General features: G+C 40.5%; 6 protein-coding genes across 9 annotated transcripts in view; 4 read left to right on the forward strand and 2 right to left on the reverse strand.

Moving 5' to 3' along the window:
* The first annotated feature begins 2,905 nt into the window (after window positions 1-2,905).
* LOC122828550 lies at window positions 2,906-26,543 on the forward strand. The gene is made up of 6 exons (XM_044112183.1): window positions 2,906-3,102; window positions 3,191-3,769; window positions 6,000-6,044; window positions 6,169-6,225; window positions 7,657-8,259; window positions 21,797-26,543. The coding sequence occupies exons 2-6, from the start codon at window positions 3,304-3,306 to the stop codon at window positions 24,577-24,579; spliced, it is 3,954 nt and encodes a 1,317-aa protein (XP_043968118.1). The 5' UTR covers window positions 2,906-3,102; window positions 3,191-3,303; the 3' UTR covers window positions 24,580-26,543.
* Window positions 26,544-27,080: 537 nt separating this feature from the next.
* LOC122828555 (vicilin-like seed storage protein At2g18540) lies at window positions 27,081-32,013 on the forward strand. Of its 4 annotated transcripts, none has more exons than XM_044112189.1 (5): window positions 27,081-27,162; window positions 28,335-28,493; window positions 28,648-28,704; window positions 29,706-29,765; window positions 30,138-32,013. In XM_044112189.1, exon 5 carries the CDS (start codon window positions 30,153-30,155, stop codon window positions 31,173-31,175), a length of 1,023 nt encoding a protein of 340 aa, XP_043968124.1. In that variant the 5' UTR covers window positions 27,081-27,162; window positions 28,335-28,493; window positions 28,648-28,704; window positions 29,706-29,765; window positions 30,138-30,152; the 3' UTR covers window positions 31,176-32,013. The 4 variants fall into 4 exon arrangements, with proteins under 4 accessions (XP_043968124.1, XP_043968125.1, XP_043968126.1 ...); XM_044112190.1 differs by having other exon boundaries at window positions 27,084-27,162; window positions 28,365-28,493; XM_044112191.1 differs by lacking the exon at window positions 27,081-27,162 and adding an exon at window positions 27,319-27,337 and having other exon boundaries at window positions 28,365-28,493.
* Window positions 32,014-32,857: 844 nt separating this feature from the next.
* On the reverse strand, window positions 32,858-35,657 carry LOC122828554 (actin, cytoplasmic 1-like). Its single transcript, XM_044112188.1, has 9 exons — window positions 35,504-35,657; window positions 34,998-35,122; window positions 34,802-34,930; window positions 34,455-34,565; window positions 34,280-34,364; window positions 34,041-34,202; window positions 33,774-33,965; window positions 33,499-33,680; window positions 32,858-33,313 (listed from the first exon to the last, which is right to left on the reverse strand). The coding sequence occupies exons 2-9, from the start codon at window positions 35,118-35,120 to the stop codon at window positions 33,170-33,172; spliced, it is 1,128 nt and encodes a 375-aa protein (XP_043968123.1). The 5' UTR covers window positions 35,121-35,122; window positions 35,504-35,657; the 3' UTR covers window positions 32,858-33,169.
* Window positions 35,658-42,631: 6,974 nt separating this feature from the next.
* On the forward strand, window positions 42,632-48,314 carry LOC122828556 (actin-5-like). Its single transcript, XM_044112193.1, has 10 exons — window positions 42,632-42,664; window positions 43,542-43,672; window positions 43,729-43,857; window positions 44,432-44,542; window positions 44,622-44,668; window positions 47,074-47,111; window positions 47,178-47,339; window positions 47,412-47,603; window positions 47,808-47,989; window positions 48,055-48,314. The coding sequence occupies exons 2-10, from the start codon at window positions 43,544-43,546 to the stop codon at window positions 48,196-48,198; spliced, it is 1,134 nt and encodes a 377-aa protein (XP_043968128.1). The 5' UTR covers window positions 42,632-42,664; window positions 43,542-43,543; the 3' UTR covers window positions 48,199-48,314.
* Window positions 48,315-59,158: 10,844 nt separating this feature from the next.
* Window positions 59,159-61,902, forward strand: LOC122827951. The gene is made up of 3 exons (XM_044111090.1): window positions 59,159-59,321; window positions 59,607-61,000; window positions 61,759-61,902. Exons 2-3 carry the CDS (start codon window positions 59,720-59,722, stop codon window positions 61,900-61,902), a joined length of 1,425 nt encoding a protein of 474 aa, XP_043967025.1. The 5' UTR covers window positions 59,159-59,321; window positions 59,607-59,719.
* Window positions 61,903-65,973: 4,071 nt separating this feature from the next.
* The window catches only part of LOC122828552 (GTPase IMAP family member 8-like), a 6,021-nt gene continuing 1,344 nt past the window's right edge, over window positions 65,974-70,650 (reverse strand). The window contains exons 2-6 of the mRNA XM_044112186.1: window positions 70,259-70,383; window positions 69,964-70,014; window positions 69,034-69,645; window positions 67,903-68,559; window positions 65,974-67,463 (exon numbers count right to left, since the gene is read on the reverse strand). Coding sequence (XP_043968121.1) covers window positions 66,118-67,463; window positions 67,903-68,559; window positions 69,034-69,645; window positions 69,964-70,014; window positions 70,259-70,277 — 2,685 coding nt within the window. The 5' untranslated portion in view covers window positions 70,278-70,383 and the 3' untranslated portion in view covers window positions 65,974-66,117. The remainder of the gene's footprint in view (window positions 67,464-67,902; window positions 68,560-69,033; window positions 69,646-69,963; window positions 70,015-70,258; window positions 70,384-70,650) is intronic.

Here is a 70,650-nt window from a genome sequence, read left to right on the forward strand (position 1 = left end):
GAAATCACGGTTCGATACTATCTTCTTTTGTTATTTAATCGTATTTCCTCTACGCGTCTTGTCGAGTGACCGACGTCTCTATGCGACAGAAATGTAAACAATGGCGGAAGATTTTGTTGGTGGAAAAACTGGAACTATTTTCAGTTTCTGTCGCCAAGTCTGATTATTATAAACGGCTTTGGGCTTCTTTTTTTTTAAGTCGCTTGCAAATTTAATTAGTGGCGGGTTGCGCCTTTATGGGCTCGTTTTTGAACGTGAAGTTGCTCATTTGGGTTTGGAAATAAGCAGAGACTCATAATAAATCCCAGAATTTGTCCGTCATTAAGGTAGTTTTAATCAGTCTCTCCTTGTCCATCATTTCCCGGATGATCCGTCCCGCTGTGTCTTTGTTAATGTCAAGTTAATATATTACCTCTGAATGACGTCGAGCTTCGCGTTGCGCTCCAGAAAACTACAAACGTCGAGACCAATATAAACAGCGCAATAAACGTGAAAACAGCCGCGAATAAACGTGTCCGTAGTTGGCAATAATTATAATGTAAACTTAACGCCATTATGATTATTAATATTACGATAAGTGTCACAAATCTGTGCAGCTGCAGGAGGAGATCTGGGCGCTGAGCTTTGACACCAAACTCAGGGCCGTAACGCAGAATCTGGAGGCTGGGGGGAGGGGGGGCTTTAAAATCCTTAGAGTTTTCCAGACAACAGTGGACCACACAAATTACTCACGTTTTTAATTTTTTTGTACAATCTCCTCTTCAGTTCAATCTTATCAGTGGAGACACATTGTTGATGTTACCATTATAAAATAGCTTACAAAAAAATATTGGCAAAGCTCAATGTGATTTTCACAGGAGGCGGAGCGTTGTTGTTAGCAGCTGCTGAAAGTAACTAAAAAGTTACTTTTAATGTAACTTAGTTACTTTCCAAATCAAGTAGTCAGTAATATAACTAAGTTACTTTTTCAAGGAGTAATCAGTAGTCCGATTAAAGTTACTTTTTCAAAGTAACTATGCCAACACTGTTCATCACACTAAATGTTTTCATAGTTTCAGACTGTCTAGTGATAATTACTGAAGCAAACTGAGGCTGGAAAACCAGAGTAGATTAATCTTATAGGTTAAACATTAGCTGGCCTGGTGTCCCTCCCACTGAGCCGGGTGGAGAACAGAGAGAACAGAGAGAACAGAGAGGAGAGCAGAGAGGAGAACAGAGAGAACAGAGAGGAGAACAGAGAGAAGAACAGAGAGGAGAACGGTAAGGTTTTATTTCAGCGTCAAGATGTTTGTTTGGAAGCACAAAGATTCAATGATGCAGCAACTATCCAACATGTCAGGTTGGTAAAATTAATCCAAACCTTTTGAAATATGATCGAAACAGTCAGCATGTAAAGTGAAGCTTTGATAAACTAGTTGACTTCATGTCTTCTGCACAAACACCTTGTGTCTCTTCTGTCTCCAAACGTTGGAGATCCAGTGAGTTACATTAATGAATTAATTCAATGTGTTGTTGACAGAATCTGAGTGTGGATCCAATAAGAAATCAGTTTTGTCCTTTTGATTCAGATGAGGTCCAAAGTTCACATGGACATAATATTATATTTGAGCCACAGTGAAAAGAGCAACAAGAGGAAGATGAAATGTAGCCAAATTAGCTTTTTGTAAGTATAGAGAAATTACATTAAATTAGTAATAAAGAGTAAAATAACTGTGATTATTTTACTCTTTAACATTTACAGCTAACATTCATAATTGGTAATCTGGTAGCAAATGAGGATTTTTGTCAATGGATTGAAACAAAACTGTATCTTCATTTTATTGGTTCTTATTTTCTTTTGAAAATTAACAGTTGTTCTCTTGGTAAACCTGGGAATCATTAGAAAGTGTTAAAACACAATGCATCATTAGTCTAAGCAATATGAATAAACATTTAGTGAACTGCAGTTTGGGTTTATTCACTGAAAAGTACATTTCTTTCAGATACGAGACCTTTGTCTAACAATAACCATATTTATTGATGTTATTGAAGCACAAGAACTTGCATCTTCTTCCAATCACTGCTGGAGATAGACGACCCCCCCCCACCCCCCCCACCCCCCCTGTGACGTGACACCATGGCAACAGGAGCATCTGGTGAGTCAAAACACTAAACTGACAATATTCATAATGTGCTACTTGTTTAATTTCAATAGCAGTAACGTTACAGAAATGTTATATTCTTCTGACAAACTCCCTTTTTATTTGGGGACCATTTAAGATTCTTCCTATAATTTGTCTCAATTGAAGTAAAGTTTGTTTTTGTGTATTTCCTCTTGTGAGACGAGTTCAAACATTTCTGCAGTAAACTAAAATTGTCTTAGAGACAAAAACAAACCAAGAAACTTCACCATATTGTAATTATGCTAATTTCAAGTGTTGACTCTGAACCAAGCAAACCTTGACCTCTGCCACTCCTCACTAGTAAAATATTTATAATAAGTTATGACATTTTATGGCGGCGTTAAGCTGCTGAGGTAGAATTTAACCCTTTACTGTAATCAGTGTTCAAAGTAACGTCTGCAGCTCCAAACAGAAAAGATTAAACGTTGTGTTTGCATGGCGGTACAGGAAACCACGACCACTGCTGCTGTAGAGATTCCTGAGTTTTCCAACAGTTTTGGCTGGAATGCTGTTCATGGGGGGAGGGGGCGTTAATCCCAACTCCGACTTCCCCGGTTGAATTCATGCAGATTTTATTTTCTTGTGACTGCAACACTTCCTCCTGATCAGAGTCTGAATCAAAGTCCTCCTGCTTAGATAACAAAAGTACCGTTTTACACTCCTGTACTTGAGTTTTATAAGAGGGAATAAAAGATGTCAAATTATGATGGTTTTCTGTTTTACCACCAGATTAGTTGGTCCTACTGCTGCCCTACATGATTTCCTTGTGCTGTAGTGGGATGTTCCCATCATTTACTAATCTTTATTCCATGATCCTTTAAAAAGTCAAATACTGGAAAACTACTAAACAAAATATAATATTTTTTAAATACTCTTACTGTTCCAGAAAGAAAACCCAAATTAAAGAGGAGAAGAAGTATAGACATCCTGCCACCCAGCAGTAAGTTTGGGAAAACTCCAGGTTGTCATGCATGCATGATATTTCATTTTCAGTCTATTGCAGTTATTTTTATGTATTTTCTTTACAGTAGCAGAATTAAGGCTTATCCTCTTGGGGGAGAGCTGGTCAGAAAAGAGTCGAATTGCAAACTCAATTCTGGGAGTATCTGCCTTCAACACTGAAGAGCAACCAAACTCTTCCATGAGAGTCCATGAAATGATCCAGAAGACAAACGTTGTTGTCATCAACACCCCAGATCTGCTTCATCAGAAGATTCCTCAAGACAAACTTAAAGAACAAGTGGAACATTGTGTGAGCCTCTCTGATCCTGGACCTCACTTGTTCTTGCTGGTTGTACAACCTGAAAGCTTCACAAATGAGCAGAAGAAGAAGTTCTGCCAAGTCCTAGAACTGTTTAGTGATCAAGCATTTGGTCATTCAGTGGTTCTAATGTCGAAATCTACGCCGAAGGAAACAAACTCAAACGAGCCTTTAGAAGAACTGATCAGGAGATGCAGATTTAACTCTCTCATTGTTGGACATGGTGACATTCTGGAGACGCTGAGGTCACTTAGGAACTTTGTAGAGATCAACAATGAGAAGCATTTAATCGTCGACCAGCGGAGCATCGGACCAATGAGAGACGCTCATTTGGGTTCTGCTGCTGGTGAGTCTGGCAACGAAAAACTGCTGTGGTGATTTATTTAAATTGTTTTAAATTGTGTAATCTTGCAGATTAGATTTATTATTTTTATTATCAAAAATACAGAAAAGTTTCTTTCATTTTTCATTCTTATAAACGTTCAAATATAACAACCATTTGATTCATTCAAAACATTCTGGCAGCAAACAATTATAGCAGATATAATATAGTTGTTTTAAATAAGAAATAAACTGAACAAAAACAATTTGATACAACTTTGATCATTTTTAACAGTAATAAAGAGGTTAAATCTCTTCGTCTAATTTCAGTTGTTTTCTCCTGACCAACAGTGTCTGGAATCAACCTGCTTTAGGTTGTGAAACTTTTCTTCTCATTCAAAGCAGCTGAATTAATCTGAAAACAGACATGCTTCTGTGTGTGTGTGTGTGTGTGTGTGTGTGCGTGTGTGTGTGTGTGTGTTAGCTTATTGTATGAAAATAAATGTGGTTCAGTTTCATCGTTTAAGTTTAAACAATAAAATATTAGAATCGTGATAAACATCGGGTTTGATGATTCTTGGTCTAAATAACATTGAATGTTGTCAGATTTCAGTTTATTTATGAGTTTTGACTCTTTATAGTTTGATATTGTCCAGAAAAGGTTTGCCTGGTTGTTACATATTTCCACACCAGTGAAAATGTGTGTGTATATTTACACAAACTATGATGCAAAGTTAATGTTATACATGCCGACGTGTGTAAAATATGGTGCAGCACATTTTCTGTGCGCAGGCTGCTTCATACATGAGGCCCCTGATGTAGATGACACAACATTATGAAATATTAAACTTAAAAGGAGTGGAACAAAAACTGAACTTCCTTTAACATGTCACATTAAAATGAAACTGAATTGGTGTTTAGTTTATCACTGTTATTTGTGTTTTGGGTTATTGCTGTTTTCATGAGTTCATGTAAATATGAGACTTAAAGAACTTTTATAAAAACAAAAATGATTATTAATTGTGTTCAATGTCACCAGATTCTTTTTAGATCTTTGAGGAATTTATTCTTTTTTGTTTTTTTCTTCATATGTATTTAATAAATCTTAAAGATAAATAATCAAAAGTTTCCCAAATGTTCAAGACCACAGATTGAAGGAAAGTTTGCATGGAAGCACAAACACACCTTTCTACCATTAACCTGAGGATTTTGTATCGACTTCCATTTATTTCTGTGTTTCTGGTTAGTTTTGTCTCCATGTCGTTTTCCTTCCCTGATTGATCCCAGCTGTCTCTTGTTTCTCTGGTTTATCTCCTGGTCTATTTAACTCCTTCTGTCCCCTGTTCCCAGTCAGGTCCTAGTCGTTAGTCGTGTCTCATTGTCTACAGTTTGTTTCAGTGTCTTGGCCTCTTCGTTCAGCTGCACTGACTGGATTTCTGTTTTCTTGTCCATTAAAATCATCACTTTCCCTTCAACCTGGATCCAGCCGTATCAATCCTCACCACCATCAATTTATAACAATTTTAATAACTGCAGTTATGACTAACCCAGACATTTTATCAATTCTAAACATTACCAGTTAATTCATAACTTTAACCAAAACTTAATTCACACCTTTCTGCTAAACCTGTAAAACTGGTAAAAATGAGGATGAGCTAAAGGTCCTCCAGCTCCAAAATGACCTGTTTGTTGGTTAACAGTTTATGTTGCAGTATTTACAAGAACACACATTACATCAACTTTCATTTATTTTTATTAATATCTGTAGTCTGACCCTAAATGGGAGTTTGGGCCCCATAAGGAGCAAAGCATCCAGAATATATTGTTTGTTGGATAAATGATCTTTCCAAAGTGATAAAAATAAAAACAGAGACACAAACAAACACAACCTCTTTTTATTATATTAATGGTAATCTATATTTTGTATGCATATTGCTGTTTTGTATTTTTATTCAGAGCTTCTGCCTCTGTTGATGTTGACACAACAATAATTATCATCATAATGATCCATTCAGCTGTAACACAGCTTCATAATTACTATTTCCATTTTTACTGAGCAGCTTAATGTTTAATAATAAGGTCTGTCAATTTAAATATTTATATAAGTTTTTCTTTAACATTTACTAATTGTTTGAAATTTAGAAAACCTTTAGAGATTCAAGGTGCAATAAAACAAAGAATTTATTGACAAAAGCTTTTTTACAATAATGAAAAAGTTAATAAAGTAAATTAAAATGTTTTTTTCTTTCTTCCAGGTGATTCATGTCTGTATAAAATGGCATCTGCAGACGATCAATCTGGTAAGACTTTATCAGTACAATGCAAACACCAGATTGTTGCACAACAAAATACACAAATGATCAACTCTATTTAGTCTGGACTTTTTGTGATGTTTTCATAAACTCTGCTGTTTTCTTATTGTAGGAGCTGATGTTAAAACTGAGCATCGCAGCCGCAGCCCGGATTTCATACGACCAGACTGTGAGTTCAGACATTAATCTCAGAACTGATTTTAGGGACTGGATGTAAAATTTGTTATTCACAGGAAACTTACTTTTATTTTCCTTTTCTGTAGCTTGCTGGGTTTAAATAATATGAATATTATGAATGAACTGAGTGGACAGATGAAGCTGTAAGGTCTACTTTCTCACCTAAAAACATTAAAACTACTTTTTGAGACAAAATAATAGTGATAAAAGAGCGATGTCACCTTCTATTTACCGCTGCTGGAGGTGCATTGCATTGTGGGTCCTTTCTGTTTGCTGCAGCCAGGTGTACTTGACAGTACTTGCACTGCTGTCTGTGACGTTTCACAAGAACGCAAGAACACATATTGAAAAATGGCAGGAAACTTTTATCACACAGTGGACCAAAAGGATTCATGGTCGTGTTTTGTCAGTGTTCTCTATGTAGCCGGTGTTGAAGAAAACTGATCATCCCTGATTCCTTCACATTCATAAAAAACAGATTTTCAGTGTGTCATTGACTTATAACATCTTTACAGCATAGTTAAACACCAACATTGTGAAGCTGTGAAACAGAGACTGAAGAAGAGCAGCTCCAGCTCTGATCCTGACTGACTTGTCCTCCAAATTCCTCGGCTCTGTAATGCTTTTCCTCTCTAACACTGAAAACCTCAGCAGAAAGTCAGAGCAGAGACAGTCTGAGCACAAGGAGAAGTTTTGACTACAATAATTACAGGTTATTAGAAGAAAGATATTTTCAATCTGCTTTCAGATTGATCATGTGAGCTGCTGGATTATAGCAGAAATATTTCCCCATACATAAGCCATATATCAGGCCTGAAATGAGTTTTCTTATTTCATTAAAATACTTTATTATTTCTCAAGTTCAGAACTGAATTTAAACCATTTTCTCAGACTGTGATATTCTGTATTTTTGTTTTTAATCTGGATTAATTCTCCTTAATAGTCCACCTGTCATCCATAACATCTTATTTAATTATTATGGTATGTCCTAATATATTTTATCTACTAAATTCTACTTTTGATGTTAAACTTTGTTTAAACTTGTTGTCCTAATTTTATTGCTCTGGGTAAACATGAATATTAAAATTCAGTAGCTCTTATTTGTTGGAAGCACCACCATAATGTGAAAATTATAAGTAAATATAAAAGATTACAACGGATGAGGATTTGTTTCTCTCCATGTCTTTATGTGATACTAAGTGAGCTCTGGGTTTAACGGGATCAGGATTCAGAATCTGAGGGTTTGGCTCTTTTCCACTGCAGGTGGAAGAAAAACACATGAAATGTTAAAGTGTCATAATGTTGATGCTTGTTTGGTTTTGATCATCTGTGGTCCACAAATGATCAGTTACTAATGCTGCAGTCATAAAAACTCTAACAGATGATTTAAGTATTATTCATCTATTCCTTCTGTTTTTGTCAGTTTCAGAGCTTCGGGTTGTTCTGCTGGGGAACATCTGGTCAGAGAGGAGAGCAGTGGGGAACTTCATACTGAAAGGAAACAAGTTAATCACTGAGAAAGCACCGGGCCAGTGTGAGAAATTCAGTAGCGAGTTTGAAGACAAATCAGTAACCATCATCAACACCCCAGACCTCCTGGGTACCAACCTGTCTGAAGACGAGCTCAGAGGTCACGTGGAACGCTGTGTGAGCCTCTCTGATCCTGGACCTCATGTGTTCCTGCTGGTTCTGCAGCCTGAAAGCTTCACTGAAGAACAGAAATGGAAACTCTGCAGGTTCCTGACAAGAATTAGTGATCGATCATTTAATCATTCAATGCTTCTGATTTCCACTCCCAGAGAGGAGAGAGATGATGATTCACCTGATCTACTCTTAAATGAGATGGTTGTTAAATGTCAGGACAGACACTTGCAGCTGAAGAACCTGAAACCTCCTGAGCTGTTAACACGTTTAGATCAAATTGTGAAAGAAAACAACGGATACCTGAGCTGTGCACAAAAGATTACTGAAGTAGATGTCAGAAAAGAGGAAGTCAGTACAATTTCCTCACCTACAACAAATAACGGTAAGTTATGGAGACTCAGTCATTTATTCAGAAGTTACTGAGAAAATAATTTTACAGTCCTTTAAAGCCCTCCTTGTGCATTTTCTAGGCATATAGTGTCATATCATAACAGAATCACATAACTATGTTGCCTTCAGTTGCTATAATATATATATTGTGATGGACCCGACTCAAACGAGGACAAAAAGAGTTCAAATTAGAAAAAATTTCAATTTAATTTTTCCAAAATAGCAAACAAAACATAAAAATTCAATGCAAAAATAAATCAAAGAATAAATAACAATCTTGGGCCCAATTTAACTGAAACCAACTGAACTCTAACTGAACACAAACAAAACTGACCTTCCTAACAAAGAACAAAAGGCTGTTTAAATAGAGGTGGAGTAACTTAAATCTACCACTAGAGGGAGGCACAACATAACAAAAGAATAAATAAATACAAAATTAACTAAAGCATTCTATGAAACAAATAAAGCAAAACTAACTTTTACTTAACAGAAACAATAATAAGTGAATGTTTAAGTGACAAGATTAACTAATTAAAAACAACTTGAAACAAGTCTCCTCCTTCAGTCTTTCAAGACAAATGGTTTCCTCCACGTTTCCTCCTCCAGCTGTTTTGAATCAGCAGCACCTCAAACGAAACACAAGTGTAAATAAACCATTCAGACAGACATTAACTAAAGTGTAGTGATGGTGAGATGAAGCCTCATGAGGCATTGAACCACTTGAGCCAACTGGTTCGAGAAAGGGTTCATTTCTTGAGGCTTCATGTGCACACAAAACCACCTACTGGCCAGGTGTATAATCACAACCAGCTGTATCTTAACACGTGTGATGAATTGAATTTTTGTCTATTATAGCTCTTGGGAATGACTTCACAAAAGGTGAAGAAAAAAAGAGACAAAGAGAGAGAGAAAGAGATGTAAAGAGATAGAGATAGAGAGAAATATATATACAAAAAAATCCTTTCCTGTCCCACAGCTACCTTAAAAATCCTAATATAAAAATTAAGAACTTTAAAACTAACTAACCAATCCTATTTATAATAGTGAGATTATTAGTAAAAAGCTCAAATTAAATAAATAACCCAATTATAAGTCCTGAAATAATAAAGTCTAAAAACATTAAATATTAATCCCAGAAAAATAAATAAAGGGGGAAGGGGGAAAAAATTAATTTAGATCAATACCTTGCTTATTCCAGGGCAAATCTGCTTATGATGTGTGTGATGATGGTATTGGAGTTCAAGGTAACTCAAGTTAAATCAAGTGGTGAAAACTCACGTATCCTTAATATTAGAATTAAAATTAAAATTAAAAATACGATAGCTGTGGGACAGGATAGGATTTTCTCTTTTTTCCTTTCTCTGTGTCTCCCTCTCTCTCTGTGTATATATATATTTTTTTCTCTCTATCTCTATCTCTCTCTCCCTCTCTCTTTGTCTCTGTTTTTTCTCTCTTTCTCTCTCTTTTTCTGTCTTTATGTATCTATCTCTTTCTCTCTGTAAATATCTATTTTTTATTTTTCTGTTTCTCTCTATCTCTAGATCTATATATCTTTCTCTCTCTCTTTGCCTGTGTCTTTTTTCTCTCCCTCTTTCTGTATCTGCGTCTCTCTGTCTCTGTTTCTGTCTCTCTCTCTCTATCTCTCTCAGAGGACGAGGAGTTATGGACGACGTGCGGCGGCCCGTGCTTTCCTATGACTTCCAAGTAAAACTGCCCTATTGGGTGGGGAAGTTGTAGTGTTTATATATATATATATATATATATATGTATATATATATATATATATATATATATATATATATATATATATATATAGCTGCTACAGCTGCTACAGAACGGGAACCACCCTGAATGGTTAACTGAAGGACGCACAATACTGATCCAGAAGGATCCAACAAAGGGCCCGGTCCCATCTAACTACCGACCAATAACCTGTCTCTCCACAACCTGGAAGCTCATGTCAGGCATCATAGCGGCTAAGATAAGCAAACACATGGATCAATACATGAGCACGACACAGAAGGGCATCGGGGTGAATAGCAGAGGAGCCAAACACCAACTCCTTGTAGACCACACAGTTGCCAGAGACTGCAAAACCCGACACACCAACCTGTGCACGGCTTGGATTGATTACAAGAAAGCCTATGACTCAACAATGCCACACTTGGATCATCGAATGCTTAGAGATGTAACATCAACAGAACCTTGAGAACCTTCATTGCAAACTCAATGGGCTGTGGAAGACCACCCTTGAAGCCAACTGCAAGCCACTTGCACAAGTATCCATCAAATGTGGCATATACCAAGGAGATCGCTGTCCCGCTACTGTTCTGCATAGGCCTGAACCCCTCAGCCAAATCATCAACAAGACTGGCTACGGATACCGACTCAAGAATGGAGCCAACATCAGCCACCTCCTCTACATGGATGACATCAAGCTGTACGCCAAGAGCGAGCGAGACATAGACTCACTGATCCACACCACCAGGATATACAGCACGGACATTGGGATGTCATTCGGACTAGAGAAGTGTGGTCGGATGGTTACAAAGAGAGGGAAGGTCATCCGCACAGAAGGGATCTCACTCCCAGAAGGAACAATAGCAGACATAGAGGAAGGTTACAAATACCTGGGAATATCACAAGCAAATGGCAACCTTGATGAGATCACAAGAAAAGAGCCACAACCAAATACCTCCAACGAATAAGACAAGTCCTGAGAAGCCAGCTCAATGGCAAGAACAAGATCCGTGCAATAAACAGCTATGCCCTACCAGTAATCAGGTACCCTGCAGGAATAATTAGCTGGCCAAAGGAGGAGATACAGGCCACAGATGTTAAGACCCGGAAACTACTAACAATGCACGGAGGGTTCCACCCCAAATCCAGCACACTGAGACTGTACACGAACCGCAAAGAAGGAGGCAGAGGACTAGTGAGTGTGAGAACCACTATCCAAGACGAGACATCCAAGATCCATAGATACATCAGGGACAAAGCCTCAACAGACAATGTGCTCAGTGAATGTCTCAAACAATGGGGAACAGAACCTGAGGTGCCGGAGGAACCATCATGGGAGGACAAGCCCCTGCATGGGATGTACCACCGGCAAATAACCGAAGTGGCTGACATCAGAAAGTCCTACCAATGGCTGGAAAAAGCTGGACTGAAGGACAGCACAGAGGCCCTCATCATGGCAGGAACAGGCCCTAAACACCAGAGCAATTGAGGCCCAGATCTACCACACCAGACAAGACCCAAGGTGTAGGTTGTGCAAGGAGGCCCCTGAGACAGTCCAACACATAACAGCAGGGTGCAAGATACTGGCAGGGAAAGAATACATGGAACAACACAACCAAGTGGCAGGCATAGTGTACAGAAACATCTGTGCAGAATATGGACTGGAACCCCCAAGATCAAAGTGGGAAACACCCCCGAAGGTAGTGGAGAATGACCGAGCTAAGATCCTGTGGGACTTCCAGATCCAGACAGACAAAATGGTGAGGGCGAACCAACCAGACATAGTCGTGGTGGATAAACAACAGAGGAAAGCCGTTGTGGTGGATGTGGCAATACCAAGTGACTGCAACATCAGGAAAAAGGAGCATGAAAAACTAGAGAAATACCAGGGCCTAAGGGAGGAACTGGAGAGGGCCTGGAAGGTGAAGACCACAGTGGTGCCTGTGGTCATCGGGACCCTCGGGGCAGTCACCCCCAAACTGGAACAGTGGCTACAACAGATCCCAGGAACAACATCAGACATCTCAGTCCAGAAATGTGCAGTCCTAGGCACAGCCAAGATACTGCGCAGAACCCTCAAGCTCCCAGGCCTCTGGTAGAGGACCCGAGCTAAGAGGAAGAAGAATCACCACCCGCGGTGGGTGAGAAGGGAATTTTTTATTCTCCCTACCTGTCTCAAACTAAATAACCACAATCCAAACTATCAAAACTCTATCCACTCTCTCAACTGACCGCAACTCGCCTACAACAACCCACATTTTGAATGAAGCCTGTGGGGTTTCTAAACCCCGCGCCAAAATCTGAGCCACTTCCCGAAGCAGTCACGTGGTACAGCCGGGCAGCGAGGCTTCGGACGTCATCGTTTTCGGCTCCTCCCCTAAATGAAGCAAGCCTCGATACGCGCTTTACGGAAACGCCCCCTCCATTACTCGACACACGCCTCGAAGCCTCGGCACATCACGTAACATCACTACTAAAGTGTGCACCCATTAGAAAATGTATATCTAAATGAAATAACTAACCTAAACACATAAACTAAAATATAATATAAAGAAAAATACTAACACGATGTGGTGGTGGGAGGAGCATCCACCACATATATATATATATATATATATATAAGTATATCTTTACATGGAACAACTCTGACAAAATGACACTTTGACACAATGAAAAGTCATCTGTGTATAGCTTATATAACAGTGTAAATTTATTCTTCGGGGATCAGGTGTGTTCAGTTTTGCAGTACAGCTCTCACGCTCTACTGGTCACTGAAGGTTCAACATGGCACCTCATGGCTAAGAACTCTCTGAGGATCCTAAAAGATGAATTGTGCTACATGAAGATGGCCAAGGCTGCAGGAGGATTGCTAACACCTTGAAACTGAGCTGCAGCACATTGGCCAAGATCATCCAGCTTTCTAAAGAGTAGGATCCACTCAGTTGGTCGTCCAAAGAAGCTGAGTGCATGTACTCAGCTTCACATACAAAAACTTTCTTTGAAAGACAGGTGCAGGGGTTCTGTCAGCATTGCTGCAGAGGTTGAAGAGGTCAGAGGTCATCCTGTCAGTGCTCAGACCAAACGCCACACACTACATCCACTTGGTCTGATGGCTGTCATCCCAGAAGGAAACCTCTCCGGAAGTCTATAGACAAGAAAACCTGCAAACAGTTTGCTGAAGACATGTCAACGAAGGACAAGGATTACTGGAACCAGGTCTGATGGTCTGATGAGACCAAGATCAATTAGTTTGGTTCAGATGATCTCCAGCAGGTGTGGCAGCAATCAGGTGAGAAGAACAAAGAGAAGTTTGAGATGACTACAGTGATGCAGCATGGTGGTGGGGAATTACATTTCATGACCTCCAGAATGTAAAATACTGAAGCAGAGCATGAAAATTACAAACTTCCACTAAGGGGTGCACTTACTTTTGTTGCAGACGGTTTAGACATTAATGGTTGTATATAGAGTTATTTTGAGGGGAGAATAAATTTACACTGTTATATAAGCTGGACACGACTTTTCATTGTGTCAAAATGTCATTTTATCTGTGTTGTCCCATGAAAAGATAAACTTAAATATCTGTAGGAATGTGAGGGGTGTACTCACTTTTGTGATGCACTGTGTGCAATATAGTTCAATATAAAGTTGTGGGAATAATATCAAGACAGCAGCAGGAGATCAACTGATTTATAATTTCTGGTTTATATACTTGAGACAGTGAAATTGTCATTTTCTCATAGCCTTGTACGCCTAGTACAAAGCATATCATTGGCACTAGATTTAATGTTGGTGTCCAGAAATTTGACTTTAAATCACATCTGTATCTGAAATGAAATAGACTTTTTGCCTATTTATGACACTCCACTCTCTGACATGTTATCTCAATGCTGCTTCTCCATGCTGCTTCCTGATGACAGTTAATTGCTAACTAGAGTCCAGCTATGTGTAATCTAATCTCTGTACAGACCCAGCTGCTCTCTGACGCCTCAAAGGGTTCAGAGAATATTGGGGAGAAAACAGCATCTTGGAGGAGTATAGCAGGTCAGGGAGAAAGCTTTGGGGAAGTTTAAAGCAGGTTTAGGTTTCAAAAAGATTTCTCAAGCTTTGAACATATTGCTATTAAATCCATCATCAGGAAATGGAAAGAATCTGGCCCAACGGTACACCAAGATAAGGCCTAGTCAAAGTCCAACTATACTTCCAAGCTGAACAAGGAGAGCACTGATCAGATATGCAGCCATGAAACCTATGGAGACTCTGGACCAAATAATCCACAGCTCAGAGGAGAATCTATCCTCAGGACAACTATCAGTCATTACTGAACTAATGTGGTCTTTATGCAAGGCCTGCAACAAGAAAGCCTTTGTTAAAAGAAAACCATGAGAAGTCCTGATAGTTGTTTACCAGAAGCCATATTGGACATAGTAACAGGAAGAAGAAAAACATCTGGTCAGATTTCTGATTTTGGCCAAAAATATTGAACTTTTTGGGCAAAATGCAAAACACTATGAGTGGCAGAGAACTAACACTGTGAACACGTCATTCCACTGTCAGTTATGGTGTTGGCAGCATCATGCTCTGGGGGTGACAGGGAAGATGGTCAGAGTTGATAGATGGAGCCAAAAAAGGGCAATGTTGGAGGAAAACCTGATGGAGTCTGAAAAGACTTGAGACTGGAGTGGAGCTTTAGCTTCCAGCAGGACGACCAGCCTGAACATAGAACCAGACTACAATGGGTTAAAACTAAACATATTCATGCATCAGAATGGCCCAGTCAAAGTCCAGACCTAAACCAAACCAGAATCTGTGGCAAGTTGTGAAAACCGCTGCTCACAAATAATCTGACTGAGCTGTTTGGCAAAGAAGAACGGGCAACACTTTCAGCCGTGACAGAATATGAAAAAGTTTTATTGGGAAGAATACTTTTGATAGCCACTGTTTATAGTATCGGTTTTAGAAAATGACTATTCAGGATGTTGTTGAGCAAGTCCACCAGGGGTTTGTTAACTACAGCTGCTGCCACTAGTCTTGTGATACTGTGAGGGGAGTTGCAGAGGAGGAGCACTCTGTTAGGCTGGGACTCAGGTGGAAACTGGAGCTCTAAGGAAAACACTTTGTGTACATAGGTGGTGCATTGCAGTAGCAAGCATTTAGCTGCTGCTTACTGTTTGTTATTGTCACGCCCCCCCATAGGCAATGACAAAAATGGGAGACAGACGAGCGGATCCAAATAACAATTTATTTGTTTCCCAAAAAAGTATGCGCTTTGAGGACTGTTCAGCCAGTCCGAGAGAAGTGTGGAGCAGTGCTGCCTGTTCCGGTCAGGTCCGGAGGCCAACCAAGCAGCGCAGGTGGCTGACTAGATGCCAGTATTTATTAGCCACCAGGTGCGTTCAATCAACAGTCCATCCCCCTGCTTCCTGAAAGAACAAAAACAAATAGTGGACTACACTACAGACCCCTACTGGATAGGAGGGGACTGTCACACTCCCCCCCATAAAAATGGAGTCCCTAATGGAACTCCAAAAAGACACAGCAATTCAACTAACTAACCAGGAGACAACAACATTAACAAAGTTTGCTGCCTTACCACAATCACCCATACAGTCCCCACCTTAACAGCTCACCCACTCCAGCCACTGGAAAAGCCTATAAGGATCTTGTAGAGCAGGGGTTTTCAAAGTATGAAAGGGTGAGCCCCCCTCCAAGGAGCACAATGCCTGCCGCGCCCCCCCCCCCCCCCCCCTTTGAAAAAGTAACTTTAATCGGACTACTGATTACTCCTTGAAAAAGTAACTTAGTTAGATTACTGACTACTTGACTTGCAAGTAACTAAGTTACATTAAAAGTAACCTTTTAGTTACTTTCAGCAGGTGCTAACAACAACGCTCCACCTCCTGTGAAAATCACATTGAGCTTTGTCAATACTTAATTATCAGCTATTTTATAATGGTAACATCAACAATGTGTCTCCACTGATAAGGTTGAACTGAAGAGGAGATTGTACAAAAAACAAAAAACGTGAGTAATTTGTGTGGTCCACTGTTGTCTGGAAAACTCTAAGTAGGATTTTAAAGCCCCCCTCCCCCCAGCCTCCAGATTCTGCGTTACGGCCCTGAGTTTGATGTCGCAGCGCACAGATCTCCTCCTGCAGCTCCACAGCTCAGATGGCTGCGACACTTACCGTAATATTAATAATTATAGTGGCGTTAAGTTGACATTATAATTATTGCCAACTCCGGACACGTTTATTCGTGGCTGTTTTCACGTTTATTGCACTGTTCATATTGGTCTCGATGTTTGCAGTTTTCTGGAGCGCAACGTGAAGCTTGACGTCATTCAGAGGTAATATATTAACTTGACATTAACAAAGACACAGCGGGACGGATCATCCGGGAAATGATGAACAGGGAGAGACGGAGTAAGACTACGTTAATGACGGACAAATTCTGGGATTTATTATGAGTCTCTGTTTATTTCCAAGCCCAAATGAGTAACTTCACGTTCAAAAACGAGCCCAAAAAGGCGCAACCAGCAACTCGTTAAATTTTCAAGCGACTTTAAAAAAATGAAGCCCAAAGCCGCTTATAATAATCGGACTTGTCGACAGAAACTCAAAATAGTTACAGTTTTTCCACCGACAAAATGCGCATCTCCCTCCATTGTTTACATTTCTGTCGCATAGAGACGTCGGTCACTCGACAAGAGGCAGTAGAGGAAATCTGATTAAATTACAAAAGAAGATAGTAACGCATAGTAACGTAAAAATGATTTTGATAAGTAACTGTAGTCTGACTACTGGATTTGAAATAACGCGTTAGATTACTCGTTACTGAAAAAGTGGTCTGACGCCAGTCAATAACGTTACTGACATCACTGGCCAAAACATCCTCTAAGGAAACATTTCCACTGATCCCGCTCCACACGCGCACCCACAGTACCAACTTTTCCTAAATCCACAGAGTTGATCGATCGTGCGTAAAGACATTTCTCTCACATCAGTAGACAGCAAGCAGATAGCTTTTCCGGTTTATTTTTTCCCTCGCACCGCGCCTCCCCTGAAGTGCTCTGGCGCCCCCCAGGGGAGGCGCGCCTCACACTTTGAAAACCGCCGTTAGAGAAGGGGAATGAAAATTAAAGGCATGATTTTTAAATCTAGGGACAAGGTGCCCTGGATAAAGCATCTGCCACAATATTATCAGAGCCTCTAATATGGCGGATATCCAGGCAATAAGGCTGCAAAAACAACATCCATCGCATCAATCTGCGATTCGGACACTGCAATGAATGCAACAATGATAGGGGGTTATGATCGGTATAAACCACCAGAGGAACACTGCCAGAATCTAGATATACTTCAAAATGCTGTAAGGCCCAAATTAATGCCAGTGTTTCTTTTTCAATGACAGAATAGTTTACCTGAAAATGGTTGAATTTCTTAGAGTAGAAACTCACAGGTCGATCAACCCCATTATCATCTTGCTGAAATAAGACAGCACCTGCACCTACATCACTCGCATCCACATGCAGGTCAAAAGGATGATCCAATCGTGGAGCTGCCAGAACAGGGGAAGAACAGAGAACAGATTTGACATCATCAAAAGCTTTCTGACAGGATGCTGACCAGGTGTACTTCACCTTATCCTTCAGCAAATCTGTCAACGGAGAAACCACCGTGGAGAAGTTCTTACAAAAACTGCGGTAGTACCCCACGAGACCCAGGAACCGCTGGAGTTCTTTTTTTGTGGTTGGTACAGGATACTGCAAAATTGAGGTTACTTTGGCTTCCACTGGACGCACAGTCCCTTGCCCCACCACCTTACCCAGATAGGTAACAGTGGCCTTAGCAAACTCACACTTTGACAAGTTAATGGTCAGATGTGCTTCAGCCAGCCTTTCAAACAGCTTACGTATGTGAGCCAGATGTTTATTCCACGTATCACTAAAAACCACCACATCATCCAAATATACGGCACATCCCTCCAACCCAGATACAACCATGTTCATGAGACGCTGAAATGTTGCCGGTGCATTTCGCAATCCGAAACTCATTACAGAATAAGAGAACAGACCACAGGGAGTTATAAAGGCAGAGATCTCTTTAGCTCTCTCAGACAAGGGAACTTGCCAATAACCCTTCAATAAATCAAATTTGCTGACAAACTGAGCTGAACCCACCTGATCAACACAGTCTTCCATACGTGGCATAGGGTAAGCATCAGATTTTGTAACCATGTTCACTTTCCGGTAATCAGTACAAAATCTAAAACTTTTGTCTGCCTTCTCCACCAACAAACAAGGTGATGCCCAGCTAGATGCAGAGGGTTCAGCAATACCATTATCAAGCATGTACCGAATCTCCTCATCCATGACCTTCCGCTTCGCTTCAGATATCCTGTAAAAACGCTGACGAATTGGTTGTGCCTCACCTACATCAATATCGTGTTGGATTAAGTGTGTCCTACTGGGCACATCACCAAACAAACAATGATATTCATTAAACATACCAGTCAACTCAGCGATCCCCTCCTGAGACAAGTGTGCAAATAAAGAATCCAAATTCCTTAATGCATCAGAATTGTTTAGCCTGCCAGTCAACAAACTCTCACTAGGTGGAATTACCTCATCGTTTTGAAGGGCAGACAAGAAACCCAAACAACCCACTGTAGCAACCACAGAAACAGTCTCATCAACCTGTGCCTCCTCATCTTTACTGGCAGACACCTGTGAATCCCGAGTATAGTATGGTTTTAATAAATTTACATGGCAAAGTTGTGTTGACTTCCTCCGCTTTGGCGTTGCCAGCAAATAGTTTTGATCTGATAGCTTGCGCAAAACTGTAAATGGGCCTGTAAATTTAGCCTGGAAGGGGGAGCTGACAACTGGTAATAATGCAAGTACCTGATCACCAGGACTAAAACACCGACGTTCCACCTTACGGTCATAAATGCGCTTCATTTTCTCCTGAGAAGAGGTCAACTTTTCTCTAGCCATTTCCACCCCCACATACAAACGACGCCTAAAACCATTGACATAATCAATTAACTTAATCGGGGGTTGTAAAGGTTTCACAGCATCATGCAACAGTTTAAGTGGCCCTCGCACTGCATGTCCAAAAACAAGCTCGTTTGGGCTAAAACCAGTGCTCTCCTGCACCACCTCACGAGCAGCCAACAAAAGCCATGGTAAACCCTCCTCCCAATCCCGGTTTAACTCCACACAGTAACTACGCAACAAAGACTTGAGGGTCTGGTGGAACCTCTCGAGAGCACCCTGACTCTGAGCATGGTATGCAGAAGCCTGATTATGTTTCACCTGGAGCAGTTTCAAAACTTGAGCAAATAAATGAGAAGAAAAATTTGAACCTTGATCAGATTGGATAACTTTCGGAATACCGAAAATAGAGATAAACTGGGTCAGAGCCTTCACCACAGACCTAGCAGTAATAGTACGGAGTGGATATGCAGCTGGATATCTTGTTGTCTGACACATTACTGTCAACAAATAATTACTTCCAGCTTTAGAACGAGGCAAAGGACCAACACAATCAATAATAAGATGTTCAAAGGGTTGCATAATTGCCGGAATTGGATACAAGGGAACCGGCTTAATATTCTGGTTTGGCTTTCCTGTCATCTGACAAGTATGGCAGGTTTTGATATATTCAGACACATCCTTTTTTAACCGAGGCCAAAAAAAATAACGCAGGATATAATTATAGGTTTTGTGGACCCCCAAATGCCCTGATTGATCATGGGAAGCCTGCAACACTTCACTGCGAAACTTAGAGGGAACAACAGTCTGCCAGAGTGGACCACCAACAAAATCTTCCCCATGTACCACCCATTTCCGTACCAACAATCCATCCTTCAACACATACCCTCTAGCCACACTCTCTTCCTCAGTGACAACCTGATCAAACAGATGACGAAGAGAAGAATCTGCTCTCTGCTCCGCCATCAGGTCACTATGAGAAACAGATAAAAGAGAATCAGGGACATATACAGAGAAGAACTCACCTTCCTCTGCTCCCCCACCTTCCTGGTCAGGGACAGATGCAGACTCAGCCCGACGCATAGCTCGTGTCACTGCACAAGCTGTAAAAACCCCAGGGAAGCACTGAGCACTCTCATCCAACTTCCCTAACACAGGGGAAGAAGTTACTATAGGTGCAGGCAGCAGATTATCAGTCCACACCTGTCCACCAGCAAGATCATTGCCCAAGATTACATCCACTCCCTCAAGAGGAAGTGCAGGGCGCACCCCCATAATAACCTCTCCCTGAACCAATCCACAAGTCAATATCAGTTTATGCAGTGGAACTGGTTCCACCAAAAGTCCCATTCCCCGCATTAAAACATGATCTCCAGTGTTGGTTTCCTCAGAAAAGGGTAATACAGAGCTCACAATATATGAATTAAAAGCCCCAGTATCCCTCAAAATTTTTACCGGCACTGTAGCATCACTCCCCACTATGGACACATGGCCATCAGAAATGAAAGGAGAAAAATCCCCCTGGTCCAAGGTGTACTTCCGTCCTACTCCCACCTGCTTGGAGGAAACAAAACCAGCACTACCCCTACTGGATAGGAGGGGACTGTCACATTATTAAGCAATAGCCAGCCCCGCCCTCACCTCACAACTCCTCAGGGCTGACTACTGACCAGTTCTCTATCTAACAGGTCCGGAAAATCTCTAAGACCTGGGTCTTACCCTAAAAAAGGTCTACAAGAGACAATCTATTCAAATTGGTGTTGAAAGAGACTCGTCTAGCTCTAACTACTTCCAATCCAGAAGTTACGACCCTTTTCAGTTAAGAAACAATCAGCTGCATAGCTTCAATAACCACTTCTGTTAACAGTAGCCCTCTTTCTAAAATAACGTGCACTTGCTAACAGCTACATTATTTTTAGTGACTTAGATTCAAGTCCCAGGGTCATTATTTTATACTCACTAAAGGAAAGTCCAAAGCCACCATCCATCCATCCATCCATCCATCTTCTTCCTCTTATCCGGGTCGGGTCGCGGAGGTAGCAGCTTCAGAAGGGAGGCCCAGTCTTCCCTCTCCAGTCTCTTCTTCCAGCTCCTCCAGGAATCCCAAGGAGGAGAAAACACTTTGTGCAGTTTCTCTCCACCACCCCCCCACGGGGGGGTTCATTGAAACTGCGACACGTTGGACCGGGTCCTGCAAAAAACAGGACATTTCCTCACTTTCTAAAAATATCCCGGGACAGGACGTGAAATACAGATGTTTGGTCACCCTACCTAACATGTCATTTTTTTTAGCTTTAGCTTAGCAACTAGCTAACAGAGATAGAAAGAAAACACAGAATTATTTATTCTCAACACTGCCAACCAACACAGGGTTAACAATGGACGATCTGAATGTCAACAATTCCCAATGCAAACTATAATCAATCAACCGCTCGCCCCCTTCCTAGTCAACAACTTTATGAAAGGTGAGGGGGGCTTGGGACCACCTTTGCTAGTGCTAGCTTGTTTCCTTTTTGTGGTGACATGTTCAGGTTAGTGATTCAGATCAGAAGATGTTCTCTTTGCATTCCAGTTAATGGAGTGCAGATAAAACACAGTAACATTTTGATCAAGTCAAAGTAATTTAAAACAACAAAACATTTTGTTTTAAAAAAACAAAATATTTGTTTTTTGGTATGCATACATTTTCCCCTCAGATGTTTTGAGAGTATAAAACAGCATGGTGCAAATTTAAATGTAAAGTTTTTATTGAGTTTGCATGAGTCAAATATACATATATTTCTTTTTTTCAGATGGCTTCAGGATTGTAATGTTTGGAAAAAGCGAGGACAAGAAGAAATCCCTCTGCAGCACCATCTTGAATAAAAAAACCAAATTTTCCAAACTTAACCCTTCCAAGCACAGTGAGGTGGCTCGTGGAGAATGGAAAAAAACCTCAGTGAAGATTGTAAAAGTTCCCGACATCTTCAGTCTCTCAGTGGAGGCTTTAATAGAAGAAATGCAGAGTTGTGTGACACTTTGCCTTCCTGGACCAAATGTTCTGCTGCTGTTAGTGAAGCCTTCAGATTTCACTGAGAAGAATCGAAAAACACTTCAGTTTGTCTTGAATTGGTTTCATCAAGGTCCTTTCAAACACTCCATGGTTGTCTTAACACATCATGAAGAAATGAACCCCACTGTTAACCAACTTCTGGAAGAATGTGGTGGAAGACACTACAATATGTTTAAAGAAGATCATGAAGTATTAATGCAGAACATCCAAAACATTGTGGACAGAAATGGAGAAACATTTCTCACATTCTCAGAATACTCCAGCAAAACTCGACCTAAAGAGATGAAAACTCATCTGAACCTGGTTCTGTTTGGGAGGAGAGGAGCAGGGAAGACAACAGCAGCCAAGGTCATTCTAGGTCAGAGAGAGCTTCAGTCAGTCTCCAAGATTTCAGAGTGTGTCAGGAACGAAGGAGAGGCGTTTGGACGTTGGGTTTCTCTGGTGGAGATGCCTTCACTGTACGGAAAATCTGAGCAGGAAGTGATGGAGGAATCCTTCAGGTGTGTCTCCCTCTGTGATCCTGAGGGTGTCCACGCCTTCATCCTGGTCCTACCTGTGGGTCCCCTCACTGATGAAGACAAGGGAGAGTTACACACCATCCAGGACACATTCAGCTCTAGAGTCAATGACTTCACCATCATCCTCTTCACCACAGAGTTCGATCCTGAACATCCAGCTGTTGATAACTTTATAAAGGAGAGTGGAGACATCCAGGATCTCATCCAGATCTGTAGAGGAAGATATTTTGTTCTGAACATCAGAGACAGACGGCAGGTCAGTGAACTGATGGAGATGGTAGAACATCAGAGCTTTTTTAGGTCCAAAGATTATACAAAAGATATGTTCACCAGAGCTCAGATGGAAAGGATTGTAGAACAGGAAAGGTTTAATGCTGAGCTTAAAACTGAACTGCAGAAGATCAAGAAGAAGAATGAAATGGGAAACGATCCTGGAGAGTTGAGTAAGGAATGCATCAGGATTGTGTTAATTGGGAAAACTGGCAGTGGAAAGAGTGCAACTGGAAACACCATTTTGGGTGAAACACATTTTACATCTAAAGCCAGTGGAAAGTCGGTCACCAAGTTTTGTGAGAAAGCAAAAGGAGAAGTTGACGGTCGGCCTGTTGTTGTTGTCGACACGCCTGGTTTGTTTGATACGACTTTGTCCAACTGTGAAGTGGGACAGGAACTGGTGACCTGCATCAACATGTTGGCTCCTGGACCCCATGTGATCCTGCTGGTCCTGCAGATCGGACGGTTTACTAACGAGGAACAAGAAACTGTGGATCTGATCAAGAAATACTTTGGCAAGAATTCACAAAATTTCATCATCATTACGTTCACCAGAAAAGATGATTTAATGGAGCAAAGTTTTGAGAGCTACATTGAAAACGATTGTGATGACTTTGTCAAAAAACTGATCCGGGACTGTGGGGGAAGATGCCACATATTTAACAATAAAACCCCACAGGATCGCTCCCAGGTTAGAGAGCTGCTGAGGAAGATTGACTCAATGGTCAGAGAAAACGGTGGAGGGTGTTACACCAACGACATGTTCCAGGAAGCTGAGTCAGCAATAAAAATGGAGGCGGAGAGAATCCTGAAACAGAAGGAAGAAGAGCTGCAGCAAAAGAAAAAAGAGCTGGAACAAAAACATAAGGAAAAAATACAAGCAATGGAAAAAAAGATGGAGGAGCAAAGAGCAGAAATGGAAACAGAGAGAAAACTGAGAGAAAAACAGCTTAACGATATGATGGAAAATATAAATAAGGAGCGAGAACAGAGAAAGAAAGAACAAGAAATCAGAGAAGAAGAAGACAACATCAGAAAGAGGCAAGAGGAAAAGGAGTGGGAAGAAAAACTTGCAGATCTTGAGAAGAAAATTAAATCAGAAGAAGAGAAAAAGGAAAGTACTGATCAAGAGCTGAAGGAGAGCAAAGAAACAATACGAAAGGAGCGGGAAAACTGGGAGAAGGAAAGAAATGAATGGTGGGAAAAACGGCATCAGGAAAATGAAAAGAGACGTTTGGAGGAGCAAGAAAAACTCAGAAAACTTCAAGAGGAATATGAGCTTGAAAGAGAAAAGGATCGGATAAAAACTAAAGAAGAAGATCGCATCAGAAAGGAACGAGAAGAGAAAGAGAGAAAAGAATTAGAGGAAAGTTATGAGAAAAAACTGGAAGCCATAAAAACTAAATATGAAGAAGAAGCCAGAAAAAAGGCTGAAGAATTCAATGAGTTCAGGCAGAAATACACCCAGGATTTTACAGCTCTGGTGGAAAAACACATGGAGGAAATACTGGAACTGAAACAGAAACATTTAACACAAATGGAAGAGGCAAAGAATAAACATGGTAGAGAACATAAGGCGTTAGTGGATCTGTCTCAGCACAAAGAAAAATATCTGACAGCAGAAATAGAAGATTTAAAGAGAAAACATGATGAAGAAGAGTTAAAGAAAAAACATGACACACAAGTAGAAGATCTGAAAAAGAAATACCAAAGTAAGTGTGTCATCCTCTGATTCCTGAACTCCAGACTGTTAAACTCATCAAAACTAAAGTCCATCAGTCTCTAAAAGGACGAGAGCCACTGATGTGGAGGTGAACGTGTTGAGGTTCCAGTTCTCCTGTTTATTCCAGATCCAGATGTTTTCATCCTGGTTCCTCTGGAAGAGATTAAAGTCTGTGGTCTCACTGATCCTCTGCTTATTTTTTACAGTTACAATGAGATGATTTCTGTAAATTTATCCTTTATTTTGTTATCAACCTTAATCTTGTCTGACCAAATCAAACTTTACATGTTTATGTTTTTGTTGGTAGGAATGAAAAGTATTTTTTCTTGTTTGCATCCAAAACATCCAGTTTGAAAGTAAAATTGGATTTAAACTGTTTCAGATCATCTTTGGTAAACAGGAATTACTCTGTATCAGTTGATCAGTTGAAAATCAATTATGGGTTTCCTGAAGTATCTATTAACATCCATCTGATCCTCAGTGGCACTACAAAATGTTCCACCATTTAGTTGTGTGCTAAAGAAACAACAGTAACAAATTATTTGTATTGTGTATAAAACGGACATGACATGTTTACTGTCATAAACATGAAGGAGTCTGTATGAATGTCTGACTGTTGTCACAAAGTGCAAATTTGTAAATGACACAGATTATTATATTTGTGTGATGAATATTTTCTCTTAAACAGATTCAACTTACAGATGTCATTAAGTGTTATTACACTCAAAAGCTTTAACAACAGTCATTAATATTTTCCCCTACCAACATTAACCCCCTACGTTAACAGAGTGTTACTGACTCTGTTATTAAATAATTTGACAGAGTAATAAAACATAATGAAATCTTTATTATTAGCCCTACTTGTTCCTCTTTATTTCAGGTTCCTTATTTCCTTTTACCTGAAATAAATAATGTCAATTATTCATTATTATTTACCAAGTTGCACTTTATAACAACAGTCAGAGACATTGATAAAGACTCCTTCCTGATCCTAACAGGTTTATGTTTATCACAGTATCATGTCAGTTTTATACACACCCTGTCAAAACAAGTCTTACCAACACAACATCCTAAATGTTTTCACCAAATGACCACAGTGGATTTCCCTCACTGAGGCAGCGTCTCCAGAACAAGACAGACTGTTGGGTTAGGATTTCCTCTAACTCCTTACAGAAACCAGAATCAGTGAACCAGATCACAGAAATGATCTGGATTTAACTTTGGACACGGATTTAAAGTTTGACAACCACATAAAACGTGTTGCTATATCAACTCACCATTATCTCATTTTTTCCCAGAATAAAATGTTGCTTGTTGAAATGGGTTGGAGAAAAACTGAAGCATGACTTTATTTTCAGCAGTTTAGATTATTGGAATAATGCCGATTCAATACAAATCAATCAGATCCCTGCAGCTCATCAGAAAAACACTCAAGAAGCATTTAGTCTCTTTTCTCTTGGACTCTGGAACAAACTCCCTGAAAACCTGAGATGCTTAGAAACTGTTGCTTCCTTTAAATCAGATCTAAACGTTTCCTTACAGCAGCTCCATGTTATTTACAGATGTTGACTCAATAACAAAGTCTGAGATTTAAGAAATTACATTTTTAAATTTGTTTCTTTTTATACAATGTGTTTCAAAGTAATTTTGTATTTTTTAATAGTTTTTTCTTTTACTTTGTGTACAACTGCTTGTATTGTCCAGTGAATGATTGATGTGATATAAATACAGTTATAATAGAAAACCATGAAAAAATCAGTTTAAAAAACACAATTCAAATCCAGAAAGAACTAATGTGAAATTCAGATGTTTCAGCTCAAGAAAGTTCAATAATTATTATGACTTTAGAGAAAATGTAACTCCTATTTCTTATAAAAAGATGTATCAGGATTATAATTTCAGATAATTAACAGATTCAGTCTATAGGAACTAATTTAGTTCTTTTGTTCATTTTATTTCTCTTCTTTTGTATTTGCAGCCTATAACTTTAGTTTTATTTTAAACTGTTAAAGTGGGTTTATATAAATAAAGATGTCTTTGAGGAATATGGAAAACAATAAAATTAATTTATTCATTGAAATGAGCATGTTCATATGTTAATGATGAAGATTTCTGGTGAATATTTTCTGTTTCATAGAAATCCTCAGAGTGAAACCAACTTCTGTCCAATTATTTATATGATACCTTCAGTTTAGCCCCAGAGCCTGGAGTAGCATCATGCTAGCAAGATGCTAGCATGTAGCATCATGCTAGCTGCTGCTGTTCCACCACCAGACGGTCAATATGTGGCATCAAATGAGTAAAATGTCCTTTTGAAATAAAGTCCAGGAAGAAAGTAACGTTTATTTATAAACTTTAACAGACATAAAGTCAAAAAGCACTGCACAACATAAATAATATTTAGTAGTATAGATGCAGACTGTATTATAGGGTTTATGATCTTCAGTTTGAACAGAAAACGAGAGAAATGCCAGAATCCTGTTAAATGATGTACAGTTGGTTCTAATACGCCCCCTAGCGGTTGGGGAGGGAGGAGGGGCGGAGAATCTAAATACTATCGATATCAACCAGCTGGACACCGAGCAGGTGACGGTGAGTAAAGTTTGTTAATTTGACACAGAAAGAGGTGAAAGTGTCAGGATTCTGTCTGAGGGGGTTTATAGAAAACTCAACCAGATGTGACTCTGCAGGAAAACCAAACTAGATCCACTAAAGACCCTAAATGACGTTTTTAACATGACGGAAAATAAAACCCCGCCGCTGTGACGTAATTGTGTCTCGGTTTGTTTTAACGTCGGAACAGAGAATTTATTAATATCGGATGTTTTAACCTGTGAAGAGTAAATATTCTGTTTTAAAGCGAATTAAAGAGACTCGGTGAAGTGAAGCAGAGAAAACATGTGACACGCAGTTACATAAACTCATTCATACTCAATCTACTACTGCTAGTTCTACAACCACTTCTAATGCTTATTTATCTGGGTTACGGTGGAAACTTGGATTATGAGTTTTCAGTTTACTGACTTTACGTTCAAACAGCTGCTGTTTGCTTTTCTTTTTTATTGCTTTTCTTTTTTATTCTGATCAAACTTCCGGTTTTTTGCTCTCTGCTGTTTTGGGCAACAATCTAAGAAACAAACAAACATTGAACCAATATTTAATGTTGACCCAGATTTCACCTGCAGCCCATCCAGAACATTAATATTTTTACCTGTATCCAGTTTCTCCTGCCTGATTCCGTTCCAGCTCCCAGCTGATCTGATTGGTTCATTTCCAGCTCCCAGCTGATCTGATTGGTTCATTTCCAGCTCCCAGCTGATCTGATTGGTTCATTTCCAGCTCCCAGCTGATCTGATTGGTTCATTTCCAGCTCCCAGCTGATCTGATTGGTTCATTTCCAGCTCCCAGCTGATCTGATTGGTTCATTTCCAGCTCCCAGCTGATCTGATTGGTTCATTTCTATCAGGCTATTGGCAGAGAGGAGGAGACATTTTGTTCCTTCAGATCGTCTTACAATAGTTCATGTAAATGCAGAAAGTTAAACTTAAACTATCCTTATATTTTAAAACATGAAACTTTTTAATGCTTTCAGATTGATCTGAAACATTTGCAAATCAAAATAACTGTTATTTTAATATTCATTTGATAATTTTATAGTCTAAAATAATTATTTTGATTCAGTATTGTACTGGAATAAATGCACAGAATTTACAGTTAAACCCAATGTATATATACTGACTGGTTCTGACCCGGTTCTCCTCCAGGTTCTGACCCGGTTCTCCTCCCGGTTACAGCCACAGCGCCCTCTCCCGGCAGCCTTCAGTAACTGCAGACGTTGTGAAGATCCTGATGATCAGAATCTGGAAAATGGAGGATTTTTCTTCTTCTGCATCGACTGAATGAACTCTGGACTTCCTGTTCTGGTTGGTGATGAGAGCAGAAGCAGAACCGAACATTTTAATCATCATAACTTCTGTTTCCTGTTTATCTCTGAAGCCATTCTTTCTATATTTCTATATTTTGTAGCACTGATGTGAAAATAATTTATTTGCATGTTTTCTATTTTAAATCTTGAAGGAATCTGAATCCTCTGGTCACCAGAGCAACGTGACATCATGACGTCTGCAGAACCTGGTGAGTATCGACCAATCAGAGCCACACAAGATTTTATTTATTAAGGATGAAAAGAAACTTTGATCTGTTTCTGTAAACCAGTTTATCCTCATAACTGACTGTCACTGTGGACAGTTTGCTTTGGCTGTCAGATCATATTACTGATGATGAGGAGGTGATTATGGAACCAAAATGTTTTACTGGTTTTATTCTGTTTTACTGGTTTTATTCTGTTTTACTGGTTTTATTCTCCGCTGACCGACTGAACTTTCAAAAACACTCTGACCCTTTAACATTAATATTAGCACTAAATGAAGCAACACGTCTAACATCATGAACAGAAAATGTATTTCCTCTCCACACACAGTAACTTGTAATCCTGCAGCAGAAACATCGTCAAACCTCAGTTCAATCTGGAGAGACTCAGACGGAGAAAAGCAGTGATTAGGAGGTTTATTAACAAACACAAATTTAAAGTTCTTTGGCGCTCGGGCCCCGGCTGAGGTCATCGAACGGATTGCGATGAGCTCGGATGAGTATTCCCGATGCAGGTTCGGAAAGTCATCCCCCGGGGCCCGACACTGGTGGTGGAGGTCGGTGGATGATGAGCTTCAAGAGCTGGGAGAGCCAGGGTGGAGAAGGGTTGAGCGCGGCTGGAAAGCGGAGGACGCCGTGCTTGGAGGTCCTTATCAGCTGGGTCTCGGTCGATGATTGGACGTGACATGGCATGGTTCAGCGTTGGTAGGTTAGCGGCGAAGACCGGGCTGCTCTGATTGGATGTGGTTAAAGAGTCTTCCAGTTTGAATTTGCGCCTAGGCTTCAGAATAAAAATGGCGGCTGGATGTTTCTGGTTTCTCCAAACTGAAGAGTCTGAGCTCAACGTTCAGAGGAAACATGTTAAAGATGCACATTTAGACCTCAACCTGCTCAACTTGATTAAAGTCCATATATTTCCAATAACAACCAGCAGGTTGTTGTTGTAGGATTACCTGTTGACATCTCAGGTGTTTTTACCTTTTCAGTGCCAGATGTTGTGGAGGATTTGAAACGCTGCAGCAGCAACGACCTGCTGCATCCAGACAGTAAGAACAACTGAAATGAGTCCAGATCATTATTTCTAGATTAGTCTGTATAATTAATGCATTTGAAGATGAAAAATTGTTTTTCAGATTCAAAACATTTACAGTTCAGATTCATAATGTTTCAGAAATCTGTTCCATAACTCTCTCCCGTTTCCTCTGGAGATTTTTTAAACTTCTTAGAAAAGCTGAAGTGATCCCAACTTTCTGGTTTGGTTCTAAATGTTTTATTTTTTCTCTCATTTGGTTCTAAATGTTTTATTTTTCTCTCATTTGGTTCTAAATGTTTTATTTTTTCTCTCATTTGGTTCTAAATGTTTTATTTTTCTCTCATTTGGTTCTAAATGTTTTATTTTCTCTCATTTTTATTTCCAGTGTCTGAGCAGAAGGATGAAGGCAGTTTTAACTACAGCTGAGAAACTCAAACCTCTGAACCTGGTTCTGTTTGGTCCAAATGGATCCCTGAAGGCGTCAGCAGCCAAGGTCATTCTAGGTCACCAGGATCTTCCTTCAGAGTGTGTCAGGAAGCAGGGAGAGGTGTTTGGACGTGGGGTTTCTCTGCTGCAGCTGCCTGCCTTGGATGGAAAAGCTCAGCAGGAAGTGATGGAGGAATCCTTCAGGTGTGTCTCCCTCTGTGATCCTGAGGGTGTCCACGCCTTCATCCTGGTCCTACCTGTGGGTCCCCTCACTGATGAAGACAAGGGAGAGTTACACACCATCCAGGACACATTCAGCTCTAGAGTCCATGACTTCACCATCATCCTCTTCACCACAGAGACTGATGCTGCAGATAAAGATGTTGGTGACGTTATAAAGGAGAGCAGAGACATCCAGGATCTCCTCCAGATCTGTGGAGGAAGATATTTTGTTCTGGACACCAGAGACAGACGGCAGGTCAGAGAACTGATGGAGAAGATTTGTGGTGAAAAGTCCAGCGTTTTCTCAACAGGCCTGTTCTCCAAGGTGTTGATTGAGAGGATTTTAAAAGTTGAATCAGAACTACAGGATGTGAAACAGAAGAGTGAAGATGAGCAACAGACAACAAAACAACTCAGGAAAGAGACAGAAGAAGTAAAGAAAAGAGAAGAAGAGCTGAAGAAGAAACACAGAGAAGAAACTAAAACTCTGCAATCTCAACTGGATCAGCAAAGAAAAGAGCAAATTCAAATACTGAAAGAAAAGGATGAAATAATAGAGAATGAACGCGAGAAGAGAAAGAAGGAGCGAGAGGAAGAGGACAAAAAATGGAGAAAACAGGAAGAACTGCAGCGAAAAGAGTGGAAACAAAAACTGGATGCTTCAGAAAACCGAGTTAAAGATGAACGAGAGCAAAGAGAGACGGCTGAGAAACGTCTGGAGCAGAGCAGGCGAGGCGGACCAGAGAGCGGGACGCCTGGGACAAAGAGAAGGTGAGCATCCTGGAGCGAATGCACCAGGAACTGAAACAGAACCTGCAGGAAACCAAGCAGAACCTGGAGGAGGAGCGGGAACGCCACAGGAAGCTGCAGGAGGATTTCTACCAGAAGAGGAGGAAGTGGACGTACCTGGGCTTCACTCTGCTGCTGTCAGTGTCTCTAGTTTTATTATACGTGTATCAAAACCAATAAGCTGCTGGACCCAAACGGACCAAAATCAAGACCCGGCTGGAGAAACTGGGTCAGTTTTATAAAATAATGATAATATTGGTGATGATTTTAATGTGTCATATTGACTCCCAGAGTCATCAGATCATCTCAGTTTACAGGTTTTGTTTTTTTTACATAAACAAGCAGAGTTTGCATTAATGTGACTTTAATTAAAATAAATGATTTTCTTTCTGCGCCGTTGATTGGTGCAGTGATGATGCATAATGTCAGCATCCATCACATGAATCTGATTATTATTAATCTGATATTAGAACTGCAGAATTAATTTCACTGTAATTCTGTGTAGATTTTCATTAACAGTGTTTTATATGAATGTTTTTTCTTTAATGTTTTGTCACTAAAAGTTTTTCTGACTTTGAGCTCAGATCAAGTTCAGGATTTTAATGAGATTCTTTATCGGCTTTTATTTCCTGTCTTTCATGTTTTAGAGTTTTTCGAACAAAAGTCCAACTGAACTGGTTTCCTCCAGTGAGTGGAGGGTCATGAAGATGTTTCTGTTCACCTGCTAACAGAGATCAGTTCTTCTTTAGCTCTGATTAATGAATCATGTTCAGATCAGTGAAACATTTTTACCTTCCAGTAGAAATAAAAACAAAGATTCTTCAGTTTTTGGATGGATTCATTTTTGATAACAGAAATTTCCTTAACAAACTGAAAGATTAAAATCTGAATTCTGGTTTCTGGAACATTTAAAATCATTTTATAAACATAAAACCAGAACATCTGGTTACATTCAGATAACTCTATTTTATAACTCATGAACATTTCAAAATGTGGTTTCATTAAATATTCATTTCTCAAGGTGAGACTCTGTTTTTTTATAGTTCATCTTAAGTTAAACTTTCTGCATTAATGCCAAGAAATCACTTCAGTTTCAGTTTTTCAGTTCTAAGTGTGGAAATGATTCTTTTTATATCGACTCAGTTTTATAGTCCAACCTAATCAGCCTGATTTGTTTGGTCAGGTTGGGATCCGAGGCATGTTTACATCTAGAATATAAAGTTATTTATAGTCAGAATTTACACTGTGGCCATAAAACTTCATTTATGATGCATCTAAAGTGCTATGAAAATATTTAACCTTGTATGAATGAGAGTTAATCCACTATAATTTCACCCAATTATTGTTAATGTCAAGCTGGACACTTAAAAAAAATAAACATCTCATTGCTACTAGCTAGAGGATTTCATACAAATGCAGCCCATCAACTGAAATGGCCAGTTTGTAAACTGACCAGCAGATGGCAGCAGAGAACTTTTAAATGGAGCCAGAGAGTTTAAGGCCCTTTAATCTGGTCCCGTTTCCAGAAGTTTAGTCCTGCTAATGAAGCTCATTTTAAGTCAGACAAACTGAAACCATCAAGATACTGCAGGAGGTTTGATAAAAGTGATGAAGCAAACTTGGACCAAAACAGATTTTAGACAATAAAAAGGGTCAAGCAGCAACAAGTGGAGTACCATGTGTAAACATTTTATTTCAGATCATGAATTTTACAATGATTTAATGCTTTGGAAAGTTTCAGTGGCCGTTTCCATGGATTCAGTCACTGCAGAGACAGTTGATCATCCAGATGATGAATCTCTGAACAAACTGGGTCAGGATCTGAAGTTACTGAAGTTTCTGTCCGAGTTCATGTCAGGCTGAACTGTAACCATTACTGGTTGGGGATGTTTGAGTCCGTTTACACAACAGGAACCAGACGACCCTCTGGCTGGATGCAGCAGCTGAAAAGCAGGCGGAGCGCCGGGACAGGGAGGACGTCTAGAAACACTTTCTGTGGACGATGGCTGGACCGGACTCATCGTACTCCTGCTTGCTGATCCACATCTGCTGGAAGGTGGAGAGCGAAGCCAGGATGGATCCGCCGATCCAGACAGAGTACTTCCTCTCTGGTGGAGCGATGATCTGTGCACAGAGAAACCACAAGGCTAAGAAAAACAGCCGAATTTGAGAGGATCTTAAATGATCCATCAACTTGTTTCAAAAACAACCAGCTGGAAGAGCTGCATCAAGTTTCTGGATGACCTTTGACCTGTAAACTCTTCCAGGTGTACTGCAGCAGGTATGACCCTGAGGTGCAGCTGTCATACCTTGATCTTCATGGTGGGCGGGGCCAGGCCAGTGATCTCCTTCTGCATGCGGTCAGCGATTCCAGGGTACATGGTGGTGCCGCCGGACAGCACCGTGTTGGCGTACAGATCCTTACGGATGTCCACGTCGCACTTCATGATGCTGTTGTAAGTGGTTTCATGAATGCCAGCAGACTCCATTCCTACAGACAAGACGTACCGTCACTGGAGAGGAACCAGCAGGAACTGAAACTGAAGAAAATCTGAAGCCATTGAATCATTTGTTCATTACAGACCGAGGAATGACGGCTGGAAGAGCGCCTCTGGGCAGCGGAAACGCTCGTTGCCGATGGTGATGACTTGGCCGTCAGGAAGCTCGTAGCTTTTCTCCAGGGAAGACGAGGAAGCCGCCGTATGCATCTCCTGCTCAAAGTCCAGAGCCACGTAGCAGAGCTTCTCCTTGATGTCGCGCACGATCTCACGCTCAGCTGGAAGTCAGAGTAAAAGCAGGAAGGTCACAATGTCTGGCCTTCTAGCTGGGTTTCATTCTGGTTGAGTCGTACCAGTGGTGGTGAAGCTGTAGCCTCTCTCTGTGAGGATCTTCATCAGGTAGTCTGTCAGGTCTCTGCCAGCCAGATCCAGACGCAGGATGGCGTGAGGAAGAGCGTAGCCTTCGTAGATTGGGACAGTATGGCTGACACCGTCACCAGAGTCCATCACAATACCTGAGAAAGATCAGAGTTCAGTTCAGTAAAGGATGCAGTCGAGTCGTTTCAGAGCCGGTTCTGGTTCCTAATCCAACCTGTGGTCCGACCGGAGGCGTACAGCGACAGGACGGCCTGGATGGCCACGTACATGGCAGGAGTGTTGAAGGTCTCAAACATGATCTGGAACAGAAAGAGTTCATCTCACTTCAGTTTACAGATAATGAAGCAGCAGAAAGTCTCTCCTCTGAACCGGGTCAAGTCAGAACCCACCTGGGTCATCTTCTCCCTGTTGGCTTTGGGGTTGAGAGGAGCTTCAGTCAGCAGGACCGGATGTTCCTCTGGAGCGACACGGAGCTCATTGTAGAAGGTGTGATGCCAGATCTGAAGAGTTCAGGTTGACAAGATGAAGGACAAGATGCTAAACGTTGATCAGGTTTATTTAGGGCAGCAGGATTTGAATCAACACACTTTCAGTGCAGCTACTGAGCTTTAAACTCAGCAGGTTTTCCTGCTGTAGTCACTGATAACCCAGAGCAACAGAAGCAAACTTTAAGTTCACAGTTAGAACCAACAGCCTCATGCTAACGGGTCTGTACGGTGACCTCAGGGTCACTCACCTTCTCCATGTCGTCCCAGTTGGTGACGATGCCGTGCTCGATGGGGTACTTCAGGGTCAGGATGCCCCTCTTGCTCTGGGCCTCGTCTCCCACGTAGCTGTCCTTCTGGCCCATTCCCACCATCACACCCTGCACACAAACCCAGTCAGACCTTCCACCGTCACACCCAGGCCGACGCTGGCCGTCCGGTTCCTACCTGGTGTCTGGGTCGCCCAACGATGGAGGGAAAAACGGCCCGGGGGGCATCGTCCCCGGCAAACCCGGCCTTGCACATACCGGAGCCGTTGTCAACAACCAGAGCAGAGATATCGTCCTCCATTTCTGGAGAGAGAAGACAGACGGTTGGTTTCCTTCCCACAGAGCTCAGCTGGTTTCAGACAGGATGTGATGGAAACCAGACACCACACCCAACATCCTGCTGGTTCCTCCAACCGGAGCTACTGAGGAACCAGGACTCGTTTCATACAGGTCACTGAAGGTTCAACTGGGTTAGAGAGGAATTTAACTCCAAGTGGTCAAACACATTCAAGTTAAAAACAAACAAACTACATTTTAAACAAAGTTTAAATCCTCAAACTATGATGGTTATTTTATGATTTTAAAACATTAGAGTTTCTCTAGAGACACCAACACATTTAAAGTTCACCAAGATTAATTCAATCCGATCAGCCAACCGAGCAGCGGCTCCAGGCCGCCTCTTACCTGTCCAGGTGAGTCTCAGGTGTCTGTCGGTGAAGTCCTGCCGGTGTCGGTCGGTCTGTCTGTCCCAGCTCGGTTCTCTTACTGCCGCATCCCAGCAGCTGCAGCAGCGGTTTTATCTGCGCCGCCTCACTGCGGGCGTTCTCCATAAAAGGTAACGTTCTCTCAGCTCGCGACGTGATTGGTCCAGGTGAGCAGATTTCTCAGCTCGCGTCCTGATTGGCCGGAGGGAGTGTCAGTCATTTCTCCCATCAGAAACAACCTGGAGGATTTCTGATTGAATTTCACCTGAGATGGAAACTTCTGATTGGCCCAAAAACTAAACCGGAAGAGTTAAAATGACCAGAGAATTACCATAAACATTTAAAATTACAGAAGTTTAAATTAAAACAGATTTATGATGGCAGATAATTATTATAATTATAATAATTATTAATGGATCAGATGATTATTGAATAACTGAAACATCAGAGATGAAGAACCAGAAACATGAAGCAGCAGAAACAGAAATAAAATGTTTCCTTGTTGAGTTTAGGAAGTTTCAGACCAACTTTAACCTTTTACCAACATTTAGAGAAGTTTGCTGAGGTTCTGCAGGAACCGGGTCCAGTGGTTCTGGAACTCTGCAGGCCTCTGCGTGTCGGATGAACTTCACCTTCATCCTGAGGTAAAAACACAACCACACAACGATTCACTGATTCACTTCCTCACAACTGAAACCCGGCAGCAGAAAAGTTTCCAGGAAACCAGAACCTTTCATTCAGATCCAAATCAGAACCTGGGTCCAAACTAAACTCTGTCATGAATGTTTTCCTGTTTCTGGTGTTTCATCAGAACCTGCAGCTTCATTTCAGTTTCATCTGATAAACTGAACAGGAAAATAAAAGAAACTTTTCTAAAAATGATCAGAACCAGATGATCAGAACCAGATGATCAGAACCAGATGATCAGAACCAGATGATCAGAACCAGATGATCAGAACCAGATGATCAGAACCAGATGATCATCCAGTTTAATGTTTCCTCTGTTCCTCATGATTTCAACCCAACAGGCTCTAAAAGGTTTTAAATGTTTTCATATTTAGATTTATGTTCCTTTTAGAACATGATGATATTTTGTTTAGTGACTCAGAATGACCTTCATGTTATAATCAGACTGATGGAGTCAGAAATGTTGAAACTTCAGTTTGTTTCTGTTGCTCAATAAAAACAAACTTCAGTCCTGGATGATAAAATCATCACAGCAGGGAGCAAAGAACCGGAAAAATACAAAAATACATGATTTATATATTTATATGAAGAGAATCAATCAGATAAAAACAGTTAAATATCAACGAGATTATTGATCGTGTTGATATTTAACTGTTTTCTACAATAAAATTACTGTAAAATAATTTTACTGTAAAATAACAGAACAAAGTTTCTGAAAAAATGTTTTACTGGTTGAACCTGAAGTCATCATCCATCCATCCATCCATCCAACCATCCATCCATCCATCCATCATCCATCCATCATCCATCATCCATCATCCATCCATCCATCCATCCATCATCCATCCATCCATCATCCATCCAACCGATCATCCATCCATCCATCCATCATCCATCCATCATCCATCCATCTCTCTCTCTCTCTCTGATGTTTTACCTTCGTTTTGAACAAAACGTTTTTGATGAAGTGAAATTTGTTTTGAAAGTTTCAGCTTCCTTTGTTCCTTACTGTGATGTCATTTCCTGTCTGCCTCCATCTCACATCTTTGAAGGAATTTCTCTTCTCTCAAACATTTCTGGGTCTGCAGGTCTCTGTTTCTCTCTGAAGGTTCCTTTGACCTTTGACCTTCTTGAGGTGAAGCTCCTGGTTTTTGGTTTTCTCTGAATCTGCTGGCAGTTTTCTGGATGTTTGTCTCTTTAAGTTTCCGTCCACATGGGAAAGTTTTTCTTCTGAATCAGGAAACTTTAAAATCTTCATTTTTCTGCTCCTTCATTAAAACGATGATAAAAGATTCAAGAGGAAAAACTTTTCTCATGTGAACAGTGAAAACGTCTCTTGTTAAAAAGCTAATGTATTAGCACAGATGCTAACCTGACCTTTGACCCCAAACACATCAGATTACATGTTTGTTTTGTAGTTTATTCATTTTATAACTCAGTGTGAAGGTCTGAGTAAAAATGAAACGTTGTGGATGCTGGTATTTTTTAAAGAAATTATAAAATCAGGTTTCCATGGTGATGAGGCCTAAAATGGTGCAGCTCTGATAGCTTAGGATGACCTTTAACCTTTCCCTGATGGTAAACCAGCCGGCGTTCCTCTGAGGTTCTTGCTGATGTCTTTCCATCCTGATGTTGAGTTAAAACATCTGGAGGCTCCAGAACAGAAACGACTCGACGGCAGAAGATGAAGTGAATCTGGAAAAACTAAATTATTTTTATTTTTTTATTTACTGCTGTCAGAACTTGGATCCATGTTTCTGTTCTGCTCAGATCAGATCAGGATGGAAACACATTTAGATCTTTATGTTGTTTCTATATTTTCATGTAACTCCTGTTTCTGTTCAGGACTCAATAAAACTGAACTGATTCTCATCATTTAACTCTGAAGTGATTCCTGATTTTGTTTTAAACTAAACATGTTAAAGTTCATGAGAAGGTTTTAAAAATGTTTGTTAAAAGCTGCAGTCAGTTTGTTTCAGTCAGTTTCATGTTTGTGGGTCAACCTGCCAGGTGAGGCTCCGCCCCCTCAGCATCAGACTGAAGCTGCTTCCATGTATGGACTAGACCAGGGTGTCGAACTCCAGTCCTCGAGGGCCGCTGTCCTGCAACCTTTAGATGTGCCTCTGCTGCACCACCTGAACAGAATAATTAGGCCATTAAGGTTCTGGAGAACAGATCTACACAAGGAGGAGGTGATTAAGCCGTTTCATTCCAGTGTTTTGTACCTGTGGCACATCTAAAAACTGCTGGACAGCGACTGGAGGACTGGAGTTTGACACCTGTGGACTAGACCAAACCTGCAGCAGGAACCTCAGCTCCCTGAGCTCCACGTTTCATAACTCAACTGTTTACATTTTAATGCTCATTTTCTCACTTTACAGAGAAACTGAATTTATCATCAGGATTAAACATGAAGCAGCCAAACTTTAAATGATTTTATTTAAACTTGTGAAAATGAAAAAAAAAAAAACCTTTAAACTGTTCAGAACAAATAATCAAACCAGAAATTATATATTCTAATCCAAAAATGATTTTTTAATATTCTGTTTACCTTATAAGGACATGAAGCATCTGCAGAGCAACACTCTTTAATTCTCAATATTTAATTTAATAACAAACCAACCAAACAGCAGAATCTTCTTTAATATCGACTGAAAAACATTTTGTTACTTTTTAAAAGATTTAACTGCAGATTTTTAAGATTCATGATTTAATTAAAGAATCATTTAAAGATCAAATAACAGAAAGAAAAGCTGAGATCTTTGCTACTGAAATAATTTTGCTTCATTGATGATGAACAGAAGGAAACTAATGCAAAACATTAAAGACTTATTGTTATTTTGAAACATTTTATTGTTATAATATTTATAAAAACTGATCCTCCTGCAGCATCATCCTGAACTCTGACTTTATAAATCTGGAGTGAAGTTTTGTTTCCATCAGGCTGATCAAATGGAGGTTCTGCTGAGGTTCTTCTGAGGTTCTGCTGAGGTTCTGCTGAGGTTCTGCTCAGGTTCTGCTGAGGTTCTGCTGAGGTTCTGCTCAGGATGTGACCGTCACACTGCAGAGCTTCAGCCGCTGATGCACGTCTCTGAGCCGCCGTCGCTCTGAACCGCCACACATTGCCAACATTCCCGGCCGGTCTGGACCTGCAGGGAGGGAGTGTCTTCCTCCTGCTGGATCTGATTTACATGCAGAAACATTCGGACCAAAAAAGGTGAGAACGCAGCAGGAGCTTCCAGGACTGGATGCAGCAGCTGAGCTTCCTGGGAAACCTCCAGCGGCAAACAGCTTTTCCTCCAGAGCTGCAAGCTGAGACAGGAAGGAGATACAATCCTGTCAGAGTCGGTTCTGTTCTGCTCAGGAATGCTGACAAGTTTCTGATCCACAGATTAAACAGGTTTCATCTCTTTTCTGCTTCATTTTCATTTCATTCAGCAACAAACAAAGAAAGGAAATGATGAGGAAACAGTTCAGACGCAACATTCTCTGAGTTTCAGGGAAACAGATTCACTAAAATGTGATTTATTATCAGAATAAATTAAATTTATCTGTTAATAAAATGTTTTATTTAATTTTTTAAGATCCTGTTTCTGAAAAATATTCAGGTATTTGAAAAGAAAACAAATTGAAATTATTTTAGGATTAAAATTCCAACAAAGTGTAAATAGTTTTCATTCAGTGATAAAATTAGAAAAATGTTTATAACTTTATAAATTCTGCTTAAAGATTCAAATCTTTAGTTCATAATGAATTTATGTGGTGTAATTATAATCATCATAACTTTTTAAAAAGGGACCCGAATGCTGCAAATCAGAATTCATTAAAGTTTCAATATTCTGGAATATAGAAAATATTTATAATCTATATATTCAATTATTTCCATTATTAATTTTTTTAAACAATCCATAATTTCCAAAACTCTTGAAGTTATAAATTTAATGAAAAGCTTTGGATTTACTGAGTTAACTTTAATAAATCTGCTTCTCTGGTTGATCTGATCAGAAGAACTTCTGCTGATGTTTGCTGATGTCTCCTGGTTTTCCTGCCTGCTGACCACATCTGCTGGAAGGAGAGCGAGGCCCGGATGGAGCCGCCGGTCCAGAACTTCCTCTCTGGTCCGAATCTCTGCTGATCTGCAGCGGATGACAGCAGAGTCGTGAGTCTTGATCAGAACGCCGTTTGGATCCAGGCTGGTCGTTTCCTTCTGCAGGGAACATGGCGGATCTTCCAGACAGAACCAAGCGGAGGTCCAGGGCCCTGCGGAGGTCCAGGTCAAAGGTCATGATGCTGCTGCAGGTGTTCAGGTGAATCCCAGACATACAGACACATCTTACCTGCAGCAGGTGAAATGTTGTTGGTCTGTGAGGGTTTCCTGTTTTTAAATGACCTGGTGACCTTCAGCTGGTGACCTTCAGCTGGTGACCTTCAGCTGGTGACCTTGACCTAGTGACCTTGAGCTGGTGACCCCAGGAGGCGGAGCCTCTGCTGCAGTAAAGGTTAAAATGTGTTGGTTTGATTTATTAAGACTATGAATAGACGTCAGTAACTGTCAGAGGGAGGAAACATGAAGTTAGTAAAGATGTTGATTCTGATGAGATTTTAACCTCTGGAGGTCAAAGAGAGAGAAATAAAAACTGCTGCTGGTTCATATTCAGTCCTGAGGTAGAAAACAACCTGAAGGCCTCAGTTTTATTACTTTTATTAAAATGAATGTTTAATGAATCATAAATAGTTAATGGAAGAACTAATATGTTGATAAATGATCTGTTGTTTACAGTAAATGGTAAAACATCAGCAGGTGAATCGTTATGGAGGCAGAAATCACCTCAGGAAACCCGACTGCAGGAGTTTTCTGGATTATTGACATGAAGTTTCTGCTGAGAAAGAAAATCATCTCTGATCAAACCTGGAGGAAAACATGATGGAAAGACCTGAGAGTTTACTGCAGATATGAAATACATTCAGGTATTTAACAGGCAGCAGATGTTTCTATTCAGCCCCTTTTACTCTGATGCCTCTTGATGAAATGCAGAGCAAACATTTTCGTGCAGTGACCAAAATGAGAAGAAACAGAAACAGTGAATGTGATTTCATCTCAACTGTTCTGGTTTTAGAGGATCATCAGAAAACATCCAGCTGTTCAAATCATTCATTGGTTCAAAAACGCTGCCAGCTTCTCCAGGCCTGTCCTGATTGGCTACGGCAGCCTGGGAGGCTCATTCAAAAACAAACCAACATTACAAAGTTCAAATAAACTAAACAAAATATAATCAAACAAACAATCTGCAACATTCATCATTTAGAAAATTCATTATGAATAAATTTACCTTAAATAGTCTAAAAGTTTAAATAATTTACACAATTCATTTTAAATCCATAATTTTATATTAATTCTCTACATTTTAACAAAAACTCATGAAAGGTAAAAAGTTCAACACATTTAAATCTCAACAGGATCAACGAGGTTAAAACTGCAAATAAATAAAACAGAAATAATCTTAAAATCTTTTCTCTAGGCTGTGGGATGGGGGACAGCGTGAACGAAGCCGTCGCAGGTTCAATTCCCGGACCGTCGACATTTACCACGTCTTCCCCCTCTCCTGTCAGCCTACTTTCATGTAAGGGTCCGAATACTAGAACCACAAAAGAAAAAAAAACTAAAAACTTTTCTCTAATTACAGAAAAATGAATAAATTTATGTTTCAGAAAATGAAAAGCAAAGAGCAACAAACAAAACCAATCAGAGCTGCAAAATAAAGAGAAAAATCTAAACAAAATCAAAATATGATAAACTATTAAATTTAAATTTGATCAGCTGAAATAAAATCATTAAAACTTCAGGGAAATAATTTCTGTACATTCTGAGCTGCACTCAGTTTCCCTGCAGAATCACTGAATATTTATTCTACTGATAAATTTGAACTGATAAAATAAACGTTGATGAGGATTTTACATCCAGTCCAGATTTATTATTTGAACTTTATTCCAGCTGGCAGGAAGCCCATCATCTCCCTTTATCTCCTCCAACAGAAACAGAGAGACAGGTGAGCAGCTCACCTGTCTCTCTGCAGTAAGTCTGTTCACACTCCGTCACGCCCCCTAGTGGCCAGTTTGCATGACACTAGAAATGTTTTCATGTTGAGGTTAAAAACCTGCAGCGAGTTTGTTTCTCTGATTTAATCAGAAAATATCAGTTTTTCTCACTGAACTCCACAGATTTACTGCAGTTAAAAGAGTTTATTATGAATGACTCAGCATATTTTAATAACAATCCTCTATTAATTCAAATTATTTAGTTTCTATTCCCTGAAGTTTGATGGACTCTGGATGCAGTTACAGACACTGAACAGCAGGGGGCAGGCTGCTGGAGTCCAGAAAACTTAAAAACTGAACAAAGTTCATTTCTTATCGGCTCCTACCGGAAGTTAAAGCAGCAGCTCACCTGGAGCAGGTGAGTGTCAGAATGTGTCTGTTTTTATTTTTCTAAATGTTGAATAATTTAACAGAAACTCTAAATTAAATTAGTTCAGGTAAAACAATCATTTCTGTCTCCAACACCCTGATATGAGCAGAAATGATTTTTGTTCTGATGGACTAAGATGGATTCTGGTTCTGGCTGATTTCTGCGGACTGGACCCAGCAGAACCGATCTGATCCCAGCAGAACCGATCTGATCCCAGCAGAACCAGATTATGGGGCAGAACTTCCTCATTAACTAATTTTTCTTATTGACCTGATTTAGAAACTGAACCAATCTAATTTTAATTAAATCTTGATTAAAGCTGCTCTTTATAACTAGACTTGGTACCTTTGGACTGAATCCTGATGATTCATTTCATCATAAAACTACTCAGTTACATTTAAATGAGGAACTATTTGGGGAAAAGATACTCTACACAGAAATGTACATGTTACTTTTACTAGAGTAACATTACTATAAAGTATCACTAATAATACTTCAGTAAAATGTCTGGATCTTCTTCCCACTGAGATTAAATTTATTTAATGAAGAACAAACATGAATAAAAATGTTATTTTACAGAAACACCTACAAATGTGTTGGAGTGAGGCATCTTGTTTATACACCAGCTTTGTTGTGTTTTCTAGAAATGCACTTTCTACTTTTTCATGGATCCTAAAACTATTTTATTGTATCAGTTTATGATCTACAGTCCAGATTCCTCCTTTAGGCCAAATGTTCTACATACCAGATTAATTATGTTTTTTAAGGATGTGATAAAAATGTCAGGGTTCAAATCCTCCATTTCTGTTTTTAATAAATCAGGAAGGAAACTAAAAGCAACATTAATCTCAATGTTTTGTTTCAGGAATGGAGAATCAAGTTGCTCCTGTCGTCATTGACAACGGCTCTGGTTTTATCAAAGCTGGTTTTTCTGGAGACGATGCTCCCTGCGCCGTGTTTCCATCAGTGGTTGGAACCCCAGGCACCAGGTCAGAGGTCAACTCTGCATCTCAGGAGCGAAGGAGGCGGCGGGTGACGGTGTCTGTCTGCAGGGCGTGGCGGTGGCTGGAGGACAGAAGGACAGATTTATCGGAGCTGCAGCTCTGAGTCACAGAGGTCAGCTGACCCTGAGGAATCCCATCGACCGCGGCGTTGTGGTGAACTGGGACGACATGGAGGAGGTGAGGACAGGAACTGGTTTCCATTCTGACTGATCAGGATCGTAAAACCTGATGGGTTCGAATGAAACTGAAGCTGATTTAGTTTCTGGTTGACTCTTCACTGAGTCTCCATGGAATTGTCCAAATTAAAATTAGAAAAAATAAATTTGTTTAATGAAAACACAATTTCAGAAAAACTGAAGTTTTTCAATAAATAGGTTTTGCAGAAGGAAGAGCTGCTTTTTTCAGCCATATTGAAATTAATGTTTTTCAAAAACTGCAACAGTAAAACTTTGTAGCATCAGACGAGTCACATGATCAGCAGCCAGATGTTACTACTGCTGGAAACCATGAAGAAGACGACAGGAAGTGGTCGGAGGAAGATGGTTTTGGTTTTCCAGTCAGAGTCTCACGGCTTCACAGCTCAGAAAAAGTTCATCCCAACATGTTGAGTCCAGAACTAATCAGTAAAATGATTGAGATTATTCACGCATGATTTTAATTAAAAAAACTGTTTTAACATGATCAGAATGTTGATAAAGATTTTCTCTCACCTGTAGCAGATTCTCTGTCAGTTTCTCTGATCTGTTTCCAGATCTGGCATCACGTCTTCTACGACCAGCTTCATGTTGACCCTGTGAATCATCCGGTCCTGCTGACCGAGGCGCCGCTCAACCCCAAACCAAACAAGGAGAAGACGACCCAGGTGAGTCCGGTCCGACCGTTTAAACTCTCCCGTCAGGTTCTGAGCTCCTCTAACAGCAGGTGACCTTTGGTCTGGTCAGGTCGCGTTCGAGGCCTTCAGCTGTCCTGCCATGTACGTGGCCGTGCAGCCGGTCCTGTCCATTAGTGATGTTACGTGATGAGCCGAGGCTTCGAGGCGTGTGTCGAGTAACGGAGGGGGCGTTTCCGTAAAGCGCGTATCGAGGCTTGCTTCATTTAGGGATGAGCGAAAAGCGATGGACGTCCGAAGCCTCGCTGCCCGGCTGTACCACGTGACTGCTTCGGGAAATGGCTCAGATTTTGGCGCGCGGTTTGACAGCTTTATAAACCCCACAGGCTCCATTCAAAATGTGGGTTGTTGTAGGCGAGTTGCGGTCAGTTGAGAGAGTGGACAGAGTTTAGATAGTTTGGATAGCAGAGTTTGGATAGTGGTTATTTAGTTTGAGACAGGTAGGGAGAATAGATAGATAGATAGATAGATAGATAGATAGATAGATAGATAGATAGATAGATAGATAGATAGATAGATAGATAGATAGATAGATAGATAGATAGATAGATAGATAGATAGATAGATAGATAGACACACAGATACAGAAAGAGGGAGATAAAAAGAGAGAGAGAGAAAGATATATAGATCTAGAGATAGAGAGAAACAGAAAAATAAAAAATAGATATATACAGAGACAGAGAGAAAGAGAGAAAAAACAGAGACAAAGAGAGAGAGAGAAAATCAAAAATATATATAGCCTATATTTGTGGCAACCTGGGGGTGGATGGATTTTCTTTTTTATGAAACCCAAATGCAAGATGTTAAAGTTAATATGGGATACCGACAACGCCACCTGGAATAACTCCAGGAAACTAGAATAGTAAGGACACAGGTAAGTTCTACTGGAAATGAGACAAGATTCAAGTGGTTCTACAAAAAGTTTATTAAACTTAAATGTTCTTCTTTTGTTTAAAAGTAGTCACAATACTCTGCAATTGAATGGTTAAAACAGTGAATGCATTTTTAATTAAATTGATTATAATAAAATGTTTAAATTACAAAAGGAAACTGAGGCGTACCAGTGGGGGGGAAGTGGTGAGAAAAGGGGCAACATCCATACAAACACGACAAACAAAAAAAAGGAAGGTGCTCCAACAAAACACACAAAACAAGACACCGCCACCACAGAAGCCTCAGTCCCTAAAAGAAAGACAAAAATGAAACAATATGAGTAAAACAGTGGCACAATAACATTACAATATTGCACTTTATCCAGATGGTAGTGCCATCAATGCTCCTGGCAGCAGGGGAAAGTTCAGGTAGGTCTTTTGAGGCATTTCTTTAGGCAAAACAGCAGCAGTGTCAATCCCAGTATAATGGTAGTCAGAGACTCATCAGGAGGCTGTTGCATTACCAAGCTCCCAGATAAACAGGTTCACAATTCCGCCTATGCAGCGCAGCTTCCCGGCAGCAAGCAAACAAACAGATCGGTCCAGATTTTGGAGGAGCAGCAAAAGAGGCCAGCACAGTTCAGCAGACAAATGAACCAAAATGATAAGACGTCATGACGCAAGCAGCTTCGTGGCAGGTAGATACCTGCTTATATGCAGCAGCCGAAATTGATCTTAAAGTGGCAGTGTACCATTTATGCTGCTACACATATATATACAGAGAGAGGAAAAATGAGAAAATCCTATCCTGTCCCACAGCTATCCTATTTTAAATTTTAATTCTAATATTAAGGATACGTGAGTTTTCACCACCTGATTTAACCCGAGTTACCTTGAACTCCAATACCATCATCACTCACATCATAAGCAGATTTGCTCTGGAATAAGCAAGGTATTGATCTAAATGATTTTATTCCCCTACCCCCTTTATTTATTTATTTATTTATTTATTTATTTTTCTGGGATTAATATTTAATGATTTTAGACTTTATTATTTCAGGACTTATAATTGGGTTATTTATTTAATTTGAGCTTTTTATTAATAATCTCACTATTATAAATAGGATTGGTTAGTTAGTTTTAAAGTTCTTAATTTTTATTTTAGGATTTTTAAGATAGCTGTGGGACAGGATAGGATTTTCTCTTTTTTCCTTTCTCTGTCTCCCTCTCTCTCTTTCTCTCTGTGTATATATATATATATTCTCTCTCGCTTTGTCTCTTTTGCAAACACATAAAGAAAGGGAGGAAGTCTCGAGCATCTCTGAAGAGTCCACTTCCTCTTGAAAGGAAGGAGGACATATCGGAAGATGCTTCTCAAAATTCAGAGACGCAAAACAACTTAGAAGAATCATTGAAGAGTCAAGATTCAAAGGAATCTGGAAGCAAGACAGAGTCAAAAGAGGAAGAGTCTGAGTCCCCAATGATTACATCACTCGTGTTAAGATACAGCTGGTTGTGATTATACACCTGGCCAGTAGGTGGTGTCGTGTGCACATGAAGCCTCAAGAAATGAACCTTTTCTCGAACCAGTTGGCTCAAGTGGTTCAATGCCTCATGAGGCTTCATCTCACCATCACTACTGTCCATGTACTCCTCTGGTCGGACCACAGGTGGATGACCCCTGCTGGATTTAAACTGCTGTCCTTCCAGGTTCTGATCATGTTTTCGTCCTGAAGGGACGGTGATGGAGTCCGGTGACGGCTGCAGTCATGCTGTCCCGGTTTATGAAGGCTACGCTCTGCCTCACGCCGTCCTGCGCCTCAACCTGGGTGGAGCGGACCTGAAGGATTACCTGATGAAGCTCCTGAACAGCAGAGGATTCGGCTTCAGCTCCGCCGGTTTGTTGGACCTTCAGCTGATCTTCTGCCTGGACAGAATATTAACGCTGGTGGTTCTGCGTAACGTTTCAGGTCAGCGTGAAATCATAAATGGTGTGAAGGAGCAGCTCTGCTTCGTGGTTCTGGACTTCGACCAGGAGGTGAAGACGGCGGCGTCTTCCTCCTCCCTGGACAAAACCTACAAGCTTCCTGATGGACGAGACATTTCCATCGGCGCAGAGCGGATCCTCTGTCCAGAGGGGCTCTTCAAGCCTCAACTCATCGGTTTGTAACAGATTTACCACCAACTGTGGAGCCAAACTCACAACCTGCAGAAACCTGCAGGAGAGACAGAAATCCTGACAGAGTGAATGAATCCAGACGATCCGTCTCTTCTCACCTCGTTTCCTTTTCCTCCTTCAGTCTCTCTGAACTCTGCAGGGTTTTAGTTTCTCCTTGTTCGATGACTGAAGTCATTGTGGTTTTTAGAGATGGAGGCAGCTGGAGTTCAGGACACCATCCACAGCAGCATCATGAGGTGTGAGGTGGATGTTCGTAGAGACCTTTTCTCCACCATCCTGCTGTCTGGAGGCTCCACCTTGTTCCCTGGGATCTCTGATCGCATGAAGAAGGAAATCTCTCAGCTCGTCCCGCCGACCGTGAAGATCCAGGTACAGATCCTTCGTTGTCCTTATCGACCACCCATCAGGTACTTTGACTATGCCGTTGTGTCCAGGTCGTCGCCCCCGCTGAGAGGCGGTTCTCCTTCTGGACCGGCGGCTCCATCCTGGCCTCGCTCTCCTCCTTCCAGCAGATGTGGATCAGCAAACAGGAATACGATGAATCCGGTCCGGGCGTCGTTCACCGGAAATGTTTCTAACCTTCTCCTCTGTCGGCTGGGTGATGATCACACCACCTGCTCCACCCGTCTGAACGGACCTGGACACAAACATGTTGAACTAAATCAATGTTTTAAACATGTTTAATGAAACTTTTGGGAACTGCAGAGATCTTTCCAACTCCAGCTGCAGGAAGCCTGTAGGGGGCGCTGTGGTCTGATCGGGTTGGTGGAGTCTGACTTTATTCAAAACATTCAAAACCTTCTTCAGACTGACGGTCAGTGTGTTTACTGTAATATTAGATTGAAAATGACCGACATCACTGATGGAAACCTGAACTAAAATAATGAGTTTATGAAAACTGATGTTTATTTACTGATGTTTATTTGATCAACTTCAATCAATCAATCAATCAATCAATCCTGAGTTAACAGAAACATTTAAACATGAATTAATTCAAAAACATTTAGCTTCTTTAGTGGAGAAGTGCCTTGATTTTACTCTCTAACCGTCCATGGTGGGTATTTGTTATTGTCATTGTTATTCTTATAGCCAAGCAGCTCAAGGATCACTGATGCTGCGTTGTAAATCAGCTCATTGGTTTCTGTTATGGTATTGGTAGGGATTGTTCTCACTGCTGCATTCACATTCTCAATGAGACTTTCTGATGGTATTTCACTCAGCTGTTGTAATTGGCGCCGAGGATGATCCTGCCATGATTCTATTTCTCAGGTCTGTTGCAGCCTCGTTCAGCTCTGTTTCCATCATTGTGGCTGCATATTCCCTCTCTGGGCGGGGGCTTGTAGTTAAGCCCCGCCCTCTCTGACATCCAGGTTCCTCCTTTTCGCCGTAACGTTTGTGTTGTACTTCGTCAATCTCAAGCTGTGATAGCAGCTGCCGTTTGCGGATGTTGGAACACTGAGCTACTAGCTGTTTAGCGCTTAGTGTGGACTGGGGATGTCGAAGTAACCATTCCTCCCTCAGTCTTTGCATATAGCCCCTCCGATCGGGGCTACTTGAGTAGTAGCATTCCAACAGATCCAAGTTTTCATCTCTTGCCCATTTCCGCTATATATATATATATATATATATATATATATATATATATATATATATATATATATATATATATATATATATATATATATATATATATATATATATATATAAATGGTGAGGGCGAACCAACCAGACATAGTCGTGGTGGATAAACAACAGAGGAAAGCCGTTGTGGTGGATGTGGCAATACCAAGTGACTGCAACATCAGGAAAAAGGAGCATGAAAAACTAGAGAAATACCAGGGCCTAAGGGAGGAACTGGAGAGGGCCTGGAAGGTGAAGACCACAGTGGTGCCTGTGGTCATCGGGACCCTCGGGGCAGTCACCCCCAAACTGGAACAGTGGCTACAACAGATCCCAGGAACAACATCAGACATCTCAGTCCAGAAATGTGCAGTCCTAGGCACAGCCAAGATACTGCGCAGAACCCTCAAGCTCCCAGGCCTCTGGTAGAGGACCCGAGCTAAGAGGAAGAGAGAGAGAAGACCACCCGCAGTGGGTGAGAAGGGAATTTTTTTTTTATATATATATATATATATATATATATATATATATATATAATTTAATTTCTTTTCTAGACTCATTAATGATAAAATGAATATTTATTTCTAGTTATTTAGTTTCTGTTTGTCCACTTTAGGTCTTAAATGTGAAAAACATTTTAAATATGATTTAAAATAGTTCAGTTTGTCTTCTTCTGCTCATGAAAGTTTAATTTTCTTCTGTGTAAAATTTAGATCTTTTCCTTTGTTTCATAAATAAAATGAACAAAAGGCTGTTTAGTTCAAAACCACATAGAAAATATTTATTTGCTAATTTACATGAGTAAATATGCAAATCAAAACCAATTTAAATGAATAAGAACTGAATAAAAAGGCTTCTGGGTTTAATACCTTTCCTTTACTGTAAATTTTCAGCTGCTAATTTAATATTTTATATCAGTAGGTTGTCTAGAGATGATTATTGTTTAAGTTATATAAGTAAAAATATGGAGGGACGATGTCTCTCTGCTGGCCTGGGAACGCCTTGGGATTCCTGGGAACGCCTTGGGATTCCTGGGAACGCCTTGGGATTCTTGGGAACGCCTTGGGATTCCTGGAGGATCTGGAAGAAGAGACTGGAGAGGGAAGACTGGACCTCCATACTGAAGCTGCTGACCCCACGACCCGACCAGGATAAAGGAAAGATGGACGGATGGTATTATAATTCCCTCAGAGGGCAGAACAGATCAAATTTCTGTTGTTTCTCCTGACAATAATTAATATTTGGTTTACAGGATGTTTGCTGAAAATATTATTTTATCTTCATCTCATTTATTCCTGCAGATTCTGAGATGAAAACATTTAGAAAAACCATAAAGTCCATAAAGTTCTGCAGCTTCTGAACCCGAACCTGGTTCTGTTCAGGTCTGGAAGTTAAACTGTCAAATAATTTCATAAATGCATAAAGAAACTTTTACTGTTTATTCTCATCTGTGGGAGATTTGAATAATGTGGCTCTGCTAAAAAATAAATTCAATCAAAGATTTAATTAGTGAAATATTTTATCTTTGAAATAAAAGTTTTGTGTAGAAATAATTTGTTTATTTAAATCAGTAACTTTTTATCACTGAGCGAAATTGTTATTTCTAAAGCAAACTTTTATTTTTGCAGGTTAGAAATCTTTGATCTGAATTTTTTCTGTTTCTGGTTGAATTCAAAGTTTTGATTTCAGAGAACAGGAACTTCCTGGGCGGGGCTTAAAGACGGATTCCTATTGGTCAGAGCTGAGTGAAGCAGCTGTTGATCCCGCCCACCTCCAAACTGAGAAACTCCAGTAAGAAACTTTATTTAAAGGAGATTCTGGTAGAACCGTGTCAGGTTTAAATAATCTAAGCACCTTGACACAGAAGAAGGAAATAGAGACAAATGAATTCAATTTTACTTGCATGGAGAAACAGACAGAAATGTGCTTTTGTTATAATTATGCTGCTCTGAAACACATTCTGTCATACTCTCCCTCTTTATTTGAGTGCAGAAACGCCACACCTACGAGCTGACGGGTAAGTTCAGTTTCTGTTTTCTCCCTGAAAAAGTCAGAATAAAGGGAGAACAGAAAAACAACTTCACACATCAAATACAGCGAACATCAGATAATATACTTATAGCTGCTCCCAACTTTTCTCACTGGTTGATGAAGGTGCAACGCTCCGACTGATGGTTTCAAAGGCTTTATTAAATAAATTTTCTGTAGCATAAATGCTCAAGACCACCGTGAACACTGCAATAAAATACACGGTAACAAATATACGTCAGTAAACCGTCATGTATCCTTACATGAATTATTCAAATGAAACTTATTACACATATACAAACACAAGAATATTTCAGTCAATTGTCCATACCGTATGCCTCTGCAACCAGAAGGTTAGGAGTTGCTAGAAGTCCATTGTCTTTTCAATTACTGCTTGCACACCAACTGAATGAAAACGAAACTTAAAGTCCTATATCAAAAGCATCACGTGACCAAGTGATGACTTAATTGCTTGCGTTCGCTACACTGCCACCAAAATTACAAAAGGTTTATTTTCACCATATGCAAAGAAATAAAACATGTAATTTTCAATAACTTCAAACTTAACCTTAACCCAAAATCTTCATCAATAGATCTTACAATAGGTGACTGATTTTCATGTTAATGCTGAGCTATTTTGAATAATATTCAACTAACACAACTAATTTGTGCACTGGACGCTCAAGAAATGAAGGATGTGTTAAGCGCTCACCCTTTGGTCCTAACTTACTTTGACCTACTTGTATTTTCACCTTTCGGACGAGACCATCATCATCTTCCTGTGCCTCAACTACTCTAGCTAGTGGCCACTCATTTCTGGGAGTGTTTTCATCCTTGACGATGACTACATCTCCAATATGCACGTTTCGTCTGGTTGCATGCCACTGCTGACGAAGGCTGATGTTGGTCAAGTATTCTCGGCGCCACCTGTTCCAGAACTGTTCCGAGAGATACTGTACTTTTCGCCATCTTTTTCTTGCATACAGATCTTCTTGAACAAACTTTCCTGGAGGTGGAAGGGGTATTGTAGATTTCATAGTAAGCAAGTGATTGGGTGTCAAGGGTTCAGCACCTTTGGGATCAGTTAGGGTGTCTGTTGTCAGCGGGCGACTGTTGACTATGGACATGGCCTCATAGAAAAACGTTCTTAAAGAGGAGTCATCCAGTCTTCCGTTAGCCTGAGCTAAGACAGAACTCATCACGCTCCTTGTCGTCCGAATCTGACGCTCCCATATGCCTCCCATATGGCTGGCTTCCGGAACATTCATAAGGAAGTCACATTCCTTTCTTGCGAGATAGGTCGCAATCCTTTCCTTGTCAAGTTCCATTAAGCACTTTCCCAACTCACTCTTTGCTCCTACGAAATTTGTGCCTTGGTCAGATCTAATTTGTCTGACTGTTCCTCTTATTGCGATGAAACATCTTAATGCATTTAGAAATGCATCAGTTGTCAGGTCGTCGAGCATCTCGATATGAATGGCTCTAGAGCTTAGGCATGTTAACAACAGCCCATATCTCTTGTACTCCTTTCTACCTTGTTTCGTGTAAAAAGGGCCAAAACAGTCAATGCCTGTATATGAGAAAGGAGGAGATGGCTCTATTCGATCAACAGGCAGGTCAGCCATACGCTGTTCTTCAGTTCGACCCCGCAGCCTCCTACAGGTCACGCAACTCCTGATGTGCTTGGCCACAACTTTACTAGCACCCATAATCCAGTAGCCATTGGCTCTGAGATCGTTCAGTGTTTGCCCTCGGCCTTGGTGTTGTGTTCTTTTATGGCAATGATCAAGTATCAGATGCGTTATGATGCCTTCTTTCGGGAGTATTACGGGATGTTTGAACTCTAGTGATGCTGATGACCTTCTTAACCTGCCACCAACTCTGAGCACTCCGTCCTCAAGAAACGGATCGAGTTCATACATTTTGTGAGTTCTCCTGAGTTTTTGTGATTGGCTGAGCAGCTTTAGCTCTTCTCCAAATGCTTCCTTTTGTGCCAACTTGATCAGCACGAGAGCTGCTTTCTTTCGCTCCTCCACTGTAACAGGCCCAGATACGTCCTTAAGAGCCAGCCTCTGAATGCGAGCAATGACATTAAGGCAAGTGACCCAGTCTGAAAACCTTGCCAGCCTTATCAGGAGGTTATCTTCCTGCACAACATCAGTTTTCAGGATTTTGACCTCTGGGTCACCTATGAGAAGCTCTGGGGTTGTTGGATTAGTCACAATTTCTTGTTCCCATAAGAACTTAGGTCCCTTTAGCCAATCTGATGCCATCAGATCTGCCACCTTGAGTCCTCTTGAAGCATAATCTGCCGGATTTTGACTTGTTTCAACGTAAAACCATCGATTGGGGTCAGTAGAGTCTATGATCTTCTGAATCCGATTTGCAACAAAAACGTGAAAACGGCGGGCCTCATTCTTGATATACCCCAGTACCACTTGTGAATCCGTCCAAAAGTACATCGATCTTCAAGTCAAGCTCTTCTCTGAGAACTTTACTTACGGCTGCAGAGATTGTGGCAGCGGTGAGCTCTAGACGTGGAATACTGACAATCTTCATGGGTGCCACCCTAGCCTTGGCCATAACTAAAGTGCAATGGACTTGTTCTTCAGCCACGATCCTGATATACGAGCACTGCCCATAGCCATCGTTACTGGCATCGGAAAAGTGATGCAGCTCTATTTTCTGGATCATGCCAAGATTGTTGGGAACAAAGCACCTTGTTATTTGAGCGGTTTGAAGATTGTTCAGGTCATTGAGCCATGCCTCCCACTTCGGCCTTAGCTCCGGCGGGACAGGCTCATCCCAACCTACACCTCGCTTGCACATTTCTTGCAAGATTCTTTTCCCAGTCAAAATGTAGGGGGCCAGAAATCCTAGCGGATCATATATGCTGGCGACTGTGGATAAGATGCCTCGTCGAGTGGCTGTTCTTTCTTGTTGGACCACATTGAATGAGAAGACATCCTTTTCGATGTTCCACTTAACTCCTAGCACTCTCTGAGCTGGTAGCTCATGTAGTTTAAGTCCACGTCCTTGACTTGTGGAGCACGCTCACTCTCTGGAATGCTCTCCAAAACCTCTTCGTTATTGCAAATAAACTTGTGCAGACGCAGCTGTCCCTTCTGACAGACTTCTCTTGCTTCATGAACAAGTTGCTTGGCCTTTTCCACGGTGTCCAAACTGACAAGACCATCATCCACATAAAAGTTTCTGCGGATGAAGCTTGCTGCCATGGGGTACTCATGCTCATATTTGGTGGCGAGGTATTTCATACCGTAATTCGCACAACCTGGCGATGATGACGCTCCAAATATGTGCACCCTCATGCGGTATTCCTTGGGCTCACTTGCTGTGTTCCCATTCTCCCACCACAGGAACCTCATGAAATCCCGATCTTCTGGAGTGACATGAAAGCGGTGGAACATTTTCTCCACGTCGCAGTTGATTGCAATTGGATACTGTCGGAACCGACACAGCACTCCAGTCAAGGCGTTGGTTAAATCCGGTCCCGTGAGAAGGTGGTCATTCAACGAAGTGCCTTCATATTTGGCAGAGCAGTCGAAGACAACTCTAATCTTTTCTGGCTTTCGCGGGTGGTACACTCCATGGTGTGGTATGTACCAGGTGTTCCCATCTTTTGATGTTGCATGGACTTCCTCTGCATCACCATCTTTGAAAACATTGACCATGAACTGACCATAGTCCTCCTTGTATTTGGAATTTTTGTCCATTTTTCTTTTCAGATGTTTCAGCCTAACTGTGGCTAGATGCTTGTTGTCAGGAAGCTGGGGACGCTCTCTGAAAGGCAGAGGCATCTCCAGATGACCATTGTCATTATGATGGATTCCCTCTTTCAGAATTTGTAGGAACTGAACATCTTCTTGGGAGATCGTTACATCTGTAGGATTTGTATCCTGAAAATCTCTCTCAAGAGCCTTAATCGCACATACAGGTGTAATAGGTGGAATTTCCTTTACAGAGGTGCGATAGCAGAATCCTGCATTTGTTTCTCCACCAGTATTAGGCGTTTTGGCACCAACCACGCTCCACCCGAGGTCTGTTTTCACTGCATATGGCTCATGCTCTGCTCCGGATACGACTTCTTTTGGTTTTAGAGCTCTGACGCAATCGTAGCCTATTAGCAGTCCAGCAGAACAGTCTAGCAAATCTGGCATCTCGTCAGCTATGCTAAGCAAATGTGTCCATCCTTTGGCTGTTTCCCGAGTTGGAATGCTGGTCTTCTCCAACGGAATATCGTCTCGAGTGTAAGCTGGTGGTAGTTCAATGCATTCTTTGGAACTGTATCCTCTGACCTTTAACCCACAGGCTCTGTGACAATTCACTATTGACCTGTCAGTCATTGTTGACAACTTGAGCTTAATTGGCTCAGTGTGTGCTTCTAGTTTTTCACACACATCTTCAGTGACAAATGTATTGCTACTTTGTGTATCTAACAGAGCATACACTAAGATCTCTGGGCTACTCTTAACAGTACTAGACAGCCACACTGGGACAATCATTGAAGTGCGTTCAGCATTCGCCATGTTCATACTACATGAAGCAATAGCGGTACTGTCTCTCTGTTGGTTGGCTTCAGGCTTCTCCTCTTGAGCCGGTTCGTCATGAAGCGGAGTTGGATGGCTTTTTCTACAAACATTGCATGTAGCCTTTTTCCGACAATCTTTTGCAACATGGCCAACTCTCAAGCAGGCGAAGCACACATCTTGTTGGTTTTCACAAACGCTTTCTTCTCTTCAAGAGTCAGAGCAGCAAACTTTTCACATTTGTAAATGAAGTGGTTTTCTTGACAGCATATGCATTTTATTTGATTCTTTGTTTGAGCAGCAGGTGAATTATTTGTCGAGCCTGCTGATTCACCTGAATTCTTAGCTGGAGGATCTTTCCTTTGAGCAACCCTTGTTGTTGTCACTAGGGTTCTGGCCTTGATGCGTTTTACTTCTGTGCCTGGTTTCTCGTCTGTCTTCTTCAAGGCATGAAGCGAGGAAACCGGGTTGCAGGCAATGCGTGCCTCCTCGGCTAAGAAGTTTGAGAATACTTCAAAACTTGGGTATGGCTTGCAGTCATCCAATTCCTTGGTGACAATTCGATTCCATCGAGTTGTTACCCAGTCAGGAAGTTTCTGGAGTAGCTTTTGATTCTCTTCACAATCATCTAGAACTTTAAGACCTGATATATGAGGCATTGCATTTTTGCATGACACAAGAAAATCACTGAACTCTCTTAATTTTAGTGGCTCTTTTGGTCCTATCTTGGGCCAGCTACTAAGTTTACCCCTAAAGGCTCTTTGCACTATGAATGGGTGTCCATAGCGCTTGTTCAGTGCATCCCAGGCTTGCGTATATGCTTCATCATCACTTCGGTAAAAAGTTCCTTCCAGCACAGACAGCGCATCTCCGCTTATGTATTTTCTGAGATAAAACAGTCTATGTGCTGGGCTTGTACAGGTAGTCTCTATTAAGGCTTTAAAGCTGGTACGCCATTCAGTGAATTTCAGCGGATCACCAGTAAAAACGGATGGCTGCTGGAAGTCTTGTCATCATCAGAGATTCTTTGAAGGCTTGCACTAGCGTCGCATCATTCAGCTTTTGCTCTGACTGTTTTTCAGAACGAAGAGGGACTGGTGTTTCAATCTGAGCACATGGCGCTGGGTTATACTGAGTTTGGAACTGACCTGGAGACAGAGATATACTTTTCCTTTCTCCTTGGGGCTGACTTGGAGGCAGAGTTATTTCTTGCTTTTCTCCTGTTTCAACATTCATTTTCATTTCCTCCTCCTCGTACACATCATATTCAGCTTGCATAGCTTCCAGATCCCTCTGGTTTTCCAACATTTTCAACTTCTCTTGCTGAGCAAACACTTCCTTTCTTTGTGCAGCTATTTCACTCTCTGTTTATTTCAACGCGTTTGGATGCTAAGCGTGCAGCTACTCCGTTTTTTTATTGACATTCGACTTCCTGCTACGCTACCTGCGCCAGCTCTCGATACAGTAGACCCATATACTGATTTCGCATCATCTCTCTGAAGTAATTTGATGAGCGATTCCTTCACTGCAGCATCGAACTCTTTGCCTATTTCTGAGCAACGCATTTTCAACAGAGCAACTACTTCCTTAGTTACTGAGGTGCAGCTATCCATTCGCCGTCTTATGTCTTGGCTTGGTGTGGTCAATGCACGTAAGCTTTCATACTCCTGCTTTAGGTGTGACTCATATCTTTCTAAAGTAGTTGTCATATTTTCAAGACTCTCTTTGTCACATTCTTCTTTGAGTTGACTCCTAATGTACTGAACCTCACCTTTAAAGCTTACATAAGTTAACATAAACTTTCTTTCCTTTTGGCTCTTCTTTTTTGCATAGTTAAGCCACTTTTCGGTTGGTCTATGCTCTCTTTCTGATCGCCTAGGTTGTTCAGATTCAGAAATTGGTTCCTGACTCTCTACACTATGTGCTTGCAAACTGTTACAAATTTCAGCAATGCGTTCTGTCATTTGGTCTCTTAATGTTGCATCTGTTTCAGTTTCTAACCTGGTTTGTAAGTCTATTTTTTCTTCTTCAAGAGCCTGAATTACTCCCTCAAGTACAAGAGCACTCTCTTCACTTTGATCCATTTTCTGAATTATTAATAATCAAACTCTTAAGCAAAACCTTAAACTAAACTTGTGCTACAAGTTAACCTCAGTAATAATTTCAAATATCAAGCATAAACATATAAACCAAACAAGAAATCCAAAGTAGAAATATCAAGTCCCTTAATAACACAGGCCAGAAATATTCACACAAAACATGTACACAATGGCCTTTCACACTTAAATTCAAATATTTACATGTGATAATGTTTCTTATCAACTGAAAACCTGAAAGCCAAGGGCTTGGTGATACCACTCACGACCACGGCGCGTTGTTGCCCTCTTGTGTTGACTTGTGGAAACGGCGCAGTCTCAATCCTTGTCCTCATTGCAAGCCGACGCCATATTTTGCAAGTCACTGCAATCGCAACGGTCCGAGCAGATTGCAAGGTTGAAAGACGAACGGTAGTTTCTTTAAGCTGCAGGCGAGTTATAGCCTTCAAGCTGCAACGGTCCTTTTCCCCTCTTCCCGATCCATCTCAGCATGGCTGGCGAGAAGTTCACAGCTTGCTTTCACCGCGCGGCCTCCCTCGTTGTTCTCCGGCGTCGAGCCGAGCTGCGCTGTTAAAGGCATACGTGTTCACTATAGCTGCTCCCAACTTTTCTCACTGGTTGATGAAGGTGCAACGCTCCGACTGATGGTTTCAAAGGCTTTATTAAATAAATTTTCTGTAGCATAAATGCTCAAGACCACCGTGAACACTGCAATAAAATACACGGTAACAAATATACGTCAGTAAACCGTCATGTATCCTTACATGAATTATTCAAATGAAACTTATTACACATATACAAACACAAGAATATTTCAGTCAATTGTCCATACCGTATGCCTCTGCAACCAGAAGGTTAGGAGTTGCTAGAAGTCCATTGTCTTTTCAATTACTGCTTGCACACCAACTGAATGAAAACGAAACTTAAAGTCCTATATCAAAAGCATCACGTGACCAAGTGATGACTTAATTGCTTGCGTTCGCTACAATACTAAATATTTCTAACAAACCGTCATTTTGTTGGTTCTTAGGAATCCTCATCAGAATATTTCGGTAATCAAGTCAGGAAGAGACAAAGGCATGGAAACGTTTTCCTGCGTCAGTAAAAAGAAAACATGTTAACAGAAGTTTTTCAATGTTCAGTTTGTTACTGCGTTGCTCTCCAATAATTAGCATTGAGGCTAAGTCAAGCATTAGCATTAATGCTAAGTCATCCTGAACTCTGAGTGTTGGATTCACTCCTCCCATTCCGCTAGGGGGCGCTGTAGTTGCTTTGCATTTGGGACGGGAGGGAAGATGAAACCAGTGAAGAAACTTACGGCAGGCCAGTAATGTACTGAGACTGTCGTTGGCTGAAGCTAAAACGCTAAATATATCATAAAATCACATCTTATGAGTGTTGCCCAACGTGGTAAGTTTTATTAATAATGTTAGTTGTGAGAAGATATGATTTTTTGTTTTCTGTTCGAAGCGTGAGCTCGGTAAATTTGCTAGAGCTAATTAGCATATGCTAGCTGTGTTTGCTGCACTGTGATGTTTGAATGCGATGTTTATTACATTAAGAAATGTTCTAAGAGTAAAATTTGTCTTATAACCAGTTAGTTAAGTCAATCCTAGCTCTTAAAACTATGTTTAAGTTTGTTTATTGAATATTGCAATACTAAGTATTGATGTTTTGTTTTTACTTTATTTACAGTTTAACCGGACAGCATGTCTGTGTAAAAGCACTGGGCAATAAAAATAACAACAGCTACAACAACAACGACTATCTTATGTTCTTTGTAACATAAAGTTAAACACGAGGCAAACATGTCTGAAACCAAAGATTCTGCGGGAGAAATAGACCTTGCTATACTAAAGAGAAAGAGAGGACAAGCTAAAGCAGCTGTAACTAAGATGATAACATCAGCAAACGAAAAAATCAGAGAAAATAAGCCAGAAGAATTAAAGTCAGTGCTGCAGAGCCTCGACTTAGCCCTTGCACAACTGCAGGAGGCACATAAATGTTATCATTCTCGACTCACTGATGACATCGACAGAGAAGAGTCTGATGCTTATGAGAAGCTTATCATAAGGAACGTTCACGACTTGCGTCATGAAGCTCTAACCTGGCTGCAAGAAGAAGGAGATGGAGCTAGTGTCAATCCATATGTTGATGATGAGTTGGATGTCACTACTCAAGTTAATTTGTTCAGTGAATCTCCAGCTGACATAAATGATGAAGATTCCACATCAGCTGAACTAGAAAAAATCCAAGCCATAAGAAAGAAAGAGAAGGAAAACTTTGAGCTGTTGCTTAGACTCAACAAAGAGGAATTTGAGCTGGAACTTCAGCGACTACATCACAAGGCTGAGCTGGATGCACAGATGCTACATAATCAGCAAAAGATGCAAGCACTAGCGGCAGATCTCCATTCTACACCTAAAACTGGAAAAATTCCTACTACACTGCAACCCTCGCCATCCCAGATGGCAGATGATTCGATCTCACAACTGCTAGAGTTCTCAAGGCAGCAGTATCAAGCCCAAGTGGACAGTCTCAGGCTCCCACCAACAGATCTAATCAAGTTTGATGGTGACCCCCTTCAGTACTGGAAGTTCATGAGGCTTTTCACTGCAATGGTGGACAAAGAGTCTGTTTCCGCTGAAGAAAAGTTAACTCGTCTGCACCAATACACAGAAGGAAAGGCTCGAGATGCTATTAGTCACTGTCTATACAACCCCAATCCCAGCGCAGGTTTCAAGGAAGCACTCGACCGACTAAAATCAAGGTTTGGAAATCCTCATTCAATCTCCCAAGCTTGGGTTGAAAAGGTTTTGAACTTTAAAGAAATAAGAGACAATATGCAACTCAGAGACTTTGCAGACCAGCTGAGAGGTTGTAAGGACACGCTTGCTGCCATGAAATGTGAGGAAGAGCTCAGTGGTCGCCGCACATTATGTGAGATAATTAGCAAGCTACCATCAGATCTCAAGGCCAAGTGGCTAAATAAAATTATGACATCACAAAGGAAGGACGTCTACCGAAACTCAACGATGTTGTCAGCTTTGTGGAGACAGAAGCTGAAAAGAGATCTGATCCAGTCTTTGGTGAGTTGATTAGCTGCAAGAAACATGAGAAGCCAAACAACTTTACATCACCTACCAAAGTCTCAAAGAAACAACATCAAAACTACCCCACCACTGTCAAAGTGGTTGCAGTCCATGAGAATAAGTCCGCACCAAGCAGCCAACTTATTTAAAATGTCTTAAATGCTCCGAGCACCATTTCTTAAACCAGTGTCCAGGCTTCCGCTCACTAACAGTGCCGGAACGCCTTATGTTTGTTCAAGAAAACAAACTATGCCAAAACTGTTTCATGATTGGGCACAGTGCTGAGATTTGCACTCGCAACTGGGTGTGCAGTGTGCCTGGCTGTGGACAGAAACACAACAAATGGCTGCATCCTAACCACTCTAACAGACAGATTACAACAGCAGGCCAGGACCGCAGTGATGACAATAAAACTACCCAACAAACACAACCTATCAGATCACCTAATGTCACATGTGGATTCGGCGCTGCAAACGGTAAAGTTTGTTTACCTATTGTTCCTGTGGTCAAAAGCTACAAACATCAGTTCTATTACATATGCATTACTCGATCCTGGAGCCAACACCAGTTTAGTGTCAGAAGAACTGACCAAGAAGCTAAAGGTCAAAGGCAAGCCTTCAAGGTTAGACCTTGATACTGTAGGAGGAAGCCAAGAAGGCTTATTTACTCAAAGTGTTGATCTTGAGATTGACTCTCTGTATGATGGCAGCATCTACACACTTAATGGTGTGAGAACACTTAAAAATTAAACATAGGACTTAGCTGTCTCGACACCTGACGAGGCAGCCAGATGGGATCACCTAGCAGACATCCCTATTCCCAGCATCAAGTCCAATGATGTGCACCTCGTCATTGGACAGGATGCTCCCTGCCTTCTCAGACCTGAAGAGTACCCGTGAGGAGGTGATAATGACCCTTACGCTACCAGAACAGTACTCTGGGCCATAAATGGACCCATTGATTACAAAGATGTTAGGACGGCTAAGGCCTACTTCCTCAAGTCAGATCAAAGTCTGCATACACAGGTGGAAAGATTTTGGAAACTTGACGACCCCGCTCAAGAGAACAATCTGTCAATCAATGACCACAAGGTGATTAAACTGTGGGAAAACTCAGTTACCAAAGAAGGCTCACACTATACCTTAGACATACCTTTTAAGAATGAGGCAGTGACACTACCTAACAATATCAACTTAGCCACACGGAGACTACAACTACTGGAACGCAGACTAACAAAGGACAAAGACCTGAAAGACAAGTATGTTAAGGCGATGAAGTCAACCATTGATAAAGGATATGCCGAAGAAGTCTCAGTCTCGTCGCTTGACCACAATGATGGGAAAGTTTGGTATCTCCCACATCATCCCGTAACTAATCCTCGCAAGCCTGGAAAGGTGCGAGTTGTCTTTGACTGCGCAGCAAAGTACGACGGAATATCTCTCAATGACGTCATCCATCAGGGCCCAGATCTAACAAACAAATTAATAAATGTGCTGATTCGCTTCCGACAAGGTCCTGTTGCTATAATGGCGGACATCGAGGGCATGTTCAATCAGATACATGTAACTCCAGAACACAGAAATGTGCTACCTGTGGTGGAAGGACCACGATCCTAATAATGAGGTAGTTACATACCGGATGACATCCCACCTCTTTGGCGGAGTGTGGTCTCCAAGCGCAGCAAGTTTTGCATTGAGGAAGTGTGCATTAGATCATGCACATCTATATGATGCAGATACCATCTCCACTGTAGAAAGAAACTTCTACGTGGATGATTGCCTGAAATCCTCAGACTCACCCCAACAGGCCATCCGTCTAGCAGCTCAGCTGATAGACCTACTCATGCAAGGAGGATTTCGCTTGACTAAATGGACAAGCAATTCAACCGAGGTCCTACAGTCCATCCCAGAGGAGGAACATGCAAATCAAGTACCATTGTTGGACCTGGATGGAGATCCATCTTTGGAAAGAGCTCTGGGAGTGTTCTGGGACATAACAGATGACTGCATCACCTTCATCATCAAGGTCAAGAACAAACCCAGCACAAAAAGAGGCATCTTAAGCACAATAAGTTCAGTTTATGATCCCCTGGGGTTAGTTGGCCCATTCATTTTACGGGGAAAGGCACTGTTTCAGGCACTATGTCGCTTGAAGCTAGGTTGGGATGAAGCTATCCCAAGTGACATTGCTGAGCAATGGGGCCGGTGGTTAGATGACCTACCAAAACTCTGCAAACTGCAGGTGCCTCGATGTCTCAGACCTGAAGGTTTTACTGCAGATTCAGTCACCATGCAGATTCATCACTTCTGTGATGCTTCTGAATTGGGTTATGGTGCTGTTAGCTATCTTAGGGTTGTAAGCAACAATAACATCTACTGTAATATCGTTCTCTCTAGGAATAGGCTGGCTCCTGTCAAACCAAGCACTATTCCAAGACTAGAACTGGCAGCCGCTGTAGTAGCGGTACAGCTTGATCAAAAAATCCGTCAAAGCTTCGAGCTACCCCTCCTGGATTCTGTCTTCTGGACAGATAGCACTATTGTCCTGCATTACATCAGGAATGAAGAGAAACGATTCCAAACCTTCGTTGCAAATAGAGTTTCACAGATCCGTGAAGTCTCACAAGCCTCACAATGGAAACATGTTTGCACAGAACTAAACCCTGCAGATGATGTTTCAAGGGGACTGTCTGCTGAAGAACTTACAAACAGTGAGCGCTGGCTCAAAGGTCCTGCCTTCCTGTGGCAGGAAGAAGAGTTATGGCCTTGCCAACCTGAACTAGGAAGCTTACCTCCTGAAGCAGAAATAAAGAAGTCAAGTCAGACATATGCAGTGTCTTCCAAGCTCACCATTCAACCAGCAATTGACTGTTTCATTCAGAGGTATTCCTCCTGGTACAAACTCAAACGAGCTATCGTATTGATCCTACGAGCTAAGAATATCCTTCTGAAGAAGTCTGATCCCAGACTATGTAATCCAATAACACCAAATGAAATGAAAAAAGCAGAGATTGCTATCATTGACTACGTTCAACGCACCCACTTTACCTGTCCAATGAAAGGTGAAGGCATCAGGAAGTTAACTCCAGTACGACTCAGTGATGGATTACTCCACGTTGGAGGAAGGCTCACCGTTGCTCCAACAGCCTGCAGCAAAGGCAGAAGTGGAACCACCATTCCAGAAACTATCAGGTCGGAGATCTTGTACTGATTCTGCACGAAGGCACCCCTCGCAGTCAGTGGCCTCTTGGTTTGGTCACGGATGTCAACATTGGAGCTGATGGACTGGTGCGATCAGTGCAAGTAAAGACTCATAGAGGGACTTACACCCGTCCAATACACAAGCTGTGTTTACTAGAAGGAAATATGGATGAGTAGATTTACTTACCTTCAGCTTGTATGGGTTCTCTATATGTTAAAGATGACTTTCACTCAATCTTATGTTCATGATTATGTTCAGCGTTAAAATTGAAGAGTTATCTAAGGTTAATACTTTACGCTTACTTCTCGTTCACCAATTTACCTGTGATGAACATCTGTAGAGTTCATCGGGGCCGGGATGTTGGATTCACTCCTCCCATTCCGCTAGGGGGCGCTGTAGTTGCTTTGCATTTGGGACGGGAGGGAAGATGAAACCAGTGAAGAAACTTACGGCAGGCCAGTAATGTACTGAGACTGTCGTTGGCTGAAGCTAAAACGCTAAATATATCATAAAATCACATCTTATGAGTGTTGCCCAACGTGGTAAGTTTTATTAATAATGTTAGTTGTGAGAAAATATGATTTTTTGTTATCTGTTTGAAGCGTGAGCTCGGTAAATTTGCTAGAGCTAATTAGCATATGCTAGCTGTGTTTTACTGCTCTGTGATGCGATGTTTATTACATTAAGAAATGTTCTAAGAGTAAAATTTGTCTTATAACCAGTTAGTTAAGCCAATCCTAGCTCTTAAAACTATGTTTAAGTTTGTTTATTGAATATTGCAATACTAAGTATTGATGTTTTGTTTTTACTTTATTTACAGTTTAACCGGACAGCATGTCTGTGTAAAAGCACTGGGCAATAAAAATAACAACAGCTACAACAACAACGACTATCTTATGTTCTTTGTAACACTGAGGTTCAGTAACGGTAAAAGATTTTTTATTTCACCATAAATATGTAATTGATTGATAATCTCTCCTTGAGTTTTTGTTACACATTAATAATTAATAATAAAGACACATAGAGTAACATTGATACAAACTTTATTTCAAAATAAAATCCATTCAGTAAAACTTTAACAGTTTCAGAGTCAAGATGGTTCATCATGAAGAATGGAGGCTTTCTGCAGCATCAGAGGATAAATTTATGATTCATTTATTACATCAAATAAACACAAAATTATTCAGAAAGAAACATTTTAATTATGAAATTAGAAAAAATAAGAGCCATTAAATGAATTCCACACAAACTTTACATGTAAGAATAAAAATAATCAGATGAAAAACATTTAGTCACTTTAATAAGAACCAAACAATCCCAACTTTATACAAGTTATTCATAATTTCACATCTATATTTTTGATATTTCAGTTGAAAATAGTAAACAATAAAAATACAAATAAATTTACAGACTTTAATGTCAAAATGTTTGTGAATTATTGGTTCCATTAATAAAAAAGAAAATGTAAAAAACCACAATAAAAATGTAGAAAATAAAATAATTCCTGATATTTTATTAAAGACGGCAGGAAAATGAATAAAAATCAGAAAAATGACATTTTATAAAAATGTTTGTTTCTAACTGCAGCAGTAATGTTGGAATATTGATTTATTATTGAATAATGATTTATAATAAAGTACAACACTTTAAACTAAATTCACCTTAATTAAAATAAATGTAAAAATCTAAAGAAATTAAAACAATTTGATCAACTTTACTGAAACCAAAGATCTTCAGGACGCAGTGATGCATCACTCTGTGTTTTTTTTGACATTTTTTACTTTTTGTTTCTATGATTTATTCATTTTAATCTCATTTATCATAAACTTGATATTTGACCTGTTTAGTCGTTTCACTCTTTACGTTTTTCTCTCTTTTCTTTCTGTTTTTCCTTCTTTTCTCTCGTTTCTTCTTCATGTTTTTTGCAGCAGAGCAGAAAAATCTTTCTTATATTTTTCTTTGAACTCATTAAATTCTTCTGCTCGTTTTCTGGCTTCGTCTTCAAACTTCCTCTTTACTTCCTCCAGTTGATTCTGATATTTTTCCTCTAATTCTTTTCTCTCCTTCTCTTGTTCTCTCCTCCTCTTTTTATCTTCTCTCCTCTGGTTTTCATATTTCTCTCTTTCTTTTTCGTATTTCTCCTGAAGTCTCTTCAGTTCTTCTCGTCTCTCTTCGTCTTCTCGGTGTCGTTTTTCCCACCACTCTTTTCTTTCTTTCTCCCAGGCGTCTCGTTTTTCCTCCATCTGTTTTCTCGTCTCTTCCAGTTTTCTATCGATTGTTTCCTTTTCTTTTGATTCCTGTTTGATCTTTTTCTCTAAATCTCTTCGTTCTTTTTCCCACTGTTGTTGTTGTCGTTCTTCCTCCTCTTTTCTTTTCTTCTCTTCCTCTTCTCGTTCTCTCTGTTCTCTCTCTTTCTGCTCTCTCTCCTTCCTGTTGTTTTCTTCCATCTCTTTAAATTGTTCTTCTCTCTGTTTTCTCTCTTTTTCCATCTCTTCTCTCTGTTCTTCCATTTTTCTTCTCAGTGATTCTTTTTCTTCTTCGTGTTTCTTTTGAAGTTCCTCCTTCAGTTTCTGAATTTCTTCTTCTTTCTCCTCCATGATTCTCTTCACCTCTCTCTGTATGGCAGCTTCTGCCTCCTGCAGCATCTCGCTGGTGAAACATTTTCCTTTGTTCTTCTTCACCATCTTATTGATCTTCTGGATCAGTTCATTGGCTTGTGATCTGTTTTCTATATCATAATTATTAAAAACATGATATCTTCCTCCACAGTCGTCGACCAGTTTCTTAAATGATTCATTACATCCCTCTCTAACGTACTGATCTATTGTTTTATCCTCATATTTCAGTTTATCTCCTCCAGTGAACAGAATGAGGGTGAAATCTTCAGAGTTTTTACCAAAAATCTTCTTCATTTGTCTTAAAGTCCGTTTCTCTTCCTCTGTGAATCTGCCGACCTGCAGCACCAGCAGGAAGACGTGTGGCCCCGGGGCCAGCAGGCTGATGCACTTCAGCAGCTCCTCGTCCACCTGCTCGGCGGTCAGCGTGTTGTCAAACAGACCAGGAGTGTCGACCACAACGACCCGCCGACCTGCGATCACAGTCTGGGCTTTCTGACAGTTTCTAGTCACCGACTGCTGAGACGCTTTGGCTTCAAACTGTTTCCTGCCCAGGATGGTGTTTCCTGATGAACTTTTCCCGCCGCCAGTTTTCCCGATCAGAACGATCCGGAGACAATCTGCTGCTGGGATCAGCGGAGGGTCTGTGTGAAAATAAAGATTAATAAATGATAGGAAATTATTAATAATCCTCACAGAGAAACGATTTAAATAAAAACTGTGATGAAAACTTCTGATTTGTTCAATCATTCATGTTGTGTTGAAGTTTTTATAGATAATTTCTTTAAACTTATTTCTAAAAAAGAAAAGTTGATTGTTTCACAGTTCAGATGTTTCACAGAAACATTGAGACATTTTGCTGTTTTCTACTTTCTGAGTCTCAGACAAGTTAATATAACATTACACTGTAAAAAACACAAATTAAGAAATAAATTAATAGAAATAACTGTGAACATAGGCATCATATTGTTCCTTAGTGAAAATAATGTTAGAGAGAAATAAAAGAAAAGTAGAATTCACTGAACTCAAATAAACTGGAGAAAAAAGTATTTTATATCTTAATTACATAAACATAATATTTACCTGGAGCCACAGACTTTGACTCAAACTTCTTCAGTTTATTCTGCAGCTGCAGTTTTTCCTCCATTTGGCCCCATAATAATGTTTTAGTTGTATAAGATGACTGACTCTCTCTGTCAGAAACATTTTTCTCCAGCATCTCCATCAGTTCTCTGACCTGCCGTCTGTCTCTGATGTCCAGAACAAAATATCTTCCTCCACAGATCTGGAGGAGATCCTGGATGTCTCTGCTCTCCTTTATAAAGTTATCAACATCTTTATGTGCAGCATCAGTCTCTGTGGTGAAGAGGATGATGGTGAAGTCATGGACTCTAGAGCTGAATGTGTCCTGGATGGTGTGTAACTCTCCCTTGTCTTCATCAGTGAGGGGACCCACAGGTAGGACCAGGATGAAGGCGTGGACACCCTCAGGATCACAGAGGGAGACACACCTGAAGGATTCCTCCATCACTTCCTGCTGAGCTTTTCCATCCAAGGCAGGCAGCTGCAGCAGAGAAACCCCACGTCCAAACACCTCTCCCTGCTTCCTGACACACTCTGAAGGAAGATCCTGGTGACCTAGAATGACCTTGGCTGCTGACGCCTTCAGGGATCCATTTGGACCAAACAGAACCAGGTTTAAAGGAGGAAGAGTCTGATCTAATCTGGATCTGGGATTAACTGCAACAAAACAGACAAAAATTATTACTAATCAATATAATCAGTAACTGAAACAGGAACAGTTTGATGTGACAGTTTTCTGTTCTGAACTTTAAATAAATTTATCTGAACCTTTTCAGATTAAAAACAAAAGATGTTTATCCTGGAGAATCCCAGATAAAAATGTTTAAATTGGTAATTTGTCAGATTTTAATCTGGTGGATTTAATAACTGGATTAGATCCTCTAAAACAGATTAGAGCCAAATCTTTTTAAAACTGATTTTTTAAGTTTAGGACAGAAAATGGACAAAATGTTTCTTAATTTTTAATAGCAATTATTTCAGCATCATGTTAAATTATAAAAATAAATTCCTGGAATTAAATAATTTAGATTTAGATAAAAATTATTTCCTATCCAGATGTGAGAAATGTATTTTAATTTCTCTAAAATGATGAACATAGATCTATATGATCAGATTGAATCCTGTTCTCACCGGCAGCAGGTCTGGATGCTGGTCGTTCCTGAGTCTGACGATCTGACGGTAAAGTTGTTGTTGCTTCTTCAAACTCTTCATACCTCAAATGGTTTTCATTGTTTTCTCTTGCAATTTGACCAAAGCGAATCAGCAGCTGCTCACGTTCAGTTTCCTCCATCTTTAAATATCTGTATCTACATTTTCTGATCAGATCATTAATTGGACCTTCCTTTATAGAAGGTTGTGAAAGGAAGCGTGACATAAATCCGGGCTTCAGGATCAGAACCAATGAATGATCAAATGATCGATCACTGAAGGATTGAAGGATTCTGTAGATCTTTTCTTTCTCTCCTTCAGTGAAACTTTGAGGATGAAGAACCAACAGGAAGGCATGAGGTCCAGGATCAGAGACTTCAGCACATTTTCTAATAAACTCTGTCAGTTTTTCTGCTGTGGAGAAACAAACATCTGGACTGTTGATCACAGATATTTGATTCTCTTCCAGTGGAACTGAAATCTTCTGAAAGGTTTTTGATGATCCAGTGAATCCATCCCATCCCAGTATGAAGTTCCCCACTGAACTCCTCTCAGACCAGTTTCCTCCCAGTAGAACCAGTCTGAGTTCAGACACTGGAAATAAAATAAAAACTATTAAAACAGTTAAACACATTCAGATCACAGAGAAAGAAAACTTTACATTTATTGATCCAGTAACATTTATAACCTTCCCTGATCTACATATTTAAAAATACAGAAATTTAAACTTCAGGCTTTTAGAAAAACATATTTAGAGAATTTGATCCAAATTATGTTTAAAATGATGAATGTTTGTTTCATAAGAAAAGAAACTTTACTGTTATTTCTCAATAAACATTTTTCTGGTATTTCAGGATGTTCAGATGAATCATATTGATCTTTATTTATCATCAATAAATCAGTTAAACTCACTGGAAGGAGGAATCAGTTCCAGGCTGTTTCTTCGTTTCACAGGCTGCAGATCTGAAAACAAAAACACTTTTTAGGAAAACTGAGAGAATAAAAATAGAAAAATAAAAACAGTTTAAACATCTAAAGTTCTCCAGAGAATCCAAACAAGAACTAAACTCCTGATGTGAAACAGAACCGGTTCTAATAACTGATCCAAACTAAACAGGAGAGAAAAAACTAAAACCAGGAAACATTGATGTGAGAAAAATTCAAGAATCAACATTTAACTTCAACTGGGACAGAAAACAAAAGTCACCTGGTTCTGCAGCAGCCATGATGGACCAGAACCAGAACCTGGACCAGAACCTGGACCAGGATCAGAACCAGGATCAGAACGAGAACCTGGATCAGAACCAGAACCAGGACCAGAACCTCAGCTTCCTATCAGAGGAGAGTAAATTATCAGAGGGAAACAAAAAAAAACAATTTAAACTTCAGGATGAAGTTTTTACAGTTTGATATTCAGAAACATTATAATTAATCATTTTACATTTTATGTAAAAACAGAACAATAATTATTGATCACCTTGTCAATAATCAATAGAAATCATTTTGATATCAAACCATCAAACTGTTTCTCATGTTTTCTCTGGTTTTGATCTTTTTGATGAGCTGCAGTCTGGCAGGTTGGAAGGCCTCCTCACCATC

Source organism: Gambusia affinis, linkage group LG03 (assembly GCF_019740435.1).
Source record: "Gambusia affinis linkage group LG03, SWU_Gaff_1.0, whole genome shotgun sequence".
Classification (NCBI taxonomy): domain Eukaryota; kingdom Metazoa; phylum Chordata; class Actinopteri; order Cyprinodontiformes; family Poeciliidae; genus Gambusia; species Gambusia affinis.

Coding starts and splice junctions, on each gene's coding strand:
- LOC122828550 (XM_044112183.1), top strand. CDS start 3,304: ATGAGAGTCCATGAAATGATCCAGAAGACAAACGTTGTTGTCATCAAC. Junction 6,045..6,168: donor ATCTGCAGACGATCAATCTG/GTAAGACTTTAT, acceptor TTCTTATTGTAG/GAGCTGATGTTAAAACTGAG. Junction 6,226..7,656: donor GGATTTCATACGACCAGACT/GTGAGTTCAGAC, acceptor TGTTTTTGTCAG/TTTCAGAGCTTCGGGTTGTT.
- LOC122828555 (XM_044112189.1), top strand. CDS start 30,153: ATGAAGGCAGTTTTAACTACAGCTGAGAAACTCAAACCTCTGAACCTG.
- LOC122828554 (XM_044112188.1), bottom strand. CDS start 35,120: ATGGAGGACGATATCTCTGCTCTGGTTGTTGACAACGGCTCCGGTATG. Junction 34,203..34,279: donor CGCCTCCGGTCGGACCACAG/GTTGGATTAGGA, acceptor GATCTTTCTCAG/GTATTGTGATGGACTCTGGT. Junction 33,681..33,773: donor CTTCCAGCCGTCATTCCTCG/GTCTGTAATGAA, acceptor TCTTGTCTGTAG/GAATGGAGTCTGCTGGCATT.
- LOC122828556 (XM_044112193.1), top strand. CDS start 43,544: ATGGAGAATCAAGTTGCTCCTGTCGTCATTGACAACGGCTCTGGTTTT. Junction 43,858..44,431: donor ACTGGGACGACATGGAGGAG/GTGAGGACAGGA, acceptor ATCTGTTTCCAG/ATCTGGCATCACGTCTTCTA. Junction 47,340..47,411: donor ATTCGGCTTCAGCTCCGCCG/GTTTGTTGGACC, acceptor GTAACGTTTCAG/GTCAGCGTGAAATCATAAAT.
- LOC122827951 (XM_044111090.1), top strand. CDS start 59,720: ATGTCTGAAACCAAAGATTCTGCGGGAGAAATAGACCTTGCTATACTA. Junction 61,001..61,758: donor GAGATCTGATCCAGTCTTTG/GTGAGTTGATTA, acceptor AATTAAACATAG/GACTTAGCTGTCTCGACACC.